This window comes from Nicotiana tomentosiformis, chromosome 12 (assembly GCF_000390325.3).
Source record: "Nicotiana tomentosiformis chromosome 12, ASM39032v3, whole genome shotgun sequence".
In the NCBI taxonomy this organism is placed as follows: Eukaryota; Viridiplantae; Streptophyta; class Magnoliopsida; order Solanales; family Solanaceae; genus Nicotiana; species Nicotiana tomentosiformis.
Genome location: NC_090823.1, coordinates 86679479 through 86751567, shown reverse-complemented (window position 1 = coordinate 86751567; position 72089 = coordinate 86679479).

Sequence of the window (72089 nt, the reverse complement as noted above, 5' to 3'; positions counted from 1 at the left end):
GCGAGGCAAGTCTCTTTTCTAACCTTGTAAGAGGGAATTAACTCCATAAGTGAATTGATTTAATATGTGCTTCTATTTGTCGGGGGGCTATGTACGCACGAAGTGACAAGAGTCCGTGCTTAGCTACTATTATGCTTATGTTGGGGGTAGTCTAGGACCCAAATCATGTTATACTTGCGATGTTTGCGCCCTACTTGTTAATTTAATTGCTTAAATCATATTGAAACTTGATAAAGGAATTTTAAAAGGTTAAACTTCATTTATTTTATGACCGTTAATGAGAATGGTATTTCGTTGAATAATTGCCCCCTTAATAAATCTTGAATTGGTTCCTTTAAATGTATTTTCTCTTTTGTGGAGCGGGCCGAACGCCTCGGTAGCAGATAGATACATTTATGGTTCGCGTCGTTCGACCCTCTGTAGTGCACAGTTTAATATTTGTGTGGGATCGGGCCGTACGACCTTGGCATGATTTGCACATGATAAATATTTGGAATTAATAATAATTGATATTGCTTCATTGGCCTGAGATACAAAATGTTAAACGAGGAAAATAAATTTGGAAAATTTCCTATTAATAAAAGAATTGTCTACTCACTTCTTGTTATTGAATTTACAGTTGTTTCATACAATCCATGCTTAAGTATAATATCAGTATTTTAGTGTTAGCCCATAGTAAGTGTCAGAGTCGACTCCTCGTCACTACTTCTTCGAGGTTAGACTAGATACTTACTGGGTATGCGTTGATTTACGTACTCATACTACACTTGCTGCACATTTTTGTGTAGGTGCATATATGTCTAGTAGACTTGTGGGCGCAGAGGTGTGACTATTGCGGGGATTTAGACGAGCTGCATCCCATGTTGCGAATTCGCAGCACACAGAGTCTCCATCAGAGTTATCCACCCTCTCTTGTCTAATTGTATTTCCAGACAAATGTTGTATTTTTAATATATTTCTTAGTGGATGCTCATGTACTCGTGACACCGGGTTTTGGGGGTGATTATGGGTTTTTCAGTATTGTAGTTTTGAAAATACTATCATTTACTTTGTATATTCTATCTCTTACTATTAAATTAAAGGAAATTATGACTTCAAAAATACGAAAATCAGTAATTAAGTTAATCAATTATTATTGGATTTCCTGACAGCGGTGTTAGGCGCCATCACGACCTCTAATGGAATTTGGGTCGTGAAAAACTTGGTATCAGAGCGTTAGGTTCATTTAGGTCTCACGAGTCATGAGCAAGTCTAGTAAAGTCTTTCGGATCGGTACAGAGACGTCTGTACTTATCTTCGAGAGGCTACGAGACTGTTAGGAGCACTCCCCTTTCTTGATTATCGTGCGATTTGATCCCTTCAAGGCCTATGCCTTTATTCCTTCCTAGTCATTCTTGTATGGTGTTGAGCGCTCATGTCAATTGAGCATCAAGGAGTTGCAGTGGTACTACCGACGTGGAGCAGGATGTTCTCCCTACGCACTCGAGCAAGTTATTATCGTCTTCTTGCGGAAGGATGTTCTACCATTTCAACTCAGTAGTAGTATTTCCGATGGGATGGAGGATACACGCATATCGCTATGATGTTCAGATGTTGTTATCGCCCAGTATTGGTGTAATAGTGGGGTGTTTGTTTACGTGTCAAGACAGTGAATGACTTGAAATGAGGTTTTTCTCAGTGCATGATTCAAAGGTTAAGTGTTTTATTTCCAGCAGAGGAAAGGCAATCGGACTAAGAATGTTCAGATTTTGGTTGATGGGGTAATGAGAATTGGTATTTTTGAGCGTGGTGGAATTTTTATCTGTGATGTGGTGACGTCGTCCTTGATTGAATGTGTTAAGTTCGTCGGTGTTATGGTCTTCTTCAATTCGCCATTGGGGCAGGGTATTGTGAAATGGTGCAGGGGAAGAGGCTGCTAGAGATGGCAGCGTGCAGTGGTTCAGGATCAAATCAGTGTTCCTAGTGTTGATGGTTCGATAAGGATGATCTTCGGAGAGGTTTAAAGTTGGCAGTGATCTATTAGTCCAAGTGCTACAGAGACGGATTTTGATTTAAGGCAACAACTGGGCGGAGGAGGATGAGGAAGAAAATATTGGAGGTGTCTTGTGGTGGTTAGGTTCCTAGAAGGCCAAGTGTGAGGAGCAAAAGTCGAGCAATTACTTAAGGAAGATGGTTTAGCCGAAGTGAGGTGTCAGAGTAGTGTATGGATTCTGTGGTAGGAAAGCCACATGACATGTGAAATGTCTAGAGTGATTTGCGATTCATGATGGACAGTGACTAGGTCTACGGACTAATTTGGAATGTTGGCTACTGTACTGAGGAGGATTGGATACGATAGGAGAGAGTTGCTTAATATGAAGAGGGATGCAACATGACTTTGGATTGGAATGTATCGTCGCACCTTTAGTTGATGTCAATGGGGAGTGAACGGACTTGTACAGCTGGCGAATGAGCACAGGCTCAGGAGGGTTTATTGGTTTCGTAGTAATTGTTCACAGTGCATCATCTTTGGGAGATGTCGGTATGGTACTTCCACAGGTGAGTTATCTCCTGTGAGGAGGTTAGCGGTTGCATGGTGTTGATGGAGCTTCTACGAATAATTCTACCGACTATCCAGTAAGGGATCGAATATGTGAATATGGCTAGTGATTCAGAGTGCTCATGAAATGTTTAACAGAAAGGTTGCGAGAAATTTGGCGGGTTGGTTGCGCAAGATCATGTCAATGGGGAATAAGGAGTCTTGGTGGGTTCCGGGGTTATGCAATGGTAGCTTCAAGCTAAGTGGGAGAGCCCCACCGTCTACAATTTGATTGCGTGGTTATCTACTTATAAGGTTTCTGGTTATCGGTGTATTGGTGGGTTATTACGACTAAGGAAAGAAAATATCAGTGGTAACTTGAGCACAGGATTTGGGGAATGTGTGCTATATTTGGTCTTATCGATTCATGTACAGGCTTTGGGAAGACTCAGAGTTTATGCTTCGTGTAGATATGATGTACATGGAAAGTGAGTCAGCTGGGTGCTTCTTTGAGAAGGTGTTCGTGTGCTAGCAGGGCCTTGGAATTTGATCATATTTAGGAACAAGTCAGAGTGGGTGACTCTCAACAACGGTCCTAAATTTAAAATGTGGTGCCTAAGGATTTCGAGTCCGTAGTATGGTTAAGTATCGAGCATTGCAGCGGATGACGAAAAAGGGCTTGAAGTTCTCTATGTTATCTTTGGTATACGGTGTAGCATTGGAGGAATGGGAGAAAATAATTTCGGATTCATAGAGGAATTATCAGAATGGGTGTACTAGTTAAAGATGCAATTGTGCGCACAAGGAGGGTATGAGATGGTTCGTGGGTTTTGAGACAATGTAGTCTCGTGAAATGGGGTCATTCGGGATGAGTGCGGATTGAGTTCGATATATTTTGAACGGAGATATTGTTATTTCTAAGTCTAGAGTAAATTAGAAGAAGTCAGATTGGTTAGCAATGGTTGAATTGGCATGGTAGTGGAAATGGTCAGTTCCTTCAGCGTGTAAGTTGCACATGTGATTGTGGCGGTACGTACGAAGCTTGACGGCCACCGTAATTTGATTTAATTGGAGGTATTCGATTATTGTGGCTTGTTATGTGTAGATGGATCCCGAAAGAGTTGTGGTGGTTTCGACCACTACTTAGGGTTGTATTTTCTGCGGTTATGAAAATTTGGTCGCGTGCTGCAATTGTTCTCCTGAAATGAGCTAAGTAAAAGGTTTCTATATGATGAAATATTTATCCTATTAGTGGTTCAGGAGTTATGGTGAAATTCTTGTACTCTCGCATATTGGCATGTTAGGTGCAGTGAGCGGCATGTGAATTGGAAGCTGAGGATCAAGGTTGCAGTTTAGTGTTGACAAGAATATCACGAGCGCGGATGAGCGAGAAAGGATTCAGATGGTTAGACTAAGACGATATTTTCTTTAGCGTCACATGAGATCAGTATCTTGTGTAAGAGGTTTTTGTGTATTGATTTTCTTTACAACATTAGTGTGGCCGGTGGTATGGATGAGCCAAATTTTTACCTGGTGAGGAAGGTCGTAGGAGCGTATCCATGGGAAGACTGTATAAGTGTGACATGTATTCACTTGATTGATTAAAGATTGAAACCAAGTATGGAGATTTTGGTACTATCGCTAATGGGAGAGTTTAGGCCTGAAAGGCTCTCTATTCAGTTGGTTGTGACTTATGGATGCTTGTTCCGGATTTGACGACTGTGGGTCCTTGAGAGGTTATTTGCCCAAGTATGGTATGATCAGAATCGGTTTGAGGTCCGTTGATAGGTCCAAATGTGGATGTGTACTCTACACCAGCCTGAGTGTGTTCATTCAGCATAGCACTCCTTATGGAAGAGTATTCGGGCGTTGGATGTTTTTTCATCGTCGGCTATTTCATGTAATACTCTATTGTGCCATGTGGGTTGCGAGACGACTTGATTATTTGTACAATGTGTTGGGGTCCCGTGTAGCGGTGGTGTTATGTGAGCAGGATGGCTCTCGAGATGCAGATCATATATAGAACCTTAGTTATGGTTGAGTTTTATAGCGTATGACACTACCCGTCTCCCCAGGATTTGAATTATGCACTTAGAGAACTTATGGTTGATATTCGGGCATTTCGTGAGTATGAGCATTACGACTCGATGTGTGTTTTCCATAGATTATGAAGTGTGGATCGGGTGGCCCGCTGCCACGGGTATGTTGTTTGGATCGGGTGGCACGCCGTCTTGGGTAACATGGTTGGATCGGGTTGCACACTGCAAAGGTGTCATGTGTGAATTGGGGTGCATGCCGCAACAATCTGATGTTGAGTATAGTTCCCCATATCTATTTTTGTGTGTCTTGCTTCTCATGTTCTGAGGAAGGTTCATAAAACCTTTTCGGTTGTTTAATTAGTTACGTGGGTTGAGTAGTTCTTTCCAGAGTTCGATTTCCTTATGTATCACATTCGAGTTGGTAGCTTGTTGGCACATTGTGGCATCATATGAGACCTTTGGCAGTGTCTGCGATGGCTTATTGCCTGAGCAGTTTGTACTGGGTGAGACGAGACTATTGGACCTGAAATTTGTGTGACCAGATTTATATAAGGTGCATTAAAGAGAAGATATCATTATTTAGTTCAGAGTGAGGTAATGGTTCTTGTCAGGAGGATAGACTCCACGAATCCTTTATTCGGCAAGTGGTTATGCATTTTTACCCGTCTTTTTCGTCGTGGCAGTATTGTGCGAGTTGGAACAGTATTTATAGGTGTCATGAGGTGTGTTGTGGGCACAATATTCGTGAAATTTTAGCTATTGTGGTCAGAGGATGCTATTATGGTCATGTGAATTATGCGGTGTAGGGTGTGAATTCAGCAAGGGTATACTATCATGTTTTGGTACGGAGTCTGGTGATTGATACGGTGTTCGTGTGTTAGAATCTGGTATCGTGGAAAATTTCGGATGTTGGAATTGGGCTCTAAGGCTTATTTGACGAAATAAAAGGGAGGAATTTCATATTGGCTCTAACTAATGTGCTCAACTGCGTTGTGGTAGCACGGTTAGTTGCACGAGGTGTTAAACAGTAATTTTGGACAATTCCGAAATAGTTCTTAGCACGTTCGAGGACGAACGTATGTTTAAGTGGGAGAAAATGTAATGACCCGACCGGTCGTTTTGAGTTCTAGTGCGTTGTTTTGGGGTTTGAGGCCATGAGTAGCTTCACTTCAGGTATTATGACTTGCACGTATGGTCGGAATCGAATTTCGGGAATCTTAGAATTGATTTGGAAAGAAAATTCTAATTTCAGAAGCTTTAAGTTGGAAAATTTACTAAGGTTTGGAATATTTATAAATCACCTCAAAATCAGGATTTGAAGCTTCCAATAGGTGCATATGATGATTTCGGACTTGGGCGTATGTTCGGGTCGAGTGTCGGGTAGCCCGACAGTATTTCAGCGCTTATTGCGGAAAGTTGGCATTTTGAAGGTTTAATAATTCTTAAGTTTGGGTTGAAGTAGATTTTGATGTTATTGATGTCCGTTTGGGATTCCGAGCCTGGGAATAGTTTTGTATGGTGGTTTTGGTCTTAGGTACATGTCCAAACGTTGATTTGGAGGTCCGTAGGTCATTTCGACGCTAATTGGCGAAAGTTTTGGATGATTTTGAGAAGTTTGATCGGGAGTAAACTTTTTGATATCGGGTTCGAATTCCGATTCTGGAAGTTGGAGTAGGTCCGTAATGTCAATTATGACTTGTGTGCAAAATTTTAGGTTAATCAGACGTGATTTGGTAGGTTTCGGCATCGAAGGTAGAAGTTTGAAGTTCTAAATTTTAATAGGGGTACAATTCATGATTTCAATGTTGTTTGGCGTAATTGGAAGACTCGACTAAGTCCGTATTGTGTTTTAAGACTTGTTGGTAGGTTTGGTTGAGGTCCCGGGGGCCTCGGGTGGATTCTGGATGATCAACCGATCGGATTTTGGAATGAGCAAATACCAGAAAAATCTGGTTGCTGGTGTAATTGCTTCTGCGGAGGCTTGACCACAGAAATGGCCTAAATAGTATCGAGCTATAATATCCGGTATTTATGGACTAGTGCCATACAAGGTACCACATGACCATGATAGTAAGGTGTATGAAGTGTGTTAAAAGTGATTACTATTTTAAGTAATTTGGGATAATTCTTAATTATGTGGGTAATTGGTTAATTATTGGTTAATAGGAGATTAACTAGTTAATTAAAAATTAGTGGGTGATTAATTAAGGCTTTGGATAAGCCTTAAAATGGAATCCAACTTATGACTCTTACATTCCATGTTATAAGGTGGCAAATGAAGAAAGATTGGTGGTTTAGTCATCCTAGTGGGGCCCACACCTAGAGGTTAGAGATAACCTTTCTATTTCACCCACAATAAATGGCTCTCATCTACTAAATTAAGAGGGAAAGCTTCAGCAAGGTTAATGAATTGCAATAGCAACGTAGTTGTTTCAGAACATTTCATACGAAGGCCATTTAATACTATATAGCATGAGATTTTGCGATTTTAAGGAATACGGTGCAATCTTTCTCAAGAATATCATACGAATTCTTCCCTACTTCGGTCCGCCGTTACATGTTTTTCGCAAAAGACGGGTGTTAGAGGGATTGTCAAGAGAATCAACTTAGGTATGTTAAGGCTATCCATTCTTTTCTTTTGGCATGATCCATACGATACAAACGAAATGAGCAAATGCACAACTTTCATATATGACTATATTCATAGAAATACTAGAGATGCATATGTTCTTGATTCCCCATGTGTCCTATTGTTCTATCATCTGTTCATGGGTCTCAGAAAATATGTAAGTTGATAAAGTTTACTTCATGACATTAATCAAAGGTATAATGGTCTTATGACGTTACGAAAAATCTTATTAACGTATTCTTTATGCATTTGATTCATTTATACATGTACATTGACCCATGACCAGATGACGTTATATACACGTATATTATATGTATATGGGATATGGGAAAAGGTTACGGCGTTATATACACACCACCACCTGATCAGCTGGTATACGTTGATGATTTGCCCACAGTGGCCGAGATGATATGATGGATGCCCTTAGAGGCTTGATGATATTATGTACGCACGTACCTATGCATGGTATGATATTTATATGCATATGCATGACATTATAAATATGAAATAATTCACAGAGCTAGTAGTTGATTCAGGAAGAGCCTAGTTATGGCTAGACAACAGGACACAGACAAATCAACAGATCGTGCAAGATAAACATAGTGAACCCCAATATGGGGAATTCAGTCTCGCAGATATGACATTGTGATCCTTGAGATATATTCAGATAGGAGTTGGGGTAGTTAAAGGTAAATAAAAGAGAATTCCACTAGGAAGACAGTCAAAATATTAGTTCAGAAGCAACCCTACAAGCACAAGGGCGTGGAAATAAGTAACTACGGATAATTATAGGCGGGGAAGCACATCAAAATTTCGTCAAGTATACGATGTGGTAAGCTTGTAACTTTACAAGAGATAGAAGGTCTCCCTAAGTACTACAACAAAATAATAGCTGAGGAAATAAGGAAGAAGGCTTCAACCTAAGCACAGTGACCTAAAGAGTAAATGGTCTTGTAACAACAGTCTCACAATAATATTGTATGCACTCCATAAGAAAGTGGCACCTAGCGTGGCTAATGAGCGGGAAATGAAACCAAAAGTAATATTCGAGACCATATGAATTGCATAAAATTCCGATATGCATGGGGACTAAGATAAGCTAAGTATGCACGCAACAAGGGGGCATAAAGACAAGGAAAAGTAATAGCTTACGTTTAAAGAAAGATGAGAAGGAACGAAAGGAATTATTCGATCAATTATCCAGAGTTAGTTTCGTTATGAATGCACTTAATATTTTGGAGTATTATCCATGCAATATATATGTTGACATTCATACAGCTTTAGAAGACTCCGATATAAGTTAAAATAAATAATTGAGTTGAGGGCATGGACAAAAGATTGAATTATTAAAAGATTGTATCATGGATATTCCATAGCGTCCATGAAAGGCTAAAGTAATAACTAATACCAGGAGCCGCAAATCGGGAGATAGCTTAAGCCTACATGAAGTCTAATCAGAATGAAGAGGAAACTAAAGAGTTTAATCAACAATGAATGTATAAAAGTTACAAAGCATGAAATTCAATTAGGCCGTCATTCTTAAGATGAATAGTAATGAGGAAGCATTAAAGGACTTAGATTTATACATATGGGATAAGCAACGAGAGTAACCTGGAGTTTGGTAGTAAATCGAAGTAAGATTTATGGTATAGTATGACCTACTTAGATGTAGTAAAGCCATAGATGCCCAGAGGGATAACTTGTCATAATTCTATATATGTTCATAAAGTAAGGCCTAGAGATCGGCTAAAGGCCGGAAGAAAAGAAGAGAAAAGTCGCATAAGCGCACATACAAGGACAAAGTCGTATAGACTGCATGATAAAAGGTAGAAATAGTTGCAAGATTAGAAGAATTACGACCACAAGTTGTGGTGTGAGAAAGAGGCCTAAAGGGGGAATGTCCTGGCCTTTGGAATTATTCACAGAACAATTTCCTAGATGGCAAGGAGAGTACTAAAGTATTCGGAAGACATAAGTTATGAAAATGATAAGTGCATCAGTCAACATTTGAGGACAAATGTTCCAAAGGGGGGAATGATGTTACGCCCCACAGTATTACATCGATATTACACTTCGTAGTATTATATTACGATAATGGTACGCCTCGCAATATTATATTATGATGATGTTATACCCTGTAGTATTGTACCTTGAATTTGTCGTAAGATAATTGACATCAGGTCAAGGATAAGATTATTTGGAGATTATAAGTATTATGTTATTTCAAACAAATAATAAGTAAATTCGTGACAGTGAGAGGGTAAACGAATCGAAGAAAACGAGTTTCGTCAAAGTTTGACAATTTGGGATAAAATACAGTCCGAGCTATAATACCCGGTATTTATGGACTAGTACCATACAAGGTACCACATGATCATGATATCAATATGTATAAAGTGTGTTAAAAGTGAGTAGTATTATAAGTAATTTGAGATAATTATCAATTATGTAGATAATTGGGTAATTATTCAGTGAAAGATTAATTAATCAAGAGATTAGTGGTTAATTAATGATAATCTTGCATTAGTTAAAGAGCCCCCAACGTGGCAGCCCATGAAAGCCAAAGAAATGACTCTTGAATCACATAGCAACATGGCACATTTAAAAGACTAAGTGGCTAAGTCATCAAATTAGTGGGGCCCACACTCACTAATACAAAAGGGCTTCTTTAATACACAAAATAAGAGATTCTTACATTTCCATCTCCAAGTAATGCTCTTCATCAAGAAAATTTCATCCAAGAACCTATATGATAGTAACGTGAGTTAATTCAGCAGAGAATTTATACGAGACATCTTAATATTATAGCAATGTGAGAATTTGCAATTCTAAGAGAGTACGGTGCAATCTTTCTCAAGAATATCATACAGATATGTCCTTGCTCAGATCTTGCAGTTACGTATTTTATCGCAATTGACGTGTGTTAGAGGAATTGTCAAGATAATCGGCTCAGGTATGTTAAGGCTATCCCTTCTTTCCTTTTGGCATGATCCATACGATACAAACGAAACAAGCAAATGCAAAACTTTCATAAATGACTTTATTCATAGAAGTACTAGAAGTGCCTATGTTCTTTATTCTCCATGTGTCCTATTATTCCATCATCTGTTCACGGGTCTAAGAAAATACGTAAGTTGATAAAGTTTATTTCATGACATTAATCAAAGGCCTAATGGTCTTATGCCATTCTGAGAAATCTTATTGACGAACTTCTTATGCATTTCATGCATTTATATATGTACATTGACCCATGACCAGATGGCGTTATATAATCATATATTATATGTATATGGGATATGAGAAAAGGTTACGTCGTTATATGCGCACCATCACCTGGTCAGTTGGTATACGTTGATGATTTTGCCCACAATGGCCGATATGATATGATGGGATGCCCTCAGAGGCTTAATGATGTTATGTACGCATATACCTATGGTATGACATTTATACGCATATGCATGGCATTGTAAATATTAATGATTCACAGAGTTAATCAGACTTACATGTTGAGTCTTTTACTCCATGTTTCTCTTATGTCTATTGTTTACTAATTTTGATTCCTTACATACTCGGTACATTATTTGTATTGACGTCCCTTTTTCCTAGGGACGCTGCATTTTATGTCCGCAGGTCCCGATAGACATGTCGAGTGTCCTCTCATAGGCTATCAGCTTAGCTGAAGGTGTTGGTGCGCTCCATTTGCTCCGGAGCTGCTATTTGGTCAGTATGATTAGGACATGTGTTGATTGGTATGGCGGGGCTCTGTCCCGACCTTTATGATATTTATGTACTCTTAGAGGCTTGTAGACAGATGTCATGTATACAGATACATGTATGGCCTTGTCGGCCTATGTTTTAAGTATATAATGGATCACATTAGCCTTATAGGCCCGTATGTCACAGGTATGAGCTTTTATATCAGGTTGGGTCGTTCTATGTCGGGTATTCCCTCATGTTTACTCTGTTTATCTCATGACACCCCTTCTGGCCCACTTACCTATGATGATATAATAAGAAAGATACGTTATGTTAGTACTCAATTGAGTAAGGTACCGGGTGCCCGCCGCGGCCCATCAGTTTGGGTCGTGACAATTGCAACACATGAGTATCTAAGAACTCGAATCACACTGGATATATTTATAAAGCAAAGCATTAGTTAAATCAGCTACTTATGGGCATGAATCGAGTACAAAAGCTTTTAGGCAATTCTATTTTCGAAATTATTTTTAAACAATTGAGTCGAGGCTCATTTCATATTCTTTATCGCATCCTCTCAAATCATTTCCACTTCTAGCCACAATCATAACTTAAATATTTGGCACGCTGGCCACACTCTATATCCCCAATTCATTTATTTCACTTTCAACCATCTTTATAGATTATCAACAATAAGATATTTCCAATCAAGACTTTAGGTACACATATGAGCAATTAAGAGTCTTAAGAATATTGAGATTTTCTCACACAATTTGGCATCATAACCTTCATTTGGAACACGACTCAAAGACATAATATTTTAATAAACATATCATTCTTGAAGACATTCCCAAAGGATAACATAATGTGATAGGAACATTTAGAACAAGTTTTGATTTCACAATTTTCGACTCTTTGCTTATTCGGGACAATCGAATTTATTGGGAACAACTCAGAACATAGAATAAGGAACTTGTGATAACCATACTTGAAACTTACAGGAACATCATGGAATTCAATTCTAAGAGAGACAGTTTATCCATCATACCTCAAATCCACCCCTTAATGATATTACAATGATCCACTACACTAAGCAACTTCAATCTACAATAACAACCTCCAATGGAACCAATATTAGTAACAAATTGCATAGTTTAGGCCATTTAGGAATTTTATCAAACACCTAGTAGGCATGAATCTATACATCTCTTACCCATAGAATTAGTTCATCCAACTACTACCATTTACCAACAATTTATCTACACCATCACTCTTAAACAATTCATAACTTCCAACATCACATACATGACCATCCATCCACACCCAACCAACAAACTTCCATCAAATAATCACCTTTCAATCTCTACAATGGTTATGTATTTAAATTGGGAACTTATGGCTTCCAATCGCCATACCATAAGTAACAATACTTAATTCATACTCATATTCCCATAATATATCCATACATGTAAGTCTAAGGGTGTAGGATTACCTTTTGGAAGAAATCTTGCAAAATCCTCCTTTGAGTTCTTGAAGAAATTTCTTGAAGATCTATGTATCTTATGGAGGATTGAGTTAGTTTTAGGGTGAAATTGATGGAATGAAACACCAAATTAGTAGGGATTACTCACCTTGAAGATTGGGGAGTTGGGGGGGTGTTGCAGGTCTTGAGAGAGTGGAGGAAAACCCCAAAGTTCGGCCAAGAAAAATGGGGTAAAATGATCCCCGAATGAGTATATAGCGTTTCGGGCGCCACGGGTGGCGCCGGGGTGCTACCTGTGGTGCTGGTTCCAGTACCCGAAAGAAATCTCAGCGACAAGGATAGTGCCTCGCGCTACCCTGGGCGCTAGCGATGGGAAAATGGGCATAACACTCTCATATGAAGTCCTTATTCGACGATTCTTTTTGCTATGGCTCCGTAATTTCAATACGGATCTAATGATTCAATCAAAACAGAATTTGGAGCTCATTTGCTTAATATGATACCACTTATACTCGAAGAAACGACGGCGAAACATTCTCGAAATATCCAAATTACATTCCGGGCATACGCTCGAGTCCAAAATCACCATCCGGACCTGATGGAATCATCAAAACGCCGTTCCGAGATCGAATACAAAAAAATTCAAACTTGGTCATAATACATCATTTGAAGCTACTCAAAACTTCAAATAATTGAAAGGAGCGTAAATGTTCAAAATGACAAGTCGGGTCGTTACATTCTCCCCCACTTAAGATCATTCGTCCTCGAATGAGGGTTAGAATCCTCCATAGACAACCAATGTGACTTAAATCCTCATCCACACACCAAAAGTTCCCAATTTTACTTACTCCATAAATTTTCAAATATTTCGCCAGAGTCTCCCCTATAACTAGGCCTATCCACCTATTAGAGAATCCCAGAAACCAATCCCAACAACACATCCCCATCTTGACAAAGCATCTCAATATATATATATATATATATATATATATATATATATATATATATATATATATATATATATATATATATCAATAACACTAATCTTAGCATTATAGGCACTGCATTATCAAAATGATATCTGGACATGAATTGCATAGTTTTAAATCATAACAGCTAGAAAGTACCTTTCAAATCAAAACCAATTGCTATACAATCAAGCAAAAATATTTTCTTTCCACAACACTTTCGGCCTTCAAGGTGACCTTCTCGACTTACAGACTTTGCCATAACATTTTAACGTAGGCAATCCCAACTTCTAGGCTTTTCAAACAAGGATGACAATTAGGTACCTCTCATAAGTTAACTATCCATTAACTTCTCATTCAATAACCTTCACCGGAACGATATACAAAGGATTTCCAATTACCTCCTTAGACATAGACACATGAAACACCGGTTACACGGAGGACAATAATAGGGAAACATCACACTCATAGTTTGGCCTATTTCCTTAGAGATTTAATAAGGCCCAGTATGACTACACATACTTTACCTTTATTAACAATTCACATAGCATCCTCATGGAGAAAATATTGAGAATAACCCGTTCACTTTCTTCAACTCTAAATCTCTATGCCGAACACCCAAACTAAACCTTTGGCGACCTCCAACAATTAGTCTAAGATGTGCTAGCTTGAATATAACCATAAAATTTCCTATCCAATATATTTGATCATGGGATGACGCTCCTTCTTTGACATGTGACATATGGAAGGCATAATCGGAAGGATAAATACATTATCGTCAATTATTCTTGGAAGACTATTATTCATGAAAAGGACAACTACAATGGTTTCATTCCATATGTGCCTTGTTCGGAAATAGTAAGCCTCAAAGAGAAATAGCTAAGTACATGACACCAGTCGCCTCTTGGAATGTAGGAAAAATCAGTTTAATTCGAAATGAGAATATTCTGGCACCCTGAATGTGATATGGGTTTCAACATACATGAAATTGCATTATGATCTTAACGGTGACTAGCACAGGGGATCTATGCCACAAGCCTACGAGGATGAAAGAGAAGTTTTACACTTGTGAGATTATTATCATTCTCACGGTTTAACCTTTTCCAATAGTTGATCCTACGCGAGAGGACTAGAGATACGACGAATTCATCTTTTAATTCAATATGCTTATCATAAGGCTGATTTACATTAGATTTGATACCACATAGGTAAATATTATGGTGGTGCGTGCATAGGCACATGTGAGCAGATGTTATCCATTCGAATCAAAATTTCTATGAGAAATTCATCAGGTATAGTCCCTTGTTGAGAATTTAGGGAAGCAAGTGGGAAGTATTAGCCTAGGGTTATAACTCAATTCAAGGAAATCATTATATAGCTCAATCACACAAGAAGCTATAAATAAGAGAATTTATGATAAAGTGGCTTCAAGGATAATGTGTCTCGTTTAGAAAGTAAGTACATGCAATGTTTTGTGATTCAACGTCTTGTTAAGACCGTGTTTTTGAAGCTCTTCAATATGGATGCACATATACAAGAAGGAAACATTATGCGTGTTCATAATGATATACTAATAAGTGACTTACTTGGTGATTTTAGATTGACAGAGTAGTACCTTACTTGAAGCCCCTCAACTCCACAACCATAACTTATTTCAAGAGTCATTCAACACGTCCCCAAGTTGCGTTTCTTACAAATCACACATTCTGACTTATTGGTACAAACAACCCTCTTTTGTTTCTTAGGTGCTCTTACCACATGATCCGATGGAACGATAACATTTATTGGAACAAGTACACTTCCCTTAGCAACTGGTTCATTCATTCCCTTCTCGCTGACTCGAACCCGTGGGTAACTCATATGAAAAATGAGACATGACGAGGAATTTAGCTTCCTACCTTGAGCTCTATCGCACAATCATGAGTATCAAAGAAGTGAGAAATTCCTAAATGTCCAAGTAGCCTCCTCATTATAGATGTGGTCGACAACACATCGATAAGAAGGACTCTACTAGACACGGATCCGAGATATCCTAGGACGCTTTAAAACCTTAGGCTCTGATACCAAGTTTTTGACGCCCCGATCTCGGGGAGCGCGACCGGCGCTCAACCGAGTGAACCCGGACGAGCAAGCCTATTAGATTTCCTTCTACCCAACTCATCCATGAATAAATAGGAGATGTACTCCATTAATCAAACACTAAATATATTTTATTATCAACTCCCATTTCATATCACATTAGCAGCTTCGTTCATAATTTCCCAAAATATTCCAAGTTTATAGATATAATGAAAATCTTATTTTCCAAATACCAACACTTCTAGTTCCATTCCCAATATCAAACACCACCCACAACCTGTCTACGGAGCCTCTAAGTACAATAGAAGAGTAATATGGAAATGTCGGCGATAAGACCCCGTCTATATCTCAAAACATAGTACATGACAAACAAATGATACATGACCCCGAAATGAAGTGGGGCTCACCAAATTAGCTGAAAAGAGTGTACTGCTATCACTGATCAATGCTGCCTGCTGTAGAACCACTTGCATCCATTAAAGATGCAGTGCCCCCGATAAAAGGGACGTTTGTACCATTGAATAACACTAGTATGTATAGCTAAAAGTACTCTTTCAAAATAGAATGCCCATATAATAAAAAGTAACACATAGTAACATCAAGTCACAATCAACAATATCCAAATGTCCAGTTAAAACATAATAATTTCCAAAATACGAACTTCATATACATATTTTGTTAGGAGATCAATAGCACCGATATACCACCGTCTTTGTTAGCACGAAGTTCGATCACGCCCAATCGGCTAGGCCATCTCCCCACGAACAATGTGGTTTGACATGTTATGCGAAAGAAATTTGTTACTAAGAGTAGTACCACTATGTGCGCAACATGGCGTCTGATCTCCACCCGATCAGCTAGGTCGCCTTCCCACATATGCTATGTGAGTGGACTTTTCTAATCCACAATTATTACCAGTTTCTTCCTAATTAAGGGGAATAATATCACAATTTCACCAATATTTCAATTTCATCCCAAATAAGGGGAATAATCACAATCCACCCCTACACCGACACGTGTAGTTTCAGGTGTGGGCCTTATGGCCCACCCTTCATCGGTTTTGCTAATGATGCTCTAATAGCATAATAAGAAGCTCAACTCTATTCAAGGATAAGTATGAAGCTTTAAGATCTCAAAGAGGGCCTTTAACAAGATCTCAAGCTAAAAGGTTGCAAAACAAGGTCATTGGACTTCAGGAGCGAATAACGAAATTATTAGTTAGGAGGAAGAGCTCAAGGATAAAGGATATGAGCTGTCTAGGTGTTATAATTATTTTATGGTCCAAATTCATTTCCAAGAAGAGGTGGATTATATCCCAAGAAATATCCTCTGAAGAAGGTCCAAATCAGGCCACTATTTGACCTATTTGGCACCTAAAATGTGTCCAAACTTGCAGCACAATAAGTCCTACATGAAACCATATTTTTATAACATAAATAGGACTTACTTGCTTCCCAAGAAAGGTTCAATAGGCTTGATAGAACTTGGGTTCAAGTTGGTACCAAGTTGCGTGCAAGTTGCCTTCAAAACTTTCAAGATTTCCAAGATCCTATCCATGATTGGTTTGAGACTTTCAAGATTCTATCCTAGATTAGTTTTAACTCATTTCCATATATTTTGGTACTGAATTTACTGTTTTCCTAGGTAGTTAAGGTTATGTTTTCCTTTTTCTAAGATTGTTGGAGTTACTTTTCGAGATTGACTTGGTTTTTTTTCCCTAGTATTTTTCCTTTTCCTAAGGTATTTGGACTTATTGTCCAAAGTAGCTTAGGGCTTTATTTCCTTGTTTTAAGAAAGGAATTTCGTGACCCCCTCTCTATATAAAGAGGTGTCTTTTTTATTTTTAGATTTTATATTATTATAGAATATTATCAATAAACATTGTGAGATTTTTCTTGCACTCTTGTGTGTGGTTACTCTTGAATTTATTCTTCAACTTTCAAGACTCAACTTAAGGTGGTAAGATTAAACTGTTTAGAAATCTTAGATCACTTCTAGGTATTCAAGAAAGGTGATAAGTTTAGGCTTATTTTTGTTCTTGTTATTCTAAAGGGTCGGGTTTTACAATCTATCTCTTATTTTTATTTCTCTACCAAAGGCGATTAGTTCTTTGTTAGCTAATTGTTGTTGTTAGAATTCAACTTCAAGAATAGACTTCTTGAATTCAAGAAACTTTTTCTTGAATTTTCTTGAATTCAATCTATCTTTAATATTCCGTTCTTTAGTTTCTTTTAGCTTTCGCACGTTTCTTGATTTTATTTAGTAATTTTTGGACCCCTATCGTGTTGTTATCAAGTGGTATCAGAGCATAGGCTAATCAAGATTTCAATATTGATAATCTTGGGAGGTTCTTGAGCAAAACAAAACAAAAAAAATTGAAAAATCAACACAAAAAAAAGTGTTATTGCTCATTATTATTTTTAGAATTCAAGTATTATTTGGTTTCCAAGTCAAGAATGGAAACAAGAAGAGGGGATCATTGTTCTTGAAGATTAAAAAAAACGTCTTTCCTTATTCTTGTGGGTTTTGGGTTTCCTAAATTCTTTTCTTTTTTTTTCTTTTTTTTTTCCTACTAACCAATTCTTATTCTTCCTAGGTTTGGTCATTCACTTTTCTTTCTTTTTTTAACTCCTTATTCTTATCACTACTGGTTGTGACTTGTTAGGTTTATTAATAAATTTAAAGATTAACGATCAAGAGTTGCTTTGAGTGAAAAAGGGCAAGAGAGGAGGCGAGCTATGACTCAACAACTTGAAAAGTCGAACTTACAATATACCAAATGGAAGGAAGACAATGGTAAAATTATTTTTCAAACAAGAGCTAAAGTGATGTCTGTGATTTGTACCCTTAAAATTGACAAAGAGTTTGGCTATAACTCAATTAGCACTTATATGGCTGAGAAATTGAACTTGCCTTGTGTTGAGCGTATTGTACCCTACATATTAAGAGGGGTAAAGGTAGATAAAAGAGTGTTATTATTATTCTCTATTGGTAGGTACGAGGATGCAATTTGGTGTGATTTAATTCCCATGAATATTTATTATATCTTGTTGGGAAAGCCATGGTATGTCTACATAAGAGCTTCATATAGCATGGAAAAACAATAGATACTCTTTTGATGTTAACGGAAAGTAACTTATTCTTGGACCTTTGATTCACTCATAAATTTATGAAGATCAAAAGACTGCTAAAGAGAATATGAAAAAATAAGAGAGAGAAGAGAATGAGAGGAGTAAGGGAGTGCATGTCGACATCCCAAGAGAGGAAAAATGAGAGGTTGTGTTGATTGAAGAGAATGGGATGTCAAGTGAGAAAAAGAGTGAGCTTGAGGGAAAAGAAAAGAGAGAAGGCAAAGAGATAACAAAATTCTGTGAGGTAGAGAGAGAAAAACAAGAGTGTTTGAGTGAAGAAAAAGAAAAAAAACTTTTGTGAGAGAAAAGAGGCTAAGGGTGAGGAAAAAGTTTGTTTTGTGATAAAAGCCAAAGAGAGTGTAAGAAAGAACAAAATTTCTTTACTTCCTAACCTATTAACTCATTCTTATTTTAGTTCTTGTGATTTTATGCAGCCACGTGTTGAAAGACCTTTTGAAAGGGGAGGCGAGGTGCGAGAAATGGTGGCAAAGGATCCAATTAGATTCCAACATGAATTAGGCGAAATCAGTTCTTGTTGGATGGTGGAAGATAAAAGCTTGGTTAAATTCTTTGTTATTGAACCTTTTGACTATTTTAATTCTTATTTACAGGTTTATGATATGAAGTTTCCTAAAGCCATTGCTAAGCTGGAATCATTGCATAAAAGAATACAAGGTGATGTTGTTCCATTATTAAATAAGTCCAAGTATGGTATGTACATTTGGTTTATTCACATTCTAGGCCTTTCTAGAACACCTAAGGTATTTTTGGAGGTAATGAACTATACTCTTAATTCTTATGTTGATGACTTTATTATTTTTGTGGATGATGATATTTTGATGCATATCAAGTCATTAACTGTAATATTTAAGTTCAAGTGGAAAAGTAATTTTCTTCCTTTTGAAATTGAGTATAACATAGATGATTATGTATTCCAACTTGGTGGAAAGAGACATGAAATTTATGAGAAAAGGCTTGTGAATGAGTTAAATATTTCTTCTTCTCTTATTCAAGTGTCTAATGAGTTTTCATGCGATAAATTGCTAGAATATGATTTTTGTTGTGTGATGGGGAGTCATTCTTCAAGTCACGTTGATTGTGATCTTGTAAAAGTATTTTCTACTAGTAACGAGGATATGCATGATTGTCGTGATGCTAGTGATCAAATTCTTTTTCATGCAACTATGTATGACTCTTTCTGTGATAGTTTGAGCAATTGTTTAGAATCCATTGATGTTGGGGATATTATTGGGGAGAGTTATAATCATGAGCTTGAATGTATTAAAACTTTTATTTTGGGAATTATGGGCTCTTCTAACCTTCTTGAGAATTTATCTACTTCTTTGAATAGCTTATATGTAGAAGAATCTGTTACACCCCATATTTTAGTACATGAAAGCACGCCATAAATAAATTGATGAAAGCTCAAAAATGAGATATTACATCACGTATTTTCGTACGCTAAAGTTTCATCGTAAGTTAATCCACGTAAGCTCGGGAATGAGATTATTTTAAGATTATAACTTTTACACTATTTCAAACAAGTGATAAGTAAATTCGTGAAGGTGAGAGGGTAAGCGAATAAAAAAATGAGTTTTGTTAAAGATTGGCAATTTGGGATACAATACGGTCCAAGCTATAATACTCGATATTTATGGACTAGTGCCATACAAGGTAACACATGACCATGATAGTGAGGTGTATAAGGTGTACTAAAAATGAGTAGTATTTTAAGTTTTAAGTAATTTGAGATAATTCTTAATTATGTGAATAATTGGGTAATTATGAATATTTAAGTGGGAGATTAACTTGTAAATTGAATTTTGTGGATAATTATTTAAGTGAAGATTTGGATATATGTTAGGGGGGACAAACATCCACGTGGGATCATGAAGGTGTGGCAGCAAATTGCCAACAATCTTATGCCTAAGGAGGTGGTGGCACTACTTACATCCATATTCATTTTTTGGGTGGAAAGATGCTATTAAGAAGGCCTTTCTAAATTCACAAAGTGAAAAAGTTTATGAATTTGTGAAATCACAACAAACATACGGATGAAGCTTCAACAAAAGTCATACACAAGATTATGATCAAATTCACAAAGTGAGATAGAGTGGCAATGTGATTTTGCTTTAACAAAATTTCATAAAAACTTATACTATGTAATAGCAACGCGATTTGCAATTCTAAGAGAGCACGGTACAATCTTTCTCAAGAATATCATACGGATGTTTTCCTAGTTCGATCTCGCTGTTACGTGTTTTATCGCAATTGACGTGTGTTAGAGGGATTGTCAAGAGAATCGGCTCAGGTATGTTAAGGCTATCCCTTTTTCTTGGCATGATCCAAATGATACAAGCTAAACGAGCAAATGCACAACTTTCATAAGTAACTCTATTCATAGAAGTATTAGGGGTGTCTATGTTCTAGATTCCCCATGTGATATATTATTATATCTTCTGTTCATGGGTCTCAAAATAATACGTAAGTTGATAAAGTTTATTTCATGACATCAATCAAAGGCATAGTGGTCTTATGGCTTTTCGAAAGATTTTATGGACGTACTTCTCATACATTGCATTCATTTATACATGTACATTAACCCATGACCAGATGGCGTTATATACGCGTATATATATAAAGGTCTCAAAATAATACGTAAGTTGATAAAGTTTATTTCATGACATCAATCAAAGGCATAGTGGTCTTATGGCTTTTCGAAAGATTTTATGGACGTACTTCTCATACATTGCATTCATTTATACATGTACATTAACCCATGACCAGATGACGTTATATACGCATATATATATATATATATATATATATATATATATATATATGTGTGTGTGTGTGTGTGTGTGTATATATATATATATATATATATATATATATATATATATATATATATATATATATATGAAAAAGGTTACGACGTTATATACGCACCACTACCTGATCAGCTGGTATATATTGATGATTTAGCGCACAATGGCCGAGATAATATGATGGGATGGCATTTATACGCATATGAATGACATTTTAAATATTAAATGATTCAGAGACCTATTCAGACTTACATGTCGAGTTCTTTAATCCATGTTTCTCTCATGTCTATTATTTACTGATTTTTATTCCTTACATACTCGGTACATTATTTGTACTGATCTCCCTTTTGCCTGGGGACACTGCATTTCATGCCCGTAGGTCACGATAGACAGGTTGAGAGTACTCCAAGTAGGCTATCAGCTCAGCAGAAGGTGTTGGTGTGTTCCATTTACTCCGGAGTTGCTTATTTTATCAGTATAATTAGGACATGTATTGATTGGTATGACGGGGCCCAGTAACGACCTTTATGTACTCTTAAAGGCTTGTAGACATATATCATGTGTACGGATACTTGTATGGCCTTGTCGGCCTATCTTTTGAGTTTACAAATGATCATGTTGGCCTTATAGGCCCGTATGTCACGTGTATACATTTTTATATCAGTTTGGGTTGTCCTATATTGAGTATTCCATTATGTTTATTCTGGTTAGCCCATGACGGCCCGTTTGGACCATTTGCCAATGATAGCACGATAAGAAAGATATGTTACGTTGGTACTCGGTTGAGTAAGGCACCGGGTGCCCGTCGCAGCCTATCGGTTTGGGTCGTGACAAAAGTAGTATCAAAGCAGTTCTATCCTAGGGAGTATGCAAGCTGTGTCTAGTAGAGTCTTGTTTATGGGTGTGTTGTGCACCACACTTATAAGCACGAGGCTACAGGGCATTTAGGACTGTCACTCTTTCTTCTTACACTAGATCGTGTGGTAGAGCTCACTTGTAAAAACTCAATTTCCTAAACTTTATCTTATTCATAATACTATGATGTAGAAAGACGGTTGGTAAGGGATTGAATACGGTTGTGGAAGAGTTGAGTCAAAGGAACTCGATTTTGCATCATGCTTACGATGAGTAAATGTAAGGTCTCTAGCAAATCATATGTGTACTAAGACGTGTGAGCTTCTGGAAAAGAAGCCCTAAGGTATGAATATCTATCCACCATATGGTAAAAAGTAATGAGAGATTCAGAAGGTAGATACAAGCATTAACAAGTAAAAGAAGCAAGATGAAGAAGGGTACGAGGTACTCAGCTAGTGAAGATTATCATCACTTACCACTGAGGAAGGGAGATATAAGCATTTTGAGTTACCTTCAACAGTAACACAGTATGTATAATTGGCCACACCCATCTCAGTTATGCATTATGGGGGCTAACATGTATAGTTTAAGAGAAGGACGGGATATGAGGAACCGGCTGGGGTTAGAGTAACCCAAAATGGTGAATGAATTATTTGTGTTAGTTGACATTTCCGAAGGTTATTGCAAATATGCTAATAGATCTCCTTGTGAGACACCCAGATGGTGCACTCTTGAACAGTACAGCTAGATATGAATACTAGAGGTTTCAAAAAAAATATTTAAAGATAGGCAACCCGAAGAGCCAATGGATAGAGCAAGGGGAGCTAAAAGCAAAAGAATGTCTTGTTGAAGTTTTCAGAATAAAGTGATAGATAGAAATGTTAGCAGGGAAATAAAAAGAGAGATAATGAAACATTATGAGTAAGATGTGATACATGGATTACAATGGTAGATAAAAAAGATAACAGTATTACAGAGTCTATAGCCAAGTGAAGAAAAAGACGAGAGGTGACAGGCCTTGAGACAACAAAAGAGTATAGGCCATAAAGTCATATTCTCATTTCGAGAAATAAGTTCGTGACTCCAACGCGACTATCAGAAGAAAAAAGTTAGACCCCAGAATAATAGAAATCAGTATGGGCTTGTGAACAAACTAAACATGAATTAGGGACTGAGTGATTTGATAATGGTCGACATCATGAGAATTTCAGATTTCGTTCCGGCGATAATAGAATGGATAACAGAAGAAGATTCATGAGAAATTCAGAGCATGGTCATTCAGGAAGACGCTTCCCTAAAACAAGCAATGTGAGGAAAGTTAAGCTTAAGGGACTGTATGTGCCAGTTATACTAAGTTTCACCTTCCCGAGTAAGGAAATTTGTTATCCTTGGTACAGAAGGATTACCGGGAGGCGAGTAAGGACCATCGATGATGTGAAAAGACGCCAAAGATGAAGAGTTAAAACATCTATATATAGATCATCGTAGCACAAAATCTTAATACTCCCCTAAATGGGGGAATATGGAGTGATGTGGCATTAAGTCAGAATTAAGTGGTTCTAGTAACTATGGAATGGTAAAGGAAGAATGCGAGAAAAATGAGAAAGGGATGAGATTGCACTTATTCAAATCCTAGAGATATGCTATGCTTCTAGAACATTATTCAAACACAACGTCAAGGAGAAGAAGTAAAGGTTCCTGCCCGAGATGTTATCGATAGATAAGGAGCCAGTGCGAGACGTAAGTTAAGACAAAGGAAATAACCCAAGAAAGATTACGCGGAATACCGATATGAGAATGGGCCAAGGAGTAGTCAGTAGTTGATTCAGGAAGATCCAAGTTATGGCTAGACAAGAAGATATAGACAAATCAACAGATCATGCAAGATAAACACAGTGAACCCCAACATGGGGAATTCGGTCTCGCAGATATGACATCATGACCTTTGGGAAATATTCAGATAGGAGTTGGGGTAGTTAAAGGTACCATATTAGTGTTATGGAAATAAAAGAGAGTGACACTGGGAAGACAGTCAAAACTTCAGTTCAGGAGCAACCGTACGAGCACATGAGTGTGGAGGTAAGTCACTAAGGATAATTATAGGTGAGTACGAACATCAAGAATTCCATTGGGTAATAAGCTCGCAGTTTTACTAGGTCAAGAAGGTATCCCTAAGAATTCCCTAAGAAGGCTTCAACCTAAGTATAGTAACTTGAAGGAGAAATGGTCTTGTAATAGTAGTCTCACTATAACTTTGTATGAACTCCATAAGAAAGTGAAACCTATCATGGCTAATGAGCGGGAAATGAAACCAAAAGTAATATTCGAGACCATATGAGTTGCACAAAATTCCGGCATGCGTGGAAACTAAGATAAGCTAAGTATGCATGCAACAAGGGACAGAAAGACCAGGAAAAGTAATTGCCTATGTTTAAAGAAAGCTGAGATGGAACGAAAGGAGTTATTCGATCAATGATCTAGAGTTAGTACATTATGAACGCACTCAAGATTTCAGAGTATTATCCATGCAACATATATTTGACAATCATACAACTGTAGAAGATTCCAGTATGAGTTAAAAGAAAGGTTTAAGCCCAGGTCATAGACAAATGATTGAATTGTTAGAAGATTGTATCATGGATATTCCATAGCATTCATGAGGGGCTAAAGTAATATCTAATACCATGAGCGCATATTGGAAGATAGCTTAAGCCTACATAAAGGTTGATCAGAGGGAAGAGGAAACTAAAGAGTTACATCAACTAAGTAAATCAGGAGTCTGATTATTAGACCTAGAAAATCATAGACATCATGATTGAGAACATTGCAGAATCACTCTTAATATCAGAGGTACAAGAGAGATAGTACAATAACCATATTCTACAATAACTCTACGATAAAGCCAGTTAGAAGAATACCAACCTCATAAGAAGTCAGTATGAAGCTCCCACCGGATTATGTATGCACCAAAGGTGCAAGTGTTATAATAGAGCTTCAAGTTGTGGATGTGAATTATACCTATATGAAAGGGAGGTCATGAAAGAAATAGAAGATATGATGCGAGATTTTAAGGTAAAGGTGAACAACATATGAGATACTCAAATGTAGAAGGTTGTGAACAGTTCATACTTCGGATAGAAGGCTAGAAGCGCGGGGATTCAGTATCCATGAATGATAGCGGCGTCGTCGGTGGCATATCTTCTAGCCCATGGTTTCTAGGTATCGAGAGGTCTAGTCAAGAGAGTAAAAGTAAAGTTATAGACGATGTGATGTATCACTTGATGTTCCAAAATAATAGAAGGAAATCTATGGTGCAAGCAAGTTGAAGGAAGGTTGTGAGTAGTATTAATAGATATGTGTAGGTCGCAAGCTAAAGTATGGTAGAGTGACAAGGTTTTAGGAAGACAGGAGTAAGGATAAGAAAAGACGAGTGAGAAGGTGAACAGAATGGATAAATCCTCGGGATTAAGCCCATGAAAAACAAGAGAGCTGATAGTTTCTCTAAGTTATAGAAAGGTCAGTGTAGCATGAATGAACTCAAAGGAGTCTAAGACTAGTAGCATTAGAAGAGATGGAATGCTGCCCTGGTAGTAGAATGAGGGTGTGATTGTGATAGATAAAGGATGACGTTTGGGCCTTCGATTGAGTAATGACTTGAAGAGGATTTCATGAATTGTACGGGATTAAAATACCCATGTAAGGTGAGCCACATCCACATTGGGATGCTATGAAATATGGTTATGGAAGTATAGTATTGCCCCTAGGTGGATCAATCTAATTACGCCAGATATCCCCGGTTAGATGTAAGCCCTAGTGGTAGTGTTACATAAGAGATCAAGTTATCAGTGGTAGATGATATATCAACATTAAGGTGAATCAAAAATTGATGAGTAGAAGTCCAACAGTATGATATGAGATCAGGCTGTCATTCTTAAGATAAACAGTAACGAGGAAGCATTAAAGGACTTAGATTTATACATACACGATAAACATCGAGAGAGTAACCTGGAGTTTGGTAGCAGATCTCAGTAACGATAAATCGAAGTAAGAGTTATGGTACAGTATGACCTACCTGGATGCAGTAAAGTCATACGGATGGATAACCGGGTCCATGAAATAAGATATAGCAATATGCGTAAGTTCAACAAAGTACCGAGTGAAAAACTTTAATATACCTATAGATGCCCAGAGAGACATCTTATTAAGCTTTGTATATGTTTACAAAGTGAGGCCTAGAGATTGGCTAAAAGCTGGAGGAAAAGGGAGAGAAGAGTCGCATAGACCCACTTACAAAGTCAGAGTCATACATGCTGCATGATAAAAAGTAGCAACAGTTACAAGATTGGAAGGATTCCGACCACGAGTCGTGGTATGAGAAAGAGGCCTAAAGGGGGGAATGCCCTGGCCTTTGGATTTATTCACAGAACAGTTGCCGAGATGGCAAGACGAGTACTAAAGCGTTTGAAAGACATAGGTTATGAAAATGATAAGTGCATCAGTCAACATTCGAGGAAGAATGTTCCAAAGGGAGGAATGATGTTACACCCCATATTTTCGTACGTGAAAGTACGCCATCAATAAATTGATGGAAGCTCTGAAATGAGATGTTACATCCCGCACTTTCGTACGTTAAAGTTTTGTCGTAAGTTAATCGACGTAAGCTCGGGAATGAGATTATTTTGAGATTATAAGTATTACGTTATTTCAAACAAGTGATAAGTAAATTCGTGAAGGTAATAGGATAAGCGAATCAAAGAAAATGAGTTTTGTCGATGTTTGGCAATTTTGGATAAAATATAGTCCAAGCTATAATACCCGATATTTATGGACTAGTACCATATAAGGTAACACATGACCATGATAGTGAGGTGTATAAGGTGTACTAAAAATGAGTAGTATTTTAAGTAATTTGAGATAATTCTTAATTATGTGAATAATTGAGTAATTATAAATTTTTAAGTGGGAGATTAACTTGTAAATTGAATTTTGTGGATAATTATTTAAGTGAAGATTTGGATAATTGTTATGGGGGACAACAATCCATGTGGGATCATGAAGGTGTGGCAGCAAATTGCCAACAATCTTATGACTAAGGAGGTGGTGGCATTACTTACATCCATATCTCATTTTTGGGTGGAAGGATGCTATTTAGAAGGCCTTTCTAAATTCACAAAGTTAAAAGGTTTATGACTTTGTGAAATTACAACAAACATACGGACGAAGCTTCAACAAAAGTCATACACAAGATTATGATCAAATTCACAAAGTGAGATAGATTGGCAACGTGATTTTGCTTCAACAAAATTTCATAATAAGTTATACTGCGTAATAGCAACGAGATTTGCAATTCTAAGAGAGCACGATATAATCTTTCTCAAGAATATCATACAACTTTTTCCATACTTCGATCTCGGCGTTATGTGTTTTATTGCAATTGACGTGTGTTAGAGGGATTGTCAAGAGAATCGGCCCAGGTATGTTAAGGCTATCCCTTCTTTCTTTTTGGCATGATCAAAATGATACAAGGGAAACGAGCAAATGCACAACTTTCACAAGTAACTTTCATAGAAGTAATAGTGGTGTCTATGTTCTAGATTCCCCACGTGACATATTATTATATCTTCTGTTCATGGGTCTCAAAATAATATGTAAGTTGATAAAGTTTATTTAATGACATCAATCAAAGGCATAGTGGTCTTATGATATTCCGAAAGATTTTATTGACGTACTTCTCATGCATTGCATTCATTTATACATGTACATTTACCCATGACCAGATGGTGTTATATACCCCTATATATATGTGTGTGTGTATATATATATATATATATATATATATATATATATATATATATATATATATATATATATATATATGTGTGTGTGTATATGGGATATGGGAAAAGGTTACAGCGTTATATACGCACCACCACCTGATCAACTGGTATACGTTGATGATTTTGCCCACAGTGGACAAGATGATATGATGGGATGCCCTCAGAGGCTTGATGATGTTATGTACACATATACCTATGCATGGTATGGCATTTATACGCATATGCATGACATTTCAAATATTAAATGATTCATAGAGCTATTCAGACTTACATGTCTAGTATTTTACTCCATGTTTCTCTCATGTATATTATATAATTATTTTCATTCCTTACATACTCGGTACATTATTTTTACTGATATCCCTTTTTCCTGGGGATGCTGCGCTTCATGCCCACATGTCCCAATAGACAGGTTAAGAGTCCTCCAAGTAGGCTATTAGCTCAGCGGAAGGTGTTGGTGCGCTCCACTTTGCTTCGGAGTTGCTAATTTGGTCAGTATAATTAGGACATGTATTGATTGGTATGGCGGGGCCCAGTACCAAACTTTATGACACTTATGTACTCTTAGAGGCTTATATATATATGTCATGTGTACGAATACTTGTATGGCCTTGTCGGCCTATCTTTTGAGTTTACAAGTGATCATGTTGGCCTTATAGGCGCGTATGTCACGTGTATATGTTTTTATATCAGGTTGGGTCATCCTATATTAAGTATTCCCTTATGTTTATTCTGGTTAGCCTATGACGGCCTGGTTGGAAGATTTTCCAATGATAGCACGATAAGAAAGATATGTTACATTGGTACTCGGTTGAGTAAGGCATCGGGTGCCCATCTCAGTCCATCGGTTTGGGTCGTGACAGAATCTATGGGATTTGTAATTGATATTTGGATATATTATAAAAGTATCTTATTTGATACATGTCGTAGAGATACTTGTATTAAATGGATGCATGGTCAATCTTTTATAATTTCTTTGGCTTGCACATGTTTGGACTACCTTATTGACAAGATCGAATTGCAAGTTTCATTGCATAGTGCATCTAAGAGAGGTTTTTATTGTACTAATCTATGTAGGCATAAATTTTATTGGGATGATGATGTAAATATGCTTTATAAGTGAGTATTTATACCTATTAGACTTAATTGGATTAAGTGGACGCATGGTCACTATCTTGTTTTATTCCTACCATTTTTTCACATTAGTTGATGCCATTTACTAGTGTCTGTCTTCTTTTTCTTGCAAGGTCGAAATTCAAGGATGCATTTTCTTCAAGAAGAGGGTAATGATAGCATCATCGGAAGATCAACTCTATTCAAGGATAAGGATGAAGCTTTAAAATCTCAAAGAGGGCCTTTAACAAAATCTCAAGCAAAAAGGTTGCAAAACAAGGTCATTGGACTTAAGGAGCGAATAAAGAAATTATTAGTTAGGAGGAAGAGCTAAAGGATAAAGGATATAAGTTGTCTAGATGTTATAATTATTTTATGGTACAAATTCATGTCCAAGAAGAGGTGGATTAGATCCTAAGAGATATCCTCTGAAGAAGGTCCAAATCAGGCTACTGTTGGAACTATTTGGCACATAAAATGTGTCCAAACTTGTAGGCCAATAAGTCCTACATGAAGCCACGTTTTTATAACATAAAAATGAATTATTGTCTTCCTAAGAAATTTTCAATAGGCATGATAGAAGTTGGGTACAAGTTGGTGCCAAGTTGCTTGTAAGTTGCCTTCAAGATTTCCAAGATCCTATCCATGATTGGTTTGGGACTTTCAAGATTCTATCCTAGATTGGTTTTAACTTATTTTCATATATTTTGGTACTGCATCTATTGTTTTCCTAGGTAGTTAAGGTTATGTTTTCCTTTTCCTAAGATTGTTGGAGTTACTTTCCAAGATTGACATGGTTTTTATTTCCTAGTATTTTTCCTTTTCCTAAGGTATTTGGACTTGTTGTCCAAAGTAGTTTAGGACTTTATTTCCTTGTTTTAAGTAATTTCGTGACCCCCTCTCTATATAAAGGGATGTATTCTTTGTTTTTAGATTTTAGATTATTATAGACTATTATCAATAAAAATTGTGAGATTATTCTTGCACTCTTGTGTGTGGCTACTCTTGGATTTATTTTTCAACATTCAAGACACAACTTAAGGTGATAAGATTAAACTCTTTCGAAATCTTAGATCACTTCTAGGTATTTAAGAAAGGTGATAAGTTTAGGCTTATTGTTGTTCTTGTTATTCTAAAGGGTCGGGTTTCACAATCTATCTCTTATTTTTAAATCTCTACCAAAGGCGATTAGTTCTTTGTTAGCTAATTGTTGTTGTTAGGATTCAACTTCAAAAATAGACTTCATGAATTCAAGAAACTCTTTCTTGAATTCAATATATCTTTAATTTCCCGTCGTTGTTTTGTTTCTTTATTTTCTTTTAGCTTTCGCACGTTTCTTGATTTTCTTTAGTAATTCTTGTACCCCTATCGTGTTGTTATCATGCTCCCAAAAACATTTTGGATTTGATTTGTAGACAAAGGTAACATAAATACAATTGTACTCATCTCAACCTCTTTCACATTGTATAAATCCTCATTAGTATTTCCAGTCATTCACAAAAATAATATTTCCTTGGATCATTTAGCCATTCACAAGATTCTTTATTCCTGGCACGATGGCCGTATTTCATATTCCACACTTTCACCTATTTCAATTTCAAAGATCATCATTAAATATCAACATATAGAATATTTTAGAAATCATATACTTCAAATCCATTTGTAATCGGAACTTTAAACACAGATGGTTTCTTCCCAAAGAATGGGGCATATCAACTGTAATGCCCCTGCCGGTCGTTATAGTTGTATTAGCCCTAATCCCATATTTACTATTTCCCCCATATCTTTTTCTGCTTATGTGACTTGTTGGGAGGCTTCGTTTTGGGTTTTGGACTATTTTGGGACACGTAATCCCTAAAACGGGAGCTTAAATCTTAGAATTTTGACCGTAGTCGGAACTGTGTGAAGACGACTCCGGAATGGAGTTTTGTTAGCTCCGTTCGGTGATTTTTGACATAGGAGTGTGTCCGGATTGTGTTTTGGAGGTCCGCAGGTTATTTAGACTTGAAATGGCGAAAGTCAAATTTTTAGAGATTTGGACCGGTATTGGAAATTTTGATATCGGGATTGGATCCCGATTTCGGAAGTTGGAGCAGGTCCTTAATGTTAAATATGCCATGTGTGCAAAATTTGGGGTCAATCGGACGTGGTTTGGTTGGTTTCAGCATCAATTGTCGAATATGGAAGTTTCAAGTTCTTTAAGTTTGAATTAGAGGATGATATGTGATTTTAGCATTGTTTGATGTGGTTCGAGGGCTCGACTAAGTTCTTATGGTATTTTAGGATTGGTTGGTATGTTTGGTTTAGGTCCCGGGGGCCTCGGGTGAGTTTCGGGTGGTTAACGGACTTGGAATGGAAGTTGAGAAATTTCTGAAGTTGGGTCTTCTGCTGGTATGATCGCACCTGCAAGGGTATTACCCGCAAGTGCGAGGCCGCATGTGTGGTAGGTTGAGCGTAGGTGTGGAAGGGGTGGAGATCAGTGGAGGTCGCAGGTGCAATGGTTTCTCCACACCTGCGATAGCGCAGATGCGGACCAGTGGTTGCAGAACTGGAGGAAGCCAGGGTTTGTCGTTTTCGCAGGTGCTCCCATATTTTTCGCACCAGCGGGCGCGCAGGTGCGATCCTAGGGTCTGCAGGTGCGGAAATGCCTGGGCAGTGTTTAAAACCGAAGGGCTTCGTGATTTTTGTCATTTTGGACTTTTCGAACTCGGTTTAAGGCGATATTTTAGAGCATTTTCGAGATATTTCTTGAGGTAAGTCCCTTGTGCTTATTTTTGATCAATAATCTTGCTTCCCCATTTAATGTTTTCACCTAGTTAGTGTATATTTAAGGTGGAATTTGGGACTTTGAGGCCAGAGATTTGAAGAGATTGATTTTGGGTTTTGAGTGATCATTTGAGGTCGGATTTTGATAAATTTGGTATGGTTCACTCGTGAGTTAATGGGCTTTCGGATTTTGTAACTATTACCCGATTCTGAGATATGGGCCCAGGTCGACCTTCACGACGGATTTCGGAAATTTTGTTAAAGTCTTGATTTCATTAATTAGATTAGTCTATTATAGTTCTATTTATGATATGTAATTGTTTTTGGCTAGATTTGGGCCATTCAGAGTCGGATATTCGTGGAAAAGGAATTGATACCGATTGATTAAGCTTGGCTCGATGCAAGTGGCTTGCCTAACCTTATGGGGGGGGGGATCCCCTTAGGATTTGGCATTGTTTTGATAAGTGAGCGTCGTGTACGTGAGGTGACGAGTACGTACACGGGCTAATTGTTGTAAAAACACCCGATTTATTTTACTGAGTAGTAATCTGTTCTTATTTTAAATTGAGTTATATCGTTTAAATGAGTATTAGAATGTTTTGATTCTTAATTGAGCTATCCCAATATGTGGAACTATCTTGTTTAGTCTAATATCATATGTCTACATGCTTTAGCTGCTTAATTGAACTCTGTGAAGTATACCTAGTTGATTTCCTGTCTTTCCTTTCCTTGACTTAGTCTAAATTGGAGGATTTCGTGTTGTAGATATTAATTCTACTTTGTGAGTTGTGTATTTACCTTTGGGACTACGGAAAGGTATTCCGGGAGATCCCCCTGCATATTTACTTTGGGACTACGGAACGGTATTCCGGGAGATCCCACGGTCTTGCATATTTACTTTGGGACTATGGAATGGTATTCCGGGAGATCCCCCTGCACATTTTCTTTTGGGACTACAGAACGGTATTCCGGGAGATTCCCCTGCATATTTACTTTGGGACTACAGAACGGTATTCCGGGAGATCTCCCTGTATATTTCCGACCCGGACTACGAGACGGTATCTCGTGAGATCCCCTGTTGTATTTCTGTGTACTGAGCTGTTGCCTTCTATGAATTCTTTCTTGTTAAATTTCACTCTTTATTTTATTGCGATATTTCATTCTTGCCTTGCTTTATTATTATTATATATACCAATAGGGCCCTGACCTGACTTGTCACTACTCGACCGAGGTTAGGCTTGGCACTTACTGTGTACCGATTGTGGTGTACTCATGCTACTCTCCGCACATGTTTTTTGTGTGCAGATGTAGGTGCTCCTTATCAGCCGCACTATCAGTGAGCCGAGACAACTTTGGAGACTTCAAGGTATATCTGTCGTGTTCGCAGACCTCAGAGTCCCCTTCTACTCTTTCACATGTCCATTATCTTATGTCTTTTTTTCTTTTGTTAGAATTTGATGTATAGAGACACTAGATTTTCCTTCTGTAGTTTGTGATTCATGATGTTCTGGGTTTTGGGATTGCGATGTATTTTTTTTTGATTAGTTGGCTATTGTACATGCCAAGCGGCATGGTACCCAGTTATGTTGTTATTGCTACAGTTAGTTGTTAAATTTATGTTTTCATTTCATTATTCCGCAAATGTTAGGCTTACCTAGTCGTAGAGACTAGGTGTCATCACGACGTCATACAAAGGGGAAATTAGGTCGTGACAAGTTGGTATCATAGCACTAGGTTCATAGGTGTCGTGAGTCACAAGCCGGCTTATTAGAGTATCACGGATCAGTACGGAGACGTCTGTACTTATCTTCGGGAGGCTATGGAACTATTGGGAAAATTTCACTACTTTGATTCCTTGTGGTGCGAAAGTTGTTGACTTCAACAAATATTTCTAAACTTCTGTATTCTATTCTCTCAAAGATGATGAGGTCACGTACAAGCGGATCTAATGATTTGGTACCCGCGCTAACTACTAGAGCCGTGAGAGGCCAGGGTCGGGGTAGAGGTCGAGGACATCCACGTGGTGCAACCAGAGCACCCGCACGAGCTGCTACAGAGGAGCCCCTAGTAGCTCCAGCTGAAGGGCAGACACCTGAGGTACCTGTTTTTGCACCAGCCCTCCAGGAGACTCTGGCCCAGCTTCTGAGCATGTTCAGCACCTTAGCTTAGGCTGGATTGATTCTACTTGCTCTTACCATATCTTAGGCCGAGAGAGGAGCACAGAATCCCATCGCCGGTACTCCAGAGCAGCGGGTTCATGTCGACCAGGTTACAGAGATTGTACCAATGCTGCCGGTAGTTCCAGCTCAGCCCGAGGTTAGGGCAGCAGCTTCTGAGGTAGAGCAACTCAGACTTGAGAGGTATAAGAAGTACCACCCACCTACCTTCAGTGGATTGGCTACAGATGATGCTCTCGGTTTTCTGGAGGAGTGTCATTGTATTCTCTATACTATGGGCGTAGTGGAGTCGAGTGGGGTTTCTTTTACTACATTCCAACTTAAGGGATCAGCCTATCAGTGGTGGTGTGCTTATGAGTTGAGTAGTCTTGCTGAGGTAGCTTCACTTCCATGGACTCAGTTCTCGGACATGTGTTTGAGTGAGTATCAGAGCCTCAGCGACTCATGGCGCGTGGAGTTTGAGCAGCTGCGCCAGGGTTCTATGACTGTGTGAGTATTTCTAGGAGATTGGAGGGCATGCTTGCCCAGGATAGAGAGGAGAGAGAGGCCAAGAGGTCTCGAGAGACTGGTTATTATTCTGAAGCTCGTGCCCTAGTAACTCGCCATGGTAGGGGTTATGTGAGCCGCCCCGTTCATTCAGCTCTCCCAACTGCCAGCGGTGTTCCAGCTTCTTCTAGACCCCAAGAGCCTTATTATGCACTAGCAGCAGATCTGGCCTGAGTCAGCCACGATAGCCACGCCCTCCGAGAGCTTATTTTGAATGTGGAGATACTCTTCATATGGTAAAGGATTGTCCCAGGATTAGGAGGTCTGCACCTCCACAGACTTCTTAGCCACAGCGTGCTCCACCAGGTCCTCAGGCTATGATTACAGCACCAGCTGCCACCCCACCTGCTCAGCCAGTCCGGGGTGGAGGTTGGGGAGGTAGAGGTCGCCCTAGATAGGGAGGCCAGGCTATATATTATGGCCTTCCTGCTCATACAGAGGCAGTCACTTTTGAATATGTCATTACAGATATTGTTCCTGTCTGTCATAGAGATGCATCGGTATTATTTGACCCAGGCTATACATATTCATATGTGTCCTCTTATTCTGCCTTGTATTTGGGAGTATCTCGGGGTTCCTTGGGTTCCCCTATTTATGTGTCTACTCATGTGGGAGATTCTCTTATTGTGGACCGCGTGTATCGGTCATGTTTGATTGCTCTTAGTGGTTTTGAGAATAGAGCCAATTTATTATTACTCAGCATGGTGGACTTTGATATTATTTTGTGCATGGACTGGTTGTCGCCCCATTATGCTATTCTTGATTGTCACGCTAAGACCGTGACGCTGGCTATGCCAGGTTTACTGCAATTAGAGTGGAGAGGTACCTTAGAGTATACTCCCAGCAGAGTTATTTCTTTTCTTAAAGCTTAATGAATGGTTCAGAAGGGATGTGACGCGTATCTACCTTATGTAAGAGATTTCAGTATTGATGCCCCTACAGCTAAGTCAGTTCCAGTAGTGAGGCACTTTCGAGATGTGTTTCCAGCTGATCTTCCGGACATGCCGCCGGATAGAGATATTGATTTTGGCATTGATTTGTTGCCCGGCACTCAGCCCATCTCTATTCCTCCATATCGTATGGCTCCTCCCGAGTTGAAGGAGTTGAATGAGCAGTTACAGGAATTGCTTGATAAGGGATTCATTCGACCCAGTGTATCACCATGGGGTGCTTCTCTTATTTGTGAAGAAAAAGGATGGTTTTATGCGTATGTGCATTGATTATTGTCAGTTGAACAAAGTCACAGTGACGAACAAGTATCTATTGGCTCGTATTGATGACTTATTTAATCAGTTATACGGTGCCAAAGTGTTTTCCAAGATTAACTTATGTTTAGGCTATCATCAGTTAAAGATTTGGGAGCCAGATATCCCTAAGACTGCCTTTAGGACTCGGTATGGCCACTACAAGTTCCTTGTGATATAGTTTGGGATGACCAATGCCCTAACAGCTTTTATGCACTTGATGCACAGTGTGTTCCGGCCCTATATTGACTCATTTGTTATTGTGTTCCAGCCTTATGTTTGGGCTGACCAATGCCCAAGAACCGCGCTTCAGACCTTGAGAGAAAAGAAATTATATGCAAAATTTTCAAAGTGTGAGTTTTGGCTAGACTCAGTGGCATTCTTGGTGCATTTAGTATCGAGTGATGGAATCCAGGTGGATTCGAAGAAGATTGAAGCAGTGTAGAGTTGGCCCAGACCATTCTCAGCTACAGAGATCCTCTGACCAGGGTACGCAATTTACATCACGGTTCTGGAGCGCTACACAACATGAGTTGGGCACAACATTTCAGCCTCAGACGGATGGACAGTCCGAGTGCACTATTCATGTCACGCCCCGAGCCTTGGGGGGGGGAGCGAGACTGGCACCCGATGCCTCATTTATCCTTGCGTACCAACTTGCGACTAAGGGGCTCTGAACATATAATGTCATACTTTGGCCATGGGCCACATTGCAAGACAATTTGCGAAGCAAAATATAAAATTGAATGGAAACCAATGCGGACTAAACAACAATATAAAGCTAGGCCGACAAGGCCGTCAAAACTACTACAGCTGACAAACCAACAAAATATACATACATGGAGTACAAGCCCAACATACTAACTAACTGACAGGTTATGTCTACAAGCCTCTACTGATGGATGTACTATGATCGGAATAGTTTTCCGACCTACCCATAACTAATATACGTATATACACAAGATGTACACAAACATTCTAGACCCGGCAACTCCGAAGGACGTGAAGCTTACCGATAAAGTTGAACTCGGGAAATACCTATTGTGGAGGTCTACCCGTCTGTCTGAATCTGCACGCATGAAATGTAGCGCCACCAGAAAAGGGACGTCAGTACAAAATAATGTACCTAGTATGTAAGGCAACAGAATAACTGAAAGATGAAACTGACCTGATAATATAATAACTGAAAGTAATTGGGAGTCAAAGATAATTTGAAGATATGCTTACCTGCTGATACTGACTCAACTCTCTCAATATAGTAAGTAAAATAGTTGTCCGGCCCTATAAGGCTCGATATATATATATATATATATATATATATATATATATATATATATATATATATATATATATATATAAAACTGCTTTGCCATAGTAGGCTCGCTCATAGGCGCTCGACCATACTAGGCTCGGTATATAACTTACCATTTGATCAGAGGTTGCCCAATAGTGGCCTGCCCATCGATTATAGCTCGATGGTAATGAAAATACTGTAATACTATATATATAGTCTCTTTGCTCTGTTGATTGGAAGAAGACAATACTCAATAAAATATGAAGTCTCGATAAGGAGAATACTGTAATTTATGAGACTAGGATAATGTATATAAATTCGGGAGTATGAACTTCTCTTAATGCCTCATTATCAAACACATGTAATTACGAGATCATGCCAAAATGAATGAAGGGCTTAGCCTTAACATACCTGGAGTAGGGAAAAATCCGTATGATATTCTTGGAAAATGTTGCATCGTACTCCCTTAGAATCGCAAAATCTTACGTTGCTAATGTGCTAAGAAATCTCGTTGGAATTTTTATTTCAAGAAATCTTATTGAAATCTCATTGGTTTGAGGTTGCTAACGTTGGAATCCTTGTAGGAATTGGTTGAAGGTGTTATGAGTTCTTCCTTATATAAATTCTTAACGTCAGTTTTGTAGTGTTTTGTATTTAACATATTAGAAATGAAGTGTTTTGCATCTAATACATTAGTTTGCCACCTAACCCATAATGACTAAGAGTCATATGTTTAGGTAGTGGCTTGCTGCCACGTGGGGTGGGGGGTGGGGGGGGTTAATCTTTATCCCATAACTCATTAGTTAATTTAGATATATCCCGTTACCCAATAATTAACGAATTACCCACATAATTAAGAATTATCTTAAATTACTTAAAATACTACTTACTTTTAACACATTTTACGTATCATACTATCGTGGTCATGGGGTACCTTGTATGGCACTAGTCCATAAATACGGCGTATTGTAGCTCAAACCGTATTTTATTCCAAATTGCCAAACTTTGACGAAACATATTTTCTTCGATTCTCTTACCCTCTCACCTTCACGAATTTACTTATCCCTTGTTTGACATAGCATAATACTTGTAATCAAAAATAATTTCCTTCCCGAACTTATATCGATTAAATTACGACGAAACTTTAATGTATGAAAACACGAGATGTAACATTCTTCCCCCTTTAAAAATATTCGTCCTCGAATGTTTATTCTTAGAGACTTTGGGAAAACTTTACCAGAGTCTCTTCCGTACATTATATTAAAACTAACCTATACGCAGCCATAAAACATAATATACATGCCATACACGGCCAATGCCTATAAATAGAAACACTTGGCTTCACACAGCTGTCCATTATAAATTCTAAAAATCAACAATAAGAGCTTACCTGATGACCTACTAGCCTGAATAGAGCTGTGCTGAGGTATCCCACCTCGAGCCATATCTTCAATTTGAAATAGGTGTGGGTATTTAGACTTCATTTCTACCTTCACTTCCCACGTCATCCCTTTCACATTCTTGCTTCTCCATAAAACCTTCACGGAGGATACCTCCTTATTCTGTAGCTTGCGGATTTGTCGATCTAGGATGGCATTGGAATTACCTCGTATGACAAGTCCTCTATAATCTGTACATCATCCGTGGGCACCACCCGGGTAGGATCGCCAATGCACTTCCATAACATAGATACGCGAAAAACCGGATAGACAGACTCCAATTCCAATAGCAATTCTAACTCATAAGCTACTTGGCCCACTCTCCGGATGATACTATAAGGCCCAATATACCGTGGACTAAGCTTGCATTTCTTGATAAAACTCATCACACCCTTCATAGGCGACACTTTTAAGAATACTAGTCATTAACCCCGAACTCTAAGTCTCGTCGCCGCATATCAGAATATGACTTCTGGCGACTCTGGGCTGTCGACAGTCGCTCCCGTATAATCTTTACTTTCTCCACTGCCTGCTGAACCAGGTCTGGCCCATGTAACCCGGATTCTCCAACATCAAACCACCCTATAGGAGATCTGCACTTACGCCCATACAAAGCTTCGTACGGAGCCATCTGGATACTGGAGTGGTAACTATTTTTATATGCAAACTCAATTAGAGGTAGATGTTCATCCCAACTTCTTCTAAAATCCAACACACATGATTGTAACATATCCTTGAGCGTCTGAATTATGCGCTCGATTTGTCCATCATTCTATGGATGAAAAGTGTCATGCCATAAAACCGAGGAGCGCGACCGGCGCTCAACCGAGTGAACCCGACCGAGCAAGCCTGTTAGATTTCCTTCTATCCAAACTCATCCATGAATGAATATAATACATATTTTCATTAATTAGAAAAAAAGGTGTTCATGTTCACAATACCAATTCATTACCAATAGTTCCATCGTTTTTAGTCGCCTTAACTAGAACAAGTAATACAGCCACAACATAACGTAGTTTGTCTTTCCCAGCACCAATACACAACCCACACTATGTCTACAGAGCCTCTATAGATAAAGAAGATTACAACGATAATACCGGCAACAAGGCCCCGGCTATACCTCAAACCGAATACACAAAGTACAAAAGATACATGACCCCGGAATAAAGTGGGGCTCACCGAGTCAGCTGGGAAGAAGGTGTACTGCTATCACCGATCAATATCTCCTGCTGTGGAACCACCTGCATCCATTTAAAGATGCAGCGCCCCGGAAAAAGGGACGTTAGTACCGTTGAATAACACTAGTATGTATAACTAAACAGTCTCTCAATAGAATGACAAATAATACAAACAAGATTATCATAATATCAATGAAAGCCTTTATTAACATCAAATCTCAATTTAGGATCAAGAGAGTGTTCAAATTAATTCCCATATCTCATATTGGGAGATTTTTAGTATCGATATACCATTGTCCACAATACCATTATTCACAAAACCAGTACCACCGTACTCTTAGTACGGGTCCGATCACGACCCAATCGGCTAGGCCATCTCATTAGAGACATCAACCAAAATTTCTCTCAATATCAATACCACCATTTAGCACGGAGTCCGATCATGACCCGATCGGCTAGGCCATCTCATTAGGGACATCAACCACAATTGCCATTTCAATTACAATTTCCAGCACAATCACCACCATGTGTGCGGCATGGTGTCCGATCACGACCCAATCGGTTAGGCATCTTATTTGAGACATCATCCTTTTTATATCAATCATCGCATTTCATATTACTTTCATATGTTTTCATTTCATTGGCACTAGTGGCCATAATTATAATATCATTCTTGGCACGTTGGCCATATTCAGTATTTCATGCTCACCTTATCAATTTCAAATATCATTAACATCATCAACAACAAATACAATTCAAATCAAGGTGTGTAATACACATGTGAGCAATTTAGAGTCTAGGGAACATAGAGATATTTCACAAAATTTGGCATAATAGACTTCATTTGAACTTGACTTAAAGTCGAAACATTATTAATGCACAACCCATATTTTTAGCACATCCTCAATTGGTAACATAGTATGAATAAAGCATTTGGGATGCTTGTTAAATATCTTTCAACCCAATCTTACTCGGAATAACCAGTTTCATAATGAATCACTCGGGACTTACATAATTTACATGAATATCGTGGGATTCAATTCTAAGAGAAGAGTTTAGCCAACATACCTCACTTGAGCTTCCTTAAACTCTTAAAATGTTCCGGAATTCTTAGCAACTTCAGTCTCTAGGATGAAGACCTAGTGAGCTTCCATTCTAAATCATCCAAAACTTGAGCAAGAATTGAAGAAAATTATTGAAGAACACCTTCTCACTCTAGGTCACTCTCTCTCTCACTCTAAAATATCAGATTATGGCTCAAAAATGGCCCAAAGAGTGTATTTAACGAAATAGGGTCGGGTTTTAAAAACCTAAAAATGGAGCTCCGGAACAGTTCTGCAGTCACATATGCGATCGCATAATGGATATGCGGACCGCATATCGGTCACATAATTGCTGATAAAATGATCAAAAAAGCTGTCTGTGTATGCGGTCATTATGCGGTCTGCATAACTGTTATGCGATCGCATAATGCACCGCATAACATTTATGCGGTATAACTGTTATGCGATCGCATAATGCACCGCATAACATTTATGCGGTCGCATAGTCGACCGCTTAATTGCTTCCAACTAACCCAATTAACTGTCTCACTCTGCGGCCATTATGCGGTCCGCAGAGTGATTCTGCCGTCGCATAATGGACCGCAGAAATGTGCTTTTCCGCAAAATATTTTTCTTTACATTCCGGTGCATTGTTCAACCCAAAAGGTCCGAGCCAAGGCTCGCAATCTCGCCACGAAGAATTTCTACAATCCTTAAACACATAAGCCTAGTACGACACCATGAAACATTATTTTCTTTGCAAATTTTACCGGGATTTACACTTAATTTCTTCAAAATTTTCCGGGGTGTTACTAAAAGTTGTGCTGAGATTCACCTGACTCCCTAAACCTTTCTGAAATGACCTCCAAAAATGTGTTGTAAACTGGGCCCCACAGTCAGATATAATAGGTACTGGTACCCTGTGTAGCCGCACTATCTTCTTAATATATAACTTTGCAAAGTCTTCTGTTGTATATGTAGATCTGACCGGCAGTAAATGAGCTGATTTCGTGAGCCTATAGACTATCACCCATATGGAATCAAACTTATGATGAGAACGAGGTAAACTTGTGATAAAGTCTATGTTTATCGCCTCCCACTTCCATGTCGAGATCTCTATAGTCTGCATTAGCCCTCCGGACTTCTGGTGCTCTACCTTCACCTGCTGGCAACTAGAACACTGAGCAACACACTCTGCAATGTTCTTATTCATATCGTTCAACCAATACACATCCTTAATTTCATGGTACATCTTCGTTGACCCACGATGAATGGAATACCATCAATAATGTGCCTCTGACATAATCCTGTCTCGTTGCCCTACTACATCTGGAACACACAGACGACCCCTATATCCGAGAACTCCATCTCCCTTGATGTCTAACAATGGCTTCTTCTACTGCAGAACTCGCTCTCTCAACTCGACCAACTCTGGATCCTCGTACTGCCTCTCCTTTACTTCAACTATGAGAGATGATTTTGCAGTATTTTGGAGTACAACTTCACCATCGCTAGAGTCTACTAACTGAACCCCCAAACAAGCCAATTGATGAATCTCTCCAGTTAATTTTCTTTTTTCGGCCTCTATATGTGCTAAGCTACCCATATATCGGTGACTTAAGGCATCTACTGCCACATTAACATTGCCTGGATGGTAGAGAATATTAACATCATAATCTTTCAATAACTCAAGCCATCGCCTCTGTCGCAAATGCAATTCTTTCTGCTTGAAGATATATTGTAGGCTTTTATGATCTGTAAATACATCAACATGAATTCCATATAAATAATGCCGCCATATCTTAAGTGCTTGGACAACTGCAGCTAATTCGAGGTCGTGGGTCGGATAATTCCGCTCGTTCTTCCTTAACTGCCTTGGAGCATATGCAATTACTTTCCCATGTTGTATCAGGACACATCCTAACCCGACACCTGAAGCATCACAATACATGGCATAACTATCTGGACCCTCTGGAAGTGCTAGAACTGGCGCTGAGGTCAACCTGATCTTAAGCTCTTGGAAACTCTGCTCGCAAGCCTCTGTCCACTGAAACATAGTTGCTTTCTGTGTTAACTTTGTCAATGGTACCGAAAGGGAAGAAAAACCCTCTGCGAACCTCCGATAGTATCCTTCTAAGCCTAAAAAGTAGCGAACCTCTATCGGAGTGATAGGTCTAGGCCAGGATTTCACAGCCTCAATCTTCTGATTGTCTACCTTTATACCTCCACCGGATAAAATGTGCCCTAAGAATGCTACAGATTTCAACCAGAACTCACATTTAGAAAACTTAGCATATAATTTACTCTCACAGAGGGTTTAGAGCACTGCTTGCAGGTGGTCCGCATGCTCATCCTCTGAATGTGAATAAACTAGAATATTATCAATAAATACTATCACGAACAAATCTAAAAATGGTCGGAATAGGCTATTCATCAAGTCCATAAATATGGCAAGTGCATTCGTCAACCCGAAGGACATGAAAAGTAACTCGAAGTGGACATATCGGGTCCTGAAGGCTGTCTTTGGAATATCTTTCTCCTGAACTCTGACCTGGTGGTACCCCGACCTCAAATCTATCTTTGAAAAGCATCTAGCTCTCTGTAACTGATTAAACAAGTCATCTATCCTTGGAAGTGGATACTTATTCTTAATAGTTGCCTTGTTCAACTACCTATAATCGATACACATCCTCAGCGAGCCGTCTTTCTTTCGTACGAACAGTACCGGTTCACCCCAAGGTGAGGTACTGGCCTAATAAAACCTTTCTTTAACAAATCTTTTAACTGCTCCTTCAACTCCTTCAATTCAGCAGGTTCCAATCTTTTCGGAGGGATGGATATTGGTTGAGTTCCCAGAAGCAAATCGATGCCAAAATCAATATCTCACTTTGGAGGAACACCTGGAAGTTCATTTGGAAATACATCAGCGTACACTTTTACAACTGGAATAGACTGAAGTGCAGGTATATCAGCATCTACATATCTAACTCACACAATATGATAAATGCACCCTTTTGCGATCATTTTCCTCGCCTTCAGATAGGAAATAAACCTACCTTTGGGTGTCGCTGTATTACTTACCCATTCAAGGACTGGCTCACCCAGAAAATGAAATCTGCTGTCTTTGCTCGACAATCAAGTGTGGCATAGCAAGCTGCCAACCAGTCCATGCCCATGATAGCATCAAAATCCAACATCTCTAGCTCAACTAGGTTGGCTGAGGTCCGATGACCACAAACTGTCACCGTACAACCTTGGTAAACCCGTCTAGCAATAATCGATTCTTCGACTGGTGAAGATACCGCAAAGGGATCACTTAGTATTTCAGGCACTATACCAAACTTCCCCGCGCCAAATGGGGTAATACATGATAAAGTAGATCCTGGGTCTATCAAGGCAAAAGCATCGTGAGAGAAAATGGTCAACATACCTATCATAACGTCTGGTGAAGACTCCTGGTCCTGTCGACCCGCTAAAGCATAGCTACAATTCTGGTTACCACCTGAACTGAAACCTCTACCTCTGACTCAACCTCTACCTGCCGAAGACTGAGACTCGCACCCTGAAGGATGCACAGACATAGATGATCATGTTGTTGAATTCGCTGGTTGTGTCATACCCCTAGAATCTCTATTTAGGTAATCTCGCATCATATGCCCCCGACGTCCACATGTATAACAAGCATCGGAACTGGCTCGGCATTGGACCAAGTGTCCTCTACCACAGATATCACACCACGGCAAAAATGACCATGTCTTCCCTGAACCTCATTGTCGCTGCAAACCCGATTTTTGTGAGCTCTCACATGGTCCTGACTGAGTATAACGGTCATACCTGTAACCCTGTAACTGAGGTGGCGGAGGCCTAGGTGGCCATCCAAAGTACTGGGGCCTATAACTACCTTGAGACTGCTCCTGAGACCTGGCAAATCTCATCCTCTTATGTTGCCCTAACTCAGTCCTCTCCCTACCATGCTCCCGACGCCTACCCCTTTCTATATTCTGGGCGAATGCCTGAATCCGGGAGATATCCATACTATCATGTAGTGTAGCGGTGGCACATGCCTCGGTCAACTTTAGGGCTAACCCTACTATCAACCTGTGGATCATGTCCCGTATAGTAGCAACTATGGATGGTGCATATCGGGCCAATGAGTCAAAATAGAGACTATACTCTCGAACACTCATATTGCCCTGCTTGAGGACTAGAAACTGATCGACTTGAGCCTGTCAGATATCCCGTGGTAAGTACTAGTCAAGGAAGGCATCCAAAAAATTCTCCCAAATAGCTGGAGGTGCATTATGTCCCCTGGACCTCTCCCATCCCTCATACAAAAGGATGGCTATATCTCGTAGTTGAACAACTGCCTCTTTCTCCGTGGCATGCATAACCCGAAAGATCATGTGAAGCTGATCTATGAAATCCTACGGGTCCTCCCTCTGATCTGTCCCCGTGAACTTTGGGGGACTCAAAGCAATAAACTCTCAGACCCTTGAACTCCCAGACCCCTCAAAAGGTCATGCACTAGCGGGTGCCCTAGCATGTTGCTGGGTAGCTACCAACGGTGTCAAGAAATGCACCACACTCCTCAAGTCCTGATCTGATGGAAGTGGGTGGAGAACTCGATGTGCGGTCTCCCTAGGAATCTGCTCAGGTGGTGGAGGTGCCGGTAATGGCTGGGTAGAGGCCTCTTCCTGGGCCTCCGATTGGGCCCCATATACTGGGGGTACCCTGCTAGTCCCCTCACCTACTGTTGTATCTCTCCTCTGGCTAGCCGTAGTCATCCTAGTCATCGTCATTTGTGCATGCAATTGCCAACGCGTAAGTTTAACTCAAATTTCCTATAACTCAGTTCTACAGCACAATTTAGATTTGGAAGAAGGGTAACCAACTCCTAAATGTCGTGTAGTCCAATGCTTATATAATGTGGTGCACCACACATCTATAAACAAGACCCTACTAGACACGGCTTATAGAGTCCCTAGGACAGAACTTCTCTGATACCACTTTTGTCATGCCCCAAGCCTGGGGGGCGAGATTGGCACCCGGTTCCTCATCTATCCTTGCGTACCAACTTGCACCTAAGGGGCTCTGAACATATAATGTCATACTTTGGCCATGGGCCACATTGCAAGACAATTTGCGAAGCAAAATATAAAACTGAATGGAAACCAACGCGGACTAAGCATCAATATAAAGATGGGCCGGCAAGGCCGTCATAACTACTACAGCTGACAAACCAACGAAATATACATATAACGCCTACAAGTCCAACATACTGCACTAACTGACAGGTTATGTCTACAAGCCTCTACTGATGGATGTACTGTGATCGGAATAGTTTCCCGACCTACTATAACCTATATACGTATATACACAAGATGTACACAAAACTTCTAGACCCGGCAACTCCAAAGGACGTAGAGCTTACCGATAAAGCTGAACTCGGGAAACACCTACTGAGAAGGTCTACCCGTATGTCTGTCTGAACATGCACACATGAAATGCAGTGCCCCCACAAAAAAGGGACGTCAGTACAAAATAATGTACCGAGTATGTAAGGCAACCGAATAACTGAAAGTTAAAACTGAACTGATAATATAATAATTGAAAGTAACTGGGAGTCAAAGATAATCTGAAAATATGCTTACCTGTTGATACTGACTCAACTCTCCCAATATAGTAAGTAAAATAGTTGTCCGACCCTATATATATACAACTGCTCTGCCATAGTAGGCTCGCTCATTGGCGCTCGGCCATACTAGGCTATGTATCTCGGCTATTCTGGGATTGCTCATAGGCGCTAGGCTATAGTAGACTCTGTATATAACTTACCATCTGATCAGAGGTTGCCTAATAGGGGTATGCCCATCGATTATAGCTCGATGGTAATGAAAATACTATAATATTGTATATATAGGCTCTCTGCTCTCTTGACTAGAAGAAGACAATACTTAATTAAATATGAAGTCCCGATAAGAATAATACTGTAATTTATGAGACTAGGATAATGTATATAAATTCGGGAGTATGAACTTCTCTTTATGCCTCGTTATCAAACACATATAATTACAAGATCATGCCAAAATGAATGAAGGACTTAGCCTTATCATACGTGGAGTAGGGAAAATTCCGTATGATATTCTTGGAAAAGGTTGCACCGTACTCCCTTAGAATCGCAAAATCTCACGTTGCTAAGGTGCTAAGAAATCTCGTTGGAATTTTTGTTTCAAGAAATCTTGTTGAAATCTCGTTGGTTTGAGGTTGCTAACATTGGAATCCTTGTAGGAATTGGTTGAAGGTGTCATGAATTCTTCTTTATATAAATTCTTAACGTCTGTTTTGTAGTGTTTTGTATTTAACAAATTAGAAATGAAGTGTTTTGCATCTAATACATTAGTTTGCCACCTAACCCATAATGACTAAGAATCATATGTTTAGGTAGTGGCTTGCTTCCACGTATGGGTGGGGGGTTTAATCTTTATCCCATAACTCATTAGTTAATTTAGAAAATATCCTGTTACCCAATAATTAACCAATTGCCCACATAATTAAGAATTATCTCAAATTTCTTAAAATACTACTTATTTTTAACACATTTTACGTATCATACTATCTTGGTCATGGGGTACCTTATATGGCACTAGTCCATAAATATGGGGTATTGTAGCTCGGACCGTATTTTATCCCAAATTGCCAAACTTTGACAAAATTTATTTTCTTCAATTCGCTTACCTTCTCACCTTCACGAATTTACTTATCCCTTGTTTGACATAGCATAATACTTGTAATCTCAAAATAATTTCCTTTCCGAACTTATGTCGATTAACTTACGACGAAACTGTAACGTATGAAAACGTGAGATGTAACAATTCAGATACTGGAGGATATGCTTAGTGCTTGTGTGATAGATTTTTGGGGTGCTTGGGACCAGTGTTTGCCACTTGCGGAGTTGGCTTACAGAACAATTGTCAATCCAGCATTCACATAGCACCGTATAAGGCTCTGTATCGTAGGCGGTGTCGGTCCCTAATGGGTTTGTTCGAGCAGGGCGAGGCCAGATTATTGGGTACGGACTTGGTTCAGGATGCCTTTTAGAAAGTTAAGGTGACTCAGGATAGACTTCGCTAAACCTAGTCCAGACAGAAAAGTTGCGCGGACCGGAAGGTTCTCGATGTTGCATTCATGGTTGGAGAGCCGGCATTGCTCTAGGTTTTGCCAATGAAGGGCATTATGAGATTTAGAAAGAGGGAAAGCTGAGCCCAAGGTTTATTGGTCCCTTTCAGGTGTTGCGGCGAGTTGGGGAAGTTGCTTATGAGCTTACCTTACCTCCCAGCCTAGCAGGAGTTCATCCGGTATTTCATATTTCGATGCTCCGAAAATATCACGTCAATCCGTCCCATGTGTTGGATTTTAGCTCAGTCTAGTTAGACAAGGATCTATCTTATGTTGAGGAGCCAGTGACTATTTTAGATAGGCATGTCAGAAAGCTAAGGTCAAAGAACAATGCTTCCGTGAAGGTTCAATGGAGGGGACAACCATTCAAGGAGGCGACTTGGGAGACCGAGCAAGATATGCGCAGCCGTTATCCTCATCTTTTCACCACTTCAGGTATGTCTCTATACTCGTTCGAGGACGAACGATTTTTATAAGAGGGGGGATGTAACGACCCAGCCGGTCGTTTTGTGTGTATTAGCCCTGAACTTCTATTTACTGTTTCCCCAATATCTTTTTTTGCTTATGTGACTTGTCGGGAGATTTCGTTTTTGTTTTTGGAGTGTTTTGGGACACTTAGTCCCTAAAATGGGAGTTTAAGTCATAGGATTTTGACCGTAGTCGGAATTGTGTGAAGACGACTCTGGAATAGAGTTTCGTCGGTCCAGTTAGCTCTGTTGGGTGATTTTGTACTTAGGACCGTGTTTGGATTGTGTTTTAGAGGTCCGTATCTTATTTAGGCTTGAAATGACGAAAGTCGAATTTTTGGAGATATGGACCGGTAGTGGAAATTTTGATATCGGGGTCGGATTCCGATTCTAGAAGTTGGAATAGGTCCATAATGTTGAATATGACTTGTGTGCAGAATTTGGGGTCAATCGGACGTGGTTTGGTTAGTTTCGGCATTGGTTGTCAAATTTGGAAGTTTCAAGTTCTTTATGTTTGAATCGAAAGATGATTTGTGATTTTAGCATTGTTTGATGTGGTTCGAGGGCTCGACTAAGTTCGTATGGTGTTTTAGGAATTGTTGGTATGTTTGGTTGAGGTCCCAGAGGCCTCGGGTGAGTTTCGGGTGGTTAAGGGACTTGGAATGTAAGTTGAGAAATTTATGAAGTTGGTTCGTTTGCTGGTATGATCGCACCTGCAAGGGTATTAGCCGTAGGTGAGAGGCCGCATGTCCTGTAGGTTGAGCGCAGGTGCGGAAGGGGTGGAGATCAACAGAGGTCACATGTGCGATTGTTTCTCCGCACCTGTGATAGCGCAAATGCGGACCAGTGGTTGCAGAAGCGGAGGCAGCCAGGGTTAGTCGTTTTCGCAGGTGCGCCCATATATTTCGCACCAGCGGGCGCGAAGGTGCGAAAATTCCTGAGCAATGTTCAAAACCGAAGGGCTTCGTGATTTTTGTCATTTTGGACTTTGCAAACTCGGTTTAGGGCAATTTGTGAGAGTATTGTCGAGAGATTTCTTGAGGTAAGTCCCTTGTGCTTATTTTTTTATCAATAATCTTGCTTCCCCATCTATTGTTTTCACCTAGTTAGTATGTATTTAAAGTGGAATTTGGGAGTCTGAGGCTAGGGATTTGAAGAGTTTGATTTTGGGTTTTGAGTGATCATTTGAGGTCGGATTTTGATAAATTTGGTATGGTTGGACTCGTGAGTGAATGGGCTTTCGGATTTTGTGACTTTTACCCGATCCGAAATATGGGCCTGGGTCGACGTTTAGGACCGATTTCGGATATTTTGTTAAAGTCTTAATTTCATTAATAAGATTAGTCTATTTTAGTTGTATTTATCATATGTAATTTGTTTTTGTTAGATTTGGGTCACTCAGAGTCGGATATTCATGGAAAAGGCATTGTTATAGATTGATTGAGTTTGGCTCGAGGTAAGTGGCTTGCCTAACCTTGTGTGGGAAAAATTCCCTTAGGATTTGGCACTGTTTTGATATGTGAGCGTCGTGTACGTGTGGTGACGAGTACGTACACGGGCTAATTATTGTAAAAAGAACCCGATTTATTTTAATGAGTAGTAATTTGTTCTTTTTTTAAATTGAGTTTTACCGTTTAAATCAGAATTAGCATGTTTTCATTCTTAATTGAGCTAAGCCAATATGTGTAGCTACCATGTTTAGTCTAATATCGCATGTCTACATGCTTTAGCTATTTAATTGAACTCTGTGAAGCATGCGTAGTTGATTTCTTGTCTTTCCTTGACTTGTACTTAGTCTAAATTATAGGATTTCATGTTGTAGCTATTAATTCTACTGTGTGAGCTGTGTATTTACTTTTGGGACTACAGAACGGTATTCCGGGAGATCCCCTGCATATTTACTTTGGGACTACGGATCGGTATTCCGGGAGATCCCCCTGCCTTGCATATTTACTTTGGGACTACAGAACGGTATTCCGGGAGATCCCCCCCTGCGCATTTACTTTTGGGACTACAGAATGGTATTCTGGGAGATCCTCCTGCATATTTAATTTGGGACTACGGAACGGTATTCTGGGAGATCCCCCTTCACATTTATGTTTGGGAATACGAGACGGTATCTCGGGAGATCCCCTGTTGTATTTTTGTGTACTGAGTTGTTACCTTCTATAAATTCTTTCTTGTAAAATTTCAGCCTTTATTTTACTGTGATATTTCATTCTTGCCTTGCTTTATTTTTATATATACCAGTAGGGCCCTGACCTAACCTTGTCACTACTCGACCGAGGTTAGGCTTGGCACTTACTGGGTACCAATTGTGGTGTACTCATGCTACTCTCTGCACATGTTTTTCGTTTGCAGATCCAGGTTCTCCTTATCAGTCGTACTATCAGTTAGCTGGGGCAGCTTTGGAGACTTCAAGGTATATCTGCCACGCCCGCAGACCTCGGAGTCCCCTTCTACTCTTTCACATGTCCATTATCTTCAGTATTTTTCTTTTGTTATACTCTGATGTATAGAGACACTAGATTTTCCTTCTGTAGTTTGTGATTCACGATGTTCCGGGTTTTGGGATTACGGTGTATGTTTTTGAATAGTTAGTTATTGTACATGCCAAATGGCATGGTACCTAGTTATGTTGTTATTGCTACAGTTAGTTGTTAAATTTATGTTTTCATTTCATTATTCCGCAAATGTTAGGCTTACCTAGTCGTAGAGATTAGGTGCCGTCACGATGTCATACGGAGGGGAAATTGGGTCGTGACACCAACCATCAATAGAAACAAACATCAAAATTATAAACAATCAATACACCATTTATTCTTGCAATACTCTTCCCTAGAAATGACAATGTAAAATTTCAACACATGAGTATGTAAGAACTCGAATCACACTGGATATATTTATAAAGCAAAGCAATAGTTAAAGCAACCACTTGTGGGCATGACTCGAGTAGAAAAGCTTTTAGGCAATTCTATTTTCAAAATTATTTTTAAACAATTGAGTCGAGGCTCATTTTAGATTCTTTATATCATCCTCTCAAATCATTTGCACTACCAGCCACAATCATAACTTAACTTCTTGGCACGTTGGCCACACTCTATATCCCTAATTCACTTATTTCACTTCCAACCATCTTTATAGATTATCGACAATAAGATATTTCCAATCAAGACTATAGGTACATATATGAGCAATTAAGAGTCTTAAGAATATTGAGATTTTCTCACACAATTTGGCATCATAACCTTCATTTGGAACACGACTCAAACACATAGCATTTTAATACACATATCATTCTTGAACACATTCCCAAAGGATAACATAATGTGATAGTAACATTCGGAACAAGTTTTGATTTCACAAATCTTGACTCTTTGCTTATTCGGTACAATCGAATTTATTGGGAACAACTCGGAACATAGAATAAGGAACTTGAGACAACTATACTTGGAACTTACGGGAATATCATGGAATTAAATTCTAAGAGAGAAAGTTTATCCAACATACCTCAAATCCATCCCTTAATGATACTACAATGATCCACTACACTAAGCCACTTCAATCTACAATAACAACATCCAATGGAACCAATATTACTAACAAATTCATAGTTTAGACCATTTAGGGATTTTATCAAATACCTAGCAGGCATGAATCTCTACATCTCTTACCCATAGAATTAGTTCATCCAACTACTATCATTTACCAACCATTTGTCCCCACCATCATTCTTAAATAATTAATAACTTCGAACATCACATACATGACCATCCATCCATACCCAGCCAACAAAATTCCATCAAATAATCACCTTTCAATCTCTACAATTGTTATGTATTTAAATTGGGAACTTATGGCCTCCTATCACCATACCATAAGTTCCAATACTTAATTAATACTAATATTCCCATAATATATCCATACATGTAAGTCTAAGGGGGTAGGATTACCTTTTGGAAGAAATCTTGCAAAACCCTTCATCGAGTTCTTGAAGAAATATTTTGAAGGTCTATGTATCTTATGGAGGATTGAGTTAGTTTTAGGGTGGAATTGATGGAATGAAACACCAAATTAGTGGGGATTACTCACCTTGAAGATGGTGGGGAGTTGGAGGTCTTGAGGCAGTGGAGGAAAACCCTAAAGTTCGGCCAAGAAAAATGGGGTAAAATGAACCTCGAATGAGTATATAGCATTTCGGGCGCCACAGGTGGTGCCAGTGTTACACCCCATATTTTTGTACGTGAAAGTACGCCATAAGTAAATTGATGAAAGCTCGGAAATGAGATGTTACATCCCGCATTTTTGTACGTTAAAGTTTCGTCGTAAGTTAATCAACGTAAGTTCGGGAATGAGATTATTTTGAGATTGAAAGTATTATGATATTTCAAGCAAGCGATAAGTAAATTCGTAAAGGTGAGAGGGTAATCAAATCCAAGAAAATAAATTTTGTCAAAGTTTGATATTTTGAGATAAAATACGGTTCGGGCTATAAATACCCGGTATTTATGGACTAGTGCCATACAAGGTACCACATGACCATGATAGTAAGGTGTATGAAGTGTGTTAAAAGTGATTAGTATTTTAAGTAATTTTGGATAATTCTAAATTATTTGGGTAATTGGTTAATTATTAATTTTAGTGGGAGATTAACCATGTAATTAAAGTTTGTGGATAAGTTGAATAAAGACCCTATCCTCACGTGGAAACAAGGGACTTAAGATGCAATGACTCTTTGGTCTTTATAAATTGGTGGCATGGTAGGAGAAATTTGGATAAAATAATTCCCAAAAGTGGGGACCACACCCACTAATATAAAAAGCTTCTCTAAATTACAATATTGAGATGCTTACTACAAAGAACGTCCAAGACAAGCATCAAGAAGCCAAAAAATTCATACAAGATTAGATGATAGCAACGTGATTTGCTACAACAAAAATTTAAACGAAGTTATACTACGTAATAGCAAAGGGATTTGCAATTCTAAGGGAGCCCGGTATAATGTTTCTCAAGAACATCATACGGATTTTCCCTACTTCGATCCGCCATTACATGTTTTGTCGCGTTTGACGGGGGTTGGAAAGATTGTCAAGAGAATCGGCTCAGGTATGTTAAGACTATCCCTTCTTTATTTTTGGCATGATCCAAATGCTACAAACAAAACGAGCAAACGTACAGCTTTCATAAATGACTCTATTCATAGAAGTACTAGAGGTGTCTATGTTCTTAATTACCCATGTGACATATTATTATATCTTCTGTTCATGAGTCTCAAAAAAGTACTTAGTTGATAAAGTTTATTCGAAAGGTATATAGGTCTTATTAACATATTTTTATGCATTTCATCCATTTATACATGCACATTGACCCATGAATAGATGGCGCTATATACACGTATATCATATGTATATGGGATATGGTAAAAGGTTACGGCGTTATATACGCACCACCACCTGATCAGCTGGTATACGTTGATGATTTGCCCACAGTGGATGAGATGATATGATGGGATGCCCTCAGAGGCTTGATGATGTTATGTACGTATATACCTATGCATGATATGACATATATACGCATATGAATGTCATTATAAATATGAAACAATCCACAGAACTATTCAGACTTACATGGTGAGTCTTTTAATCCATGTTTCTATATGTCTATTGTTTGCTGATTTTCATTCCTTACATACTTAGTACATTATTTGTACTGGCATGCCTTTTTCCTGGGGATGCTGCATTTCATGCCCGCATGTCCCGATAGATAGGTTGAGAGTCCTCCAAGTAGGCTATCAGCTCAGCGGAAGGTGTTGGTGTGCTCCATTTTCTCAGTAGTTGCTTATTTGGTCATTATGATTTGGTCATGTATTGATTAGTATGGCGGGGCCCTGTTCCGACCTCTATGGTATTTACCTACTCTTAGAGGCTTGTATACATATGTCATGTACATGAAAGATTGTATGGCCTTGTCGGCCTATGTTTAGTGTACGAGTGATCATTTTGGTCTTATAGGATAGTATGTTATATGTATAAGTTTGTAGTAAATGTTGGGTCGTCCAATGTTGAGTGTTGCCTCATGTTTTATTCTACTTATCTCATGACAGCCTCTCCTGCTCATTTATCTATGATAAGTATTATACGAAAGATACGTTACGTTGGTACTCGGTTGAGTAAGGTATCGGGTACCCGGCGTCGCCCATCGGTTTGTGTCGTGGCGAAAGTGGTATCTGAGCAGTTATGTCCTAGGGAGTCTAAAAGTCGTGACTAGTAGAGTCTTTTTTATGGGTATGTTGTGCACCACACTTATAAGCAGGAGGCTACAAGGTATTTAGGACTGTCACTCTGTCACGACCCAAACCGGTGAGCCTCAATGGGCACCCAGTACCTTACTCAACTGAGTACACACGTAACGTATATTTTGTATGACAACCCAACATGATATAGAGATTTATCCATGTGACATACGGGCCTATAAGGCCGACATGATCGCTCGTACACTGAACATAGGCCGACAAGGCCATACAATCTTTCCTATACATGACATATGTCTACAAGCCTCTAAGAGTACATAATTGTCATAAGGGTCGGGACAGGGCCCCGCCATACTAACTAATACATATCCAATTCATACAGACCAAATAAGCAACTCCAGAGCAAATGGAGGACTCTCAACCTATCTATCGGGACCTACGGGGATGAAACGCAGTGTCCCCAGGCAAATTGGATGTCAGTACAAATAATGTACCGAGTATGTGAGGAATGAAACTCAGTAAACAATAGACATGAGAGAAACATGGAGTAAAAGCCTCACATGTAAGTCGGAATAACTTTATGAATCATTTAACATTTATAATGTTATGCATATGCGTATAAATGTCATACCATGCATAGGTATATACGTTCATAACATCATCAAGCCTCTTAGGGCATCACATCATATCATCTCGACCACTGTGGGCAAATCATCAACGTATACAGCTGATCAGGTGGTGGTGCGTATATAACACCGTAACCTTTTTTCATTTTCCATATACATATAATATACACGTATATAACGCCATATGGTCATGGGTCAATGTACATGTATAAATGCATGAAATACATAAGAAATACGTTAATAAGATTCCTCGGAATATCATAAAAATCAATATACCTTTCGGATAAACTTTATCCAATACGTAATATTTTCTGAGACCCATGAACATAAGCTATAATAATAATTCACATGGGGAATCAAGAATATAGACATCCCTAGTACTTCTATTAATAGAGTCATTTATGCAAATTGTGCATTTAATCGTTTCGTTTGTATGGTATGGATCATGCCAAAAAGAAAGAAGGGATAGCTTTAACATACCTAAGCCGATTCTCTTGACAATCCATCTAACACACGTCAATTGCGATAACGCGTAACGTCAGATCAAATTAGGGAAATATTCGTATGATATTCTTGAGCAAGATTGTACCGTACCCCTTAGAATTGCAATTTCACGTTACTGTCGTTTCATACGAATTGTTGAGATTTCATCAGTTACTTTTGTTGAAGATTTTAAATAAACTCCTTGTTTTGAGATTTCATCTGTTCCTTTCTTTTGAAGTTCTAATCCATCTCTATAACATCTTTACAAGCATAGTAAGCAAGAGAATAAACTACTAACAAACCTTTACCTAATAAGAAGTCTAAAAGGTCATGAAGTAGTCATATAACCCTTGATAAACGTTACCACTCTCAAAATTTGCCATCTTTTATGTGACTTTAAGAGTCACCATTTCTTAAGGCAAGGCTGCCACGTTGATGCTTATCCATTCCCAACAATTAACCACCAACATCTTAATTAATTGTTAATTTCTCACTAAAATCAATAATAACCTGATTATCCAAATAATTAAGAATTATCTCAAATTACTTATAATACTACTCATTTTTAACACACCTTATACATCTTACTATCATGGTCATACGATACCTTGTATGGCACTAGTCCATAAATATGGGGTATTGTAGCTTGGACCGTATTTTATCTTAAAATGTCAAACTTCGACAAAATTCATTTTATTCGATTTGCTTACCCTCTCACCTTCACGAATTTACTTACCACTTGTTTGAAATATCATAATGCTTATAATCGCAAAATAGTCTCATTCCCAAACTTATGTCGATTAACTTACGACAAAACTTCTGCATACGAAAATACGGGATGTAACATCTCATTTCCGAGCTTATATCAATTTACTTATGGCGTACTTCCACGTACGAAAACATGGGGTGTAACATCATTCCCCCCTTTGGAACATTCGTCCTCGAATGTTGACTGATGCACTTATCATTTTCATAACTTATGTCTTCCGAATACTTTAGTACTCTTCTTACCATCTAGGCAACTGTTCTTTGAATAAATCCAAAGGCCAGGGCATTCCCCCTTTAGGTCTCTTTCTCACACCACGACTTGTGGTCGGAATTCTTCCAATCTCGTAACTATTGCTACCTTTTGTCATGCAACATGTACGACTTTTTCCTTGTATGTGCGCCTATGCGACTCTTCTCTCCTTTTTCCTCCAGCTTTTAGCCAATCTCTAGTCTTCACTTTGTGAACATATATAGAATTGTGACAAGATGTCCCTCTGGGTGTCTATAGTTATACTTGAAGTTCTTCGCTCGGTACTTTGTTGAACTTACAAATATTGCTATATCTTATTTCATAGACCCGGTTATCCATTCATATGACTTTACTGCATCTAGGTAGGTCATACTATACCATAACTCTTACTTCTATTTATCATTACTGAGGTCTTCTACCAAACTCCAGGTTACTTTCGTTGCTTATCCTATATGTATAAATCTATGTCCTTTAACACTTCTTCATTATTGTTCATCATAAGACTGATGGCCCAATCTTATCTCATATTTTGTAACTTTTATCTATCCATTGTTGATTCACCTCAATGCTGATCTATAATCTACCATTGATAACTTGACCTTTTATGTAATCACTAGGGCTCACGGCTCATTGGGGAACATTAGAAGTGATTTTCCCGATCCACCTTGGGGCGATACTATACTTCTATAATCGTATTTCCTAGCATCCCAATGTGATTCACATTGTGTGGGTATTTTATTCTTGTACATTTCATGAAATCCCCTCTTTTGTTTTACAAATTATTACTCAATCGAAGGCCCAAATGTCACCCTTTATGTATCATAATTACACCCTTATCCTACTACCACGGCATCATTCCATCTCTTCTAAATGCTACTAGGCTTAGACTTCTTTGAGTTCATTCAGGCTATACTGAGATTTCTATAACTTAGAGAAACCATTAGCTATCTTGTTTTCATGGGCTTAATCCTGAGGACTTATCCATTCTCGTTACCTTCTCACTCTCCCTTTATTATCCTTACTCATGTCTTCAAGAACCTTGTCGCTTTACCATATAATAGCTTGCGACCGACACATATCTATTTATATTACTCGCAACCTTTCAACTTGCTTGCATCATTGATTTTCTTATGTCATTCTGGAACATTAAGTGAGACATCACATTGTCTCTAACTCTTCTTTACACTCTTAATTAGGCTTCTCGTTACCTAGAATCCATAGGCTGGAAGACATGCCACTGACGATGCCACAACCATTCCTGGATACTGAATCCCAATGCTTCTAGCTTTCTATCTGCAATATGGATTATTCACAACCTTCTACATTTGAGTATCTCGTACGTTGTCCACCTTTACCTTACTTATCTTAAAATCTCGCATCATATATTCTATCTCTTTCATGACCTCCCTTCCACATAGGTATAATTCACATCCATAACTTAAAGCTCTATTATAACCCTTGCACCTTTGGTGCATACACAATCTGGTGGGAGCTGCATACTTACTTCTTATGAGGTTGGTACTCTTCTAACTACTTTGTCCTAGAGTCGTTATAGAATATGGTTGTTGTACTATCTCTCTTGTACCTCTGATATTAAGAGTGATTCTGCAATGTTCTCAATCATGATGTCTATAACTTTGTGGTCCAATAATCAAACTCCTAATTTACTTAGTTGATGTAGCTCTTTAGTTTCCTCTTCCTTCTGATCGGCCTTTATGTAGGCTTAAGTTATCTCCCAATCTGCGGCTTCTGGTATTAGTTATTACTTTAGCCTTTCATGGGCAATATGGAATATCCATGATACAGTCTTCTAACAATTCAATCCTTTGTCTATGACCTGGACTTAATTCTTTCTTTTAACTTATACCAGAGTCTTCTACGGCTATATGATTGTCAATCTATATGCTGCATAATACTCTGAAATCTTAAGTGCGTTCATAACGTAACTAACTCTAGATCATTGAATGAATAATTCCTTTCGTTCCTTCTCAGCTTTCTTTAAGCGTAAGCCATTACTTTTCATGGTCTTTCTGCCCCCTTGTCACGTGCATTCTTAGCTTATCTTGGTTCCTATGCATGTCGGAGTTTTCGTGCAACTCATATGATCTCGAATATTACTTTTGCTTTTACTTTCCGTTCATCAGCCATGGTAGGTGCCACTTTCTTATGGCGTGCATACAATGTTATAGTGAGACTGATGTTACAAGACCATTTCTTCTTCAAGTTACTATGCTTAGTTTGAAGCATTCTTCCTTATTTCCTCAGCTAGTCTTTCATTGTAGTACTTAGGGAGGACCTTCTGACACTTGTAAAGGTGTGAGCTTATTACATCGTATACTCGACAAAATTTTTGATGTCCTTACTCACCTATAATTATCCGTAGTTACTTATCTCCACGCCCTTGTGCTTGTAGGGTTGCTTCTGATTTGATATTTTGACTGTCTTCCTAGTGGCACTCTCTTTTATTCCCGTAATACTCATACGGTACCTTTAACTACCCAAACTCCTATCTGAATACTTCTCAAGTATTACAATGACATTAGAGCGAGGCTGAATTCACTATATTGGGTTTTACTATGTTTATCTTGCACGATCTGCTGACTCGTTTGTAACCTCATGTCTAGCCATAACTAGGCTCTTCCTGAATCAACTACCAACTACGCGTTGGCCCATTCTCTTATCAATGTTCCGCGTAATCTTTCTTGGGTTATTTCCTTTGTCTTAACTTACTCTCGCACTGGCTCCTTATTTATCACTAACATCCCGGGTAGGAACCCTTACTTCCTTTCCTTGACGTCATGTTTGCATAATATTCTGGAATCGTAGCATATATGTGGGATTTGAATAAGTGCAATCTCATCCCTTTTTCATTATTTTTATTGCATTCTTCCTTTACCATTTCATAGCTACTAGAACCATTTAATTCTGACTTAATGTCACACCACTCCATATTCCCCCCTTTAGAGGAGTACTAAGAGTTAGAGCTATGACGATCTACCTATTTATGTTTTACCTCTTCATCTTTGGCATATTTTCACATCGTCGATGACCCTTGCTCGCCTTGCGGTAATCCTTCGGTACCAAGGATAACAAAATTCCTTACTCGTGAGGGTGGCACTTAGTGCAACTGGCACACATAGTCCCTTAAGCTTAACTTTGCTCACATTGCTTGCTTTAGGGAAGCGTCTTCCTGAATGACCATTCTCTGAATTTCTCATGAATCTTCTTCTGTTGTCCATTGTACTATCGTCGGAATGAAATCTGAAATTCTTATGATGTCGACCATTATCAAATTACTCAGTCCTAATTCATGTTTAGTTTATCTTGTTCACCAACCCATATTGATTCCTATTATTCTGGGGTCTAACCTTTCCTTCCGGTAGTCGCGTTGGAGTCACGAACTTATTTCTCGAAATGACGATACGACTTTATGGCCTATACTCTTTTCTTGTCTCAAGGCCTGTCACTTCTCGTCTTTTCCTTCACTTGACTATAGACTCTGTAATACTGTCATCTTTTTTATCTACCGTTCTCATCCATGTATCACATCTTACTCATAATGCTTCATTAACTCTCTTCTTATTTCCCGCTAACATTTATGTCTATCATTTTCTTTTAGCTCCCCTTGCTCCATCCACTAGCTCTTCTGGTCGCCTAACATTCTCTCTCTACTAGGGACGGGAGCCACACTAAGGTTTATCCCTTCCAAGCTTCCAATACCTACCTTTGTAGTACTTATATCTAGCTGTTCTATTTTAGAGTGCATCATCTGGGTGTCTCACAAGGAGATCTATGAGCACATTTGCACTATCCTTCGGAAATGTCAACTAATGCAAACAATCCATTTATCATTTTGGGTTACTCTAACACCAGCCGGATCCTGATATCTCGTCCTTCTCTTAAATCATATTTGTTAGTTCCCATAGGGCATAACTACGATATGTTTGGCCGATTATACATATCTCTGTTACAATTGAAGGTAACTCAAAATGCTTATATTTCTCTGCTTGAATTGTAAATACTGTCAATCTTTATTAACTAGGTACCTCGTACCCTTCTTCACCTTGCTTCTTTTACATTGTTGAAACTTGTATCTACCTTCTGATCCTCTCATTGCTTTTCACCATATGGGTGGATAGATATTCTTGCCTTAATACTTCCTTATCAAGCAGCTTACACATCTTAGTACACAGATGATCTGCTGAATACCTCATATTTATCCATCATAAGCATGACGCAAAGATCGAGTTCCTCTGACTCAACTCTTCCACAGCTATATCTCTTACCAACCGTCTTTCTGGATGTAGGCATCATCGTATTATGAATAAAATAGAGTTTAGGAAATTGAGTTCTTACAACTGAGCTCTAACACACAATCTAAAGTAAGAAGAAAGAGTGACAGTTCTAAATGCCCTGTAGCCTCCTGCTTATAAGTGTGGTGCACAACACACCCATAAACAAGACTATACTAGACACGCCTTGTAGCCTCCTACTTATAAGTGTGTGGGCATGAAACGCAGCATCCCCAGGCAAAAGGAACGTCAGTACAAATAATGTACCGAGTATGTAAGGAATAAAAATCAGTAAATAATAGACATGAGGGAAACATGGAGTAAAACACTCACATGTAAGTCTGAATAAGACTGTGAATCTTTTTACATTTATAATATTATGGATATGCATATAAATTTCATACCATGCATAGGTATATGCGTTCATAACATCATCAAGCCTCTGAGGGCATCCCATCATATCATCTAGGCCATTGTGGGCAAATCATCAACGTATACCAGCTGATCAGGTGGTGGTGCGTATATAATGCCGCAACCTTTTCCCATATCACATATACATATAATATATGCGTATATAACATCATATGGTCATGAGTCAATGTAAATGTATAAATGCATGAAATGCATAAGAAATATATTAATAAGATTTCTCGGAATGTCATAAAAATCAATATGCCTTTCGGATAAACTTTATCCAATACGTATGTTTTTCTAAGACCCGTGAACAGAAGCTATAATAATAATTCACACGGGGAATCAAGAATATAGACACCCCTAGTACTTCTATGAATAGAGTCATTTATGAAAATTGTGCATTTACTTGTTTCGTTTGTATCGTATGGATCATGCCAAAAAGAAAGAAGGGATAGCCTTAACATACTTGAGCTGATTCTCTTGGCAATCCCTCTAACACACGTCAATTGCGATAACACGTAACGGTGGATCGAATTAGGGAAAAATCCATATGATATTCTTGAGAAAGATTGTACCGTACCCCTTAGAATCGCGATTTCACGTTACTGCTGTTTCATACGAATTGTTGAGATTTCATCCTTTACTTTTGTTGAAGATTTTAAATAATCTCCTTGTTTTGATATTTCATCTGTTCCTTTCTTTTGAAATTCTAATCCATCTCTATAACATCTTTACAAGCATAGTAATCAAGAGAATAAACTACTAATAACCCTTTACCTAAAAAGAAGTCTAAAAGGTCATGAAGTAGTCATATGACTCTTGCTAAACGTTACCACTCTCCAAATTTGCCACCTTTTATGTGACTTTAAGAGTCACCATTTCTTAAGGCAAGGCTTCCACGTTGATACTTATCCATTCCGAACAATTAACCACCAACATCTTAATTAATTGTTAATCTTCCACGAAAATCAATAATTACCCGATTATCCACATAATTAAGAATTATCTCAAACTACTTATAATACTACTCACTTTTAACACACCTTATATATGTTATCGATCATGGTCATGCAGTACCTTGTATGCCACTAGTCCATAAATACGAGGTATTGTAGCTTGGACCGTATTTTATCTCAAAATGCCAAACTTTGACAAAATTCATTTTATTCGATTTGCTTACCCTCCAACCTTCACGAACATACTTATCACTTGTTTGAAATAGCATAATGCTTATAATCTCAAAAAATCTCATTCCCGAACTTATGTCGATTATCTTACGACGAAACTTTAACATACGACATCGCGAGATGTAACATCTCATTTCAGAGCTTATATCAATTTACTTATGGTGTACTTCCACATACGAAAACATGGGTTGTGACACATACTTTCTTCTTACTCTAGATCATATGGTAGAGCTCACTTGTAAGAATTCAGACTCCTAAATTCTATTTTATTCGTAATAAGATGATACCTACATCCAAAAGACAACTGGTAAGAGGTTGAATGTGGTTGTAGAATAGTTGAGTGAGAGGAACTCGATTTTGCATCATGCTTATGATGAATAACTGTGAGGTCTTCAGCAGAACATGTGTGTACTAAGGCGTGTAAGATTCTTGATAAGGAGATTTAAGGAAAGAATATATATCCACTCGTATGGTAAAAAGGAATAAGAGAATCGGAAGATAGACATAAGTTTCAGCAAGTAAAAGAAACAAGGTGAAGAAGGGTAGGAGGTACCCAGTTAATAAAGGTTAACAGTATTTACAATTCAAGCAGAGAAATATAAGCAATCTGAGTTACTTTCAACAGTAACAGAGATATATATAATTAGCTACACCCATCTCAATTATGCCTTATGGGAGCTAATAGATATGGCTTAATAGAAGGACGGGATATCAGGATCCGGCTGGGGTTAGAGTAACTCAAAATGGTGGATAGATTGTTAGTTTTAGTTGACATTTCCGAAGGATAGTGCAAACGTGGTAATGGATCTCCTTGTGAGATACCTAGATGGTGCACTCTAAAATAGTACAGCTAGATATGAGTACTACAAAGATAGGCACTGGAAGTCTGGAAGGGATAAATATTATCTTAGTATGGCTCCCGTCCCTAGAAGAGAGATAATGTTAGGCAACCCGAAGAGGCAATGGATGGAGAAAAGGGGAGCTAAAAGTAAAGGAATGTCTTGTTGAAGTTTTCAGAATAAAGTGATAGATAGAAATGTTAGCAGGGAAATAAGAAGAGAGTTAATAAAGCATTATGAGTAAGATGTGATATATGGATGACAATGGTAGATCAAAAAAATGAAAGTATTACAGAGTCTATAGTCAAGCGAAGGGGAAAAAAGAGAGAAACAAAAGAGGTTACATGCCTTGAAACAACAAAAGAGTATAGGCCATAAAGTCATATCCTTATTTCGAGAAATAAGTTCGTGAGTCTAGCGTGATTACGAGAAGGAAAAGTTAGACCCCAAAGTAATACAAATCAGTATGGGCTGGTGAACAAGTTAAACTAAACATGAATTAGGGATTGAGTGATCTGAAAATAGTCGGCATTATGAGAATTTCAGATATTGCGTTCCGACAATAATAGAATGGACGATAGAAGAATAACCTTTAAAGGTCATTCAGGAAGACGCTTCCATAAACCAAGCAATGTGAGCAAAGTTAGGCTTAAGGGACTATGTGTGCCAGTTACACTAGGTGTCGCCCTCGTGAGTAAAGAATTTTGTTATTAAGGTACAGAAGGATTACCTCAAGGTGAGTAAGGATCATCGATGATGTGAAAAGACGCCAAAGAGGAAGAGGTAAAACATCTATAGGTAGATCGTCGTAGCACTAAATCTTAGTATTCCCTTAAAGGGGGGAAATATGGAGTGATGTGGCATTAAGTCAGAAGTAAGTGGTTCTAGTAATTATGGAATGGTAAAGGAAGAATGCTATAAAAATGAGAGAAAAGGATGAGACTGCACTTATTCAAATCGTATAGATATGCTACGATTCTAGAACATTATGCAAACACGACGTCAAGGAGAGGAAGTAAGGGTTCCTACCCGGGATGTTATTGATAAATAAGGAGCCAGTGCGAGAGGTAAGTTAAGACAAAGGAAATAACCCAAGAACGATTACGTGGAATATTAATATGAGAATGGGCCAACGAGTAGTTAGTAGTTGATTCAGGAAGAGCCTAGTTATTGCTAGACAAGAGGTTACAGACAAATCAATAGATCGTGCAAGATAAATCGATTGAACCCCAACATGGAAACTTCAGTCTCGCAGATATGACATCGTGACCCTTGAGAAATATTCAGATAGGAGTTGGGGTAGTTAAAGGTACCATATGAGTATTACGGAAATAAAAGAGAATGCCACTAAGAAGATAGTCAAAATATCAGTTCAGAAGCAACCCTACTAGCACAAGGGCATGGAGGTAAGTAACTACAGATAATTATAGGCAAGAAAGGACATCAAAAACATTTCCGTCGAGTATACGATGTAATAAGCTCACAGCCTTACAAGAGTCAGAGGGTCCTCCCTAAGTACTACAATGAAAGATTAGCTTAGGAAATAAGGAAGAAGGCTTGAACTTAAACATAGTAGCTTGAAGAGGAAATGGTCTTGTAACAACAGTCTCACCACAACAATGTATTCACTCCATAAGAAAGTGGCAGCTATTGTGGCTAATGAACGGGAAGAAGAAAAAAAAATCAAAAGGTGATATTCAAGATCATATGGGTTGTATGGAATTCCAATATGTGTGGGCACTAAGATAAGCCAAGTATTCATGCAACAAGTGGCAAAACGACTAGGAAAAGTAATTGCTTACATTTAAAGAACGTTGAGAAGGAACAAAAGGAATTATTCAATCAATGATCCAGAGTTAGTTACATTATGAATGTACTTAAGGTATCACAATATTATCCATGCAGCATATATGTTGACAATCATACAGTCGTAGAAGACTTTGGTATAAGTTAAAAGAAAGAATTGAGTCCAGGTCATAGACAAAGGATTGAATTGTTAGAATATTGTATCATGGATATTCCATAGCGCCCATGAAAGGCTAAAGTAATAACTAATACTATGAGCCGCAGATCGGAAGATAGATTAAGCCTACATTCAGGCTGATCAGAGGGAAGAGGAAACTAAAAGATGTACATCAACTAAGTAAATCAGAAGTCTGATTATTGGACCCAGAAAATTATAAAAACCGTGATTGAGATCCTTGCAGAATCACTCTTAATATCAGAGGTACAAGAGAGATAGTACAACAACCATATTCTATAACGGCTCTACGAGAAAGCCAATTAGAAGAGTACCAGCCTCACACAAAGTCAGTATGAAGCTCCCATCGGATTGTGTATGCACTAGAGGTGCAAGTATTATAATAGAGCTTCACATTGTGGATGTGAATGATACATATGTATAAGGGAGGTGATGAAAGAGATAAAAGATGTGATGCGAGACTTTAAGGTAAGTAGGGTAAAGGTGGTCAACGTATGAGATACTCAAATGCAGAAGGTTGTGAATGGTCCATACTTTGGATAGACGGCTAGAAGCGCGGGGATTCAGTATCCAGGAATGATAGCGGCATCGTCAGTGGCATGTCTTCCAGCTTATGGTTTCTAGGTATCGAGAAGTCTAATTAAGAGAGTAAAGAAGAGTTAGTGACGATGTGATGTCTTGCTTGATGTTCCAGAATGATATAAGGAAATCTATGATGCAAGCAAGTTGAAGGAAGATTGCAAATAGTATAAATAGATATGTGTAGGTCGCAAGCTAAAGTATGGTAGAGCGACAAGTTTTTAAGAAGACATTAGTAAGGATAAGGAAATCCGAGTGAGAAGGTGACGAGAAGGGATAAGTCCTCGGTATTGAGCCCATGAAAACAATAGAGTTGATGGTTTGTCTAAGTTATAGAAAGCTCAGTAAAACCTGAATGAACTCAAAGGAGTCTAAGGCTAGTAAATTTTAGAAGAGATGGAATGTTGCTCTGATAGTAGAATAAAGGTGTAATTGTGATAGATAAAGGATGATGTTTGGGCCTTCGATTGAGTAATGATTTGAAAAAAAGGGATTTCATGGACGACATGAGATTAGAATACCCCTCACCCCCATAAGATGGATCACATTGGAATGCTATGAAATACAGTTATGGAAATATAGTATCGCCCTAGGTGGAGCAGTCTAATCATTTCAGATGTTCCTCGAGAAGAAGTGAGCCCTAGCGATAGTGTTACATGAGAGGACAAGTTATCAGTAGTAGATTGTAGATCAACATCGAGGTGAATCAACAATGGATGGATAAAAGTTACAAAGTATGAGATGAGAATAGGCCATCATTCTTAAGATGAACAGTGATGAAGAAGCATTATAGGATATAGAGAGTAACCTGGAGTTTGGTAGCAGACCACAAGTCATGGTGTGATAAAGAGGCCTAAAGAGGGGAATGCCCTAGCCTTTGGATTTATTTACAAAACAGTTCCCTAGATGGCAAGGAGAGTACTAAAGTATTCGCAAGAGCTATAGGCAATGATAAAGATAAGTGCATCGGTCAACATTCGAGGATGAATGTTCCAAAGGGGGGAATGATGTTACACCCCATATTTTCGTACGTTAAATTACGTCATAAGTAAATTCATGAAAGCTCGGAAATGAGATGTTACATTCCGCATTTTAGTATGTTTGAGTTTCGTCATAAGTTAATCGACGTAAGCTCGGGAATGAGATTATTTTGAGATTATAAGAATTATGCTATTTCAAGCAAATGATAAGTAAATTCGTGAAGGTGAGATGGTAGGCAAATCGAAAAAAATAAATTTCGTCGAAGTTTAACATTATGAGATAAAATACGGTCCGGGCTATAAATACCCAGTATTTATAGACTAGTATCATACAAGGTACCACATGACCATGATAGTAAGGTGTATGAAGTGTGTTAAAATTGATTAGTATTTTAAGTAATTTAGGATGATTCTTAATTATGTGGGTAATTGGTTAATTATTGATTTTAGTGGGAGATTAACCATGTAATTAAAGTTTGTGGATAAGTTGAATAAAGACCATATCCTCACGTGGCAACAAGGAACTTAAGATGCAATGACTCTTTGGTCTTTATAAATTGTTGGAATGTTAGGAGAATTTTGGATAAAAAAATCCCCAAAAGTGGAGCCCACACCCACTAATATAAAAAGCTTCTCTAAATTACAATATTGAGATTCTTAGTACAAAGTAACAGATGAAATTTGTCAAAGAAGGAATTCATATGAATCCTTTACAATGCTTATGGCAACGTGATGTTTATTCAGCAAACTTATACAAAAGAACATCCAAGACAAGAAATAAGTAGCCACAAAATTCATACAAGATTAGACGATAGCAACGTGATTTGCTACAACAAAAATTCATACGAAGTTATACTACGTAATACCAACGGGATTTGCAATTCTAAGGGAGCCCGGTATAATCTTTCTCAAGAACATCATATGAATTTTCCCCTACTTCGATCCGCCGTTACATGTTTTATCGCGTTTGACGGGTGTTGGAAGGATTGTCAAGAGAATCGGCTCGGGTATGTTAAGGCTATCCCTTCTTTCTTTTTGGCATGATACAAACGAAACGAGCAAATGCACAACCTTCATAAATGACTCTATTCATAGAAGTACTAGGGGTGTCTATGTTCTTGATTCCCCATGTGACATATTACTATATCTTTTATTCATGAGTCTCAGAAAAATACTTAGTTAATAAAGTTTATCCGAAAGGTATATAGATCTTATTAACATATTTTTTATGCATTTTATCTAATTATACATGCACATTGACCCATGACCAAATAACGTTATATACGCGTATATTTTATGTATATGGGATATGGAAAAGGTTACGGATTTATATACACACCACCACCTGATCAGTTGGTATACGTTGATGATTTGCCCACAGTGGCCGAGATGATATGATGGGATGCCCTCAGAGGCTTGATGATGTTATGTACGCATATACCTATGCATGGTATGACATTTATACGCATATGCATGGCATTATAAATATGAAATAATCCATAGAGCTATTCATACTTGCATGTTAAGTCTTTTACTCCATGTTTCTCTATGTCTTTTATTTACTGATTTTCATTCCTTACATACTTGGTATATTATTTGTACTGACGTTCCTTTTGCCTGGGGACACTGTGTTCCATGCTCGCAAGTCCCGATAGACAGGTTGAGAGTCCTGCAAGTAGGCTATCAGCTCAGCGAAAGGTGTTGGTGTGCTCCATTTGCTTCGGAGTTGATTAGTATGGCGGGGCCCTATCCTTACCTCTATGGTATTTACCTACTCTTAGAGGCTTGTATACATATGTCATGTACGTGAAAGATTGTATGGCCTTGTCGGTCTATGTTCAGTGTATGAGTGATCATTTTGGTCTTATAGGACTGTATGTCATATGTATAAGTTTGTAGTACATGTTGGGTCGTCCAATGTTGAGTGTTGCCTCATGTTTTATTCTACTTATCTCACGACAGCCACTCCGGCTCCTTTATCTATGATAGTATGATACGAAAGATATGTTACGTTGGTACTTGGTTGAGTAAGGTATCGGGTGCCCGTCGCGGACCATCGGTTTGTGTCGTGACAACCGGGGGATGCCTGTGGCACTGGTTCCAGTACCTGAAAGAAATCCCAGCGTCAAGGATAGCGTCTCGCACTACCCTGGGCATTGGTGATGGGAAAATGGGCATAACTCTCTCATACGATGTCCGAATTCGACGATTCTTTTTGCTATGGATCAGTAATTGTAATATAGATATAATGCTTCAATAAAAATAGAATTTTGACCTCATGTTCTTAATGTGATACCACTTATACTAGAAGAAACAACGTCGAAACATTCTCAAAATATCCAAATTACATTCCAGGTATACGCCCGAGTCTAAAATCATCATCTGGACGTAATGGAATCATCAAAACTTTGTTTCGAGGTTGAATACAAAAAATTCAAACTTGGTCATAATGCATCATATGAAGCTACTCAAGACTTCAAATAGTTGAAAGGAGTGTAAATGTTCAAAGCGACAAGTCGGGTTGTTACAGACTGGTAGGACTCGGCACTCATCATGGCCCATCGGTTTGGGGCATGACAAAAGTGGTACTAGAGCTGTTATATCCTAGGGTCGTCTACAGACTATGTCTAGTAGAGTCTTGTTTATGGGTGTGTTGTGCACCACACTTATAGACATGATGATATAGGACATTTAGGATGGTTACTTTTCTTTCTGATCTGGATTGTGCGATACAACTGAGTCTTAAATATTCACTCCTAATCTTTACCTTATTTATGTTCTTAGTAATGCCTATTACTACTAAACGACAGGCGTCAGTAGCTAGTACCGTTCATAAGGCTACGAAAGTGTTAAAATGATATATAAGTTACACTATGGAATCAGACCCATCGGAAATCATGGGTTCTATTGAGGAGGATCCTTCCAAGGATCCATATGAGTCATCCGTTCGAGTAGTTTCGATTTCGCCGACAGAAGATGGGGTGAGAGGAGTTTCGACCTCACCAAGGCCCTTAGTTTCATTATCTGGGCCCTTTGATCAGGGTATAAAGGGAGTGGTGCAATGTATAAAGGGAGTGGTGCACGGATTGGCATAGACGGGTTCCCCTCAGGCTCAAAACTATGTTAGGGTATTTACAGACACCAGATAGTATTTACGGATTTGCCAGATAGTCCAAAGGCTTAGGAATTCGTCAATCAAGGTTCGTCTGTGTATGTCATGGGATATGTAGAGGAAACGAAGATTAGTCGGGCCAAGAGGAGGAAGGTAGATGATAAGGATATGAAGATTCCTCTTTGAAGTGTGTCTGATCAAGGCTCTCATATAGGACGAGGCGAGAACCCTCCATTGTAGGCTGCCTCCAGATATCAGCTTTTGGTTGATGTGGCCTATAATGACCCGTGATAAGTTTGATAATAAACAAGGATAAGGTACGTGTCGCTCGGTTGAGTAGACCCTAGGTGCCAGTCATGTACCTCCAGTTTGCGTCATGACAAACTTGGTAATGTTGCATCAATACACAACCCAATCCAACGCCCGAAGTTGTTACACCACACAGTATTACGTTAATGTTACACCCCGTAGTATTGTACGTTGGATTTGTCGTAAGATAATTGACATCAGTTTAAGGACAAGACTATTTTGAGGTTATAAGTGTTATGCTATTTCAAACAAGTGATAAGTAAATTCGTGAAGGTGATAGGGTAATGAATCGAAGAAATGAGTTTCGTTGAAGGTTGTCAATTTGGGATAAAATACGGTCTGAGCTATAATACCCGGTATTTATGGACTAGTGCCATACAAGGTACCATATGACCATGATAGCAAGGTGTATAAAGTGCGGTAAAAGTGAGTAGTATTTTAAGTAATTTGAGATAATTCTTAATTATGTGAATAATTGGGTAATTAATGATGAGTGGGAGATTAGCTAATTAATTAAGATCTTTGGATAAGCCTAATGAACATCAACGTGGAAGCCAAGGACCTTTGATAAATGTGACTCTTATGTTCATTTAATAAGGTGGAACACTTGGAGGATTATGTGGCTAAATCATCAAAAAACATAGGGCCCACAACCTAAAATTTTAAGACATCTTCCTACATCTGTAAGGGGGATGTATGTGCTAAGTAACAGATGAATTCCCAAATAAATTCATATGACATTTCATAACGCTGAAGCAACATGAGATTCGATTCTAAGAGAGCACGGTACAATCTTTCTCAAGAATATCATAAGAAATTTTCCCTACTCCGATCCGCCGTTACGTGTTTTTCGCAAAAGACATGTGTTAGAGGGATTGTTAAGAGAATCGGCTCAGGTATGTTAAGGCTATCCCTTCTTTCGTTTTGGCATGATTCATACGATACAAACAAAATGAGCAAACATACAACTTTCATAAATGACTCTATTCATAGAAGTATTATGGGTGTTTATATTCTTGATTCCCCATGTGAATTATTATTATAGCTTTTGCTCATGGGTCACAGAAAAACACGTAGTTGATAAAGTTTATCCGAAAGGCATATTGATCTTATGACATTCCGAGAAATCTTATTAACGTATTTCTTATGCAGTTCATTCATTTATACATGTACATTGACCCACGACCAGATGGCGTTATATGCGTGTATATTATATGTATATGGGATATGGGAAAAGGTTACGGCGTTATATATGCACCACCACATGATCAGCTGGTATATGTTGATGATTTTGCCCACAGTGGCCGAGATGATATGATGGGATGCCCTCAGAGGCTTGATGATGTTATGAATGCATATACCTATGAATGGTATGACATTTATACGTATATACAGGACATTATAAGTATGAAATGATTCACAGAGTTATTCAGACTTACATGTTGAGTCTGTTACTCCATGTTTCTCTCGTGTCTTTTATTTTCTGATTTGCATTCCTAACATACTAGATACA